A 72,089-nucleotide genomic window follows, 5' to 3' on the forward strand; every position below is an offset into this window, starting at 1 on the left:
TTTCTGATGTAAAGTAGATAATATTGAAGCCCTTCTGGATAGATATACATCCAAGTACCCTGTTCAATTAAATTAAATTTAGGAACTTTAATTACTCTCTACATAATTAAATTATAACAATATTTAAAATTCTAATAAAAATATTTCAAGAAATAAAGAGTAGCATGATAAATAAAAAAGTCACTTTATGATACTTAAGTTTTATATTAATTTATAAATTATACCTCTATATGAGGACCAATTGGAATTCCATTTCGTTCACCTAAAGTAAGTAATTTCTTTGATTAGAAAATAATAAGGTAATTTTAGTGAAGAAAAAAGTTGATTTACATACTTTTAATATCGATACAAGCGTCAGTGATGTAGTTCAAATTTTGAGTTCGACAAGGAATATCAGCAATATATCTCGCAGTATAGTAATTGATTCCGATGAAATCATAATATCCTTTAATCGTATTGGATTCCTCCTTAGTAAAATTTGGTAATCTTTTTCCCACATTAACAATCATTTCTAGTGGGTAAGATCCAGAATATAGTGGCTCCATAAACCTTCAACAGAACAAAAAAGTAAATTCAGTTCCATTTTATTTTATTTTGATATACATATCCATATTTATATATATTCAAACATAAATAAAAATAAATAAATACATACCAACCATATGTAAAAGCAAAACCTCGATCTGTTGCCCGTTGGTCTTTTTGTGAATTTGAGTATAGCACCATCCAGTTAGTATTTAGTGAAATTCCAATTTGACCTTTTTGGGAAATCTACAAAGTTTTAATTGAAAGAAATTAAATAAATTAATAAATATTTTATAATTTTATGTTCGTGAGTCTATTAAGCATGTTAGGTTTCCATAACTTAAATAATTAAGATGTTATTAGTAGAGTCTCGTACAATGGATTATTTATTTTATGATTTCTCTTTATGAGTGCATTCTAAGGATTTTTTTTGGCAAACAAGGAAATTATTATCAATTATGCTGTAAAATTATAGTTTTACGAATATTTATATTTTAAAAATGATTATTTATTTTATTTACACATTAATATTCAGAATGAATATAGATTTCACCTGATATTTTTCTTTATATAGTTTGACCGCGGCAGCATGAGCAAGCAGTAGATGGTGGGCTACTATGTATGGTTCAACACTGGAATCACCTGCAGAGCATCTTGAAGGGTTTGAACATCTACCTGGAGCAAACGTTGCACTTGCATAACCTTGTTATGCATACATCATTGGCTCATTTATAGTGACCCAAAGCTTTACTCGGTCGCCAAATGTATTAAAGCACAACTCAACGTAATCACGAAAATCATCACTGTCATATAATAGGACAATATGAATTACGAGTTCTCACACAAATAATTAAAGCAGATTAATATGAATAGTCGTTTCTCATACACATATTTAAACTTGTACTTACATAATTTTAGGGTTTAGAAAACCTTGATATTGATCTTCTATAACTTGTGGAAGATCCCAATGGAATAGAGTTACAATCGGTTTGATACCTTTAAAATAAACAAGTATTCATTATTTAATATATTTGTTTCCTTCTAAATGACATTTGGAAGAAATAAAGGTCAATTTATGGAAAAGTCTTTCAACATGAGTTCTTGTTTATCTTAATATTTTATGCAAAATATTTATAAAATTTAAATGTCAAAATTTGTCAAATAAAGTGAAAATATACCAAAGATTAAAGCACTGTCTAAGGTTTGTTAGCTATGAAAAAGATGGCCATTTTCTAAGAAAATTTTTCAACGATATCGAAAGACATGACTTTTTGTTTAGTTGTATAAATTACTCAATCGAGAATTTAGAAAATAAGACTTTTTTGTCATATTTTATGCTCTAATACATTTTAAAATAGAAAATAATATTACCTCTTGTAGACTGTCGTAAAACTTGACACATTATTGCGACTTTTACCCCGTTCACACAAAGCCGTTTTACTCTAATACACGATGTCTGTTATTTTTGCTCTTTAAAATTATAAAACTAAAATGAAATCTACATTTGCTTATATAAAATAAATCTTTTTTTTTGGTAAAAAGAAAACCATTTGTGATTTAAAATATTCATTAATATAAAACGTTTTTTATCCAATTTTACAAAACCAAAACTTTCTTTTCTTTCTTTATTAATGAATGACTACCCAAATATATATAGTTGGTATAAGATTGAATAAAAATATAAAATGCATGACATGTGGACTTTATATAGTTAGAATATTGACAAATGTATATAGATTCATTAATTAGTGACATGTAGTATATATGTGTCATTCAAAATGTTACTTATTCTTATCAATTTATTATTATTTTTTTATTTGAAATACCAAAATGAAATTGATTACCAAATACGAATATGATTTTAGAAACAAATATTAAATTTGATCCTTCTAATTTATAACCTTTTACAAAACATACCCAAAACATTTAATTTATAACTAAAAAATATTAATTTAAACCCAACAATATATTTAAACTCATAATTAATTAGTATCGTCTATTTCGAAAATAAAGATTAGAATTTTTTTTCAGACACGGTCGTGACAAAGTATATGTCCATGGTCAAACTACCTTTGCAAGAAGGAAAACCCGAAGGTTGTAGTCTTAAAGTTCAATGAAACCCTAAGGAGGAGAGTCCTTAAATAGGCTCATATCAACTAGAAACTTTAGCATAAAGCTTAACTAACTGGACACATGAACTAATGAGCATTCTGGACTCCAAAGATATGCTCCTTTTCCAAAATAACACACCGAATCTTATGAAAAAGTAAAAATGGAATGGCTCTAAAGCCAATTAATTACTTACACGTGGAAAGGTACTCAATCTCATGTATATTTTCAGATCTCTATAAATAGCCCATTGACAAACGCCACAAGATATGCATTCATTCTTCAAACACATACTGTTTTCAAATTTACTTCCTTAAAGTAGATCACTAAGTTGAGCGGCCCCTCCCTAACTGTTTGTTGATTGTTTTAGGTCTTTTCAAGTCCGATCGTGATCATCGTGTGGATTGAGAGACATCACTAATAGACTAATAGAGATAATATTATCATATTTTACTACAGTTCTAATTCATATGGTTATAAATTAAAGTAAATGATGCTTTAAAGGCTTGGTCCATGAGATGAATTCGTATTAGCAAAGAGTTTTCTAAATAGTAAAAAAATTGAATTTTGGACAAAACACGTGGCTGACACACCGGCCACACCATATATATTCTAGTTTGAATCTCCTAGATATATTTCCTTCTCAAGTACTTTTGCAATTCTTTTTAGAACATCCCCCATTCTCGTTTTCCATTAGTTGATCTTTCACATATGTCATTACTGTTTTCATTATAAGAAAGACAAAATCTCATGCTTTAGCTAAATTATTTTCTTCTTGAAACCACTCTTAACCAATTTAGATAGCTAATAGTTTTGAAACATTGCTCATTGACATAACTAGCTTCACCATATGTACAAGAAGGTAAAGGCAATTTCTTCTCAAAATTTGTTCAATTAAGTGAAATATGAGGAAATAAAAGAAGGTTGACTGTCATTAGAAGAAGCTAAAATAAACGGAATGATGCAATTAGACATTATCCTTAGGAAAACCCATATTAACAGGAATCATTTATTATGTTTATTAATTTATGTTGTGTACATTGAACAAGTAAAAGAAGAGAGCCACGTAAGCTACTCTATACTAGTAACAGTAAGAAATTTTTTGAACCAAAATGATGATTGTTTTGGATATCTTTTGAATCCATTTTTGAAGTCAACATGAACTATTCCAGATTTGGCTGTGTAGCCAGCTGTCCACTCAAAATTGTCTAAAAACGACCATGCTATGTACCCCTTTACGTTTACTCCAAGCCTGTTCAAGTCATCAATTCATTTTTTTATCAACAAAATCACCATTATTGTTTTATTTTTGTAATTTATAATACTCACCTTATTGCTTCAAGAGTGCGACTTAGATGACTATGAAAATATTCTATTCTCACTTTATCATCTTCGAAAATAGAACTTGTGTTATCTTTATGCTCAGCAACTTCTAATACAAAACAAAATAAATGTAAGAATATGAAATAATTGTTTATTATTCTTATGTGTGTAGTTGTTTTTTACCATTCTCTGTAATATAAATTACAGGGTCATTGTACTTGTTTCTGATGTAAAGTAGATAATATTGAAGCCCTTTTGGATAGATATACATCCAAGTACCCTGTTCAATTAAATTAAATTTAGGAACTTTAATTACTCTCTACATAATTAAATTATAACAATATTTAAAATTCTAATAAAAATATTTCAAGAAATAAAGAGTAGCATGATAAATAAAAAAGTCACTTTATGATACTTAGGTTTTATATTAATTTATAAATTATACCTCTATATGAGGACCAATTGGAATTCCATTTCGTTCACCTAAAGTAAGTAATTTCTTTGATTAGAAAATAATAAGGTAATTTTAGTGAAGAAAAAAGTTGATTTACATACTTTTAATATCGATACAAGCGTCAGTGATGTAGTTCAAATTTTGAGTTCGACAAGGAATATCAGCAATATATCTCGCAGTATAGTAATTGATTCCGATTAAATCATAAGATCCTTTAATCGTATTGGATTCCTCCTTAGTAAAATTTGGTAATCTTTTTCCCACATTAACAATCATTTCTAGTGGGTAAGATCCAGAATATAGTGGCTCCATAAACCTTCAACAGAACAAAAAAGTAAATTCAGTTCCATTTTATTTTATTTTGATATACATATCCATATTTATATATATTCAAACATAAATAAAAATAAATAAATACATACCAACCATATGTAAAAGCAAAACCTCGATCTGTTGCCAGTTAGTCTTTTTGTGAATTTGAGTATGGCACCATCCAGTTAGTATTTAGTGAAATTCCAATTTGACCTTTTTGGGAAATCTACAAAGTTTTAATTGAAAGAAATTAAATAAATTAATAAATATTTTATAATTTTATGTTCGTGAGTCTATTAAGCATGTTAGGTTTCCATAACTTAAATAATTAAGATGTTATTAGTAGAGTCTCGTACAATGGATTATTTATTTTATGATTTCTCTTTATGCTTGCATTCTAAGGATTTTTTTTGGCAAACAAGGAAATTATTATCAATTATGCTATAAAATTATAGTTTTACGAGTATTTATATTTTAAAAATGATTATTTATTTTATTTACACATTAATATTCAGAATGAATATAGATTTCACCTGGTATTTTTCTTTATATAGTTTGACCGCGGCAGCATGAGCAAGGAGTAGATGGTGTGCTACTATGTATGGTTCAACACTGGAATCACTTGCAGAGCATCTTGAACGGTTTGAATATCTACCTGGAGCAAACGTTGCACTTGCATAACCTTGTTGTGCATACATCATTGGCTCATTTATAGTGACCCAAAGCTTTACTCGGTCGCCAAATGTATTAAAGCACAACTCAGCGTAATCACGAAAATCATCACTGTCATATAATAGGACAATATGAATTACGAGTTTTCACACAAATAATTAAAGCAGATTAATATGAATAGTCGTTTCTCATACACATATTTAAACTTATACTTACATAATTTTAGGGTTTAGAAAACCTTGATATTGATCTTCTATAACTTGTGGAAGATCCCAATGGAATAGAGTTACAATCGGTTTGATACCTTTAAAATAAACAAGTATTCATTATTTAATATAGGTATAAGGTGCAAAAATACCCCTAACGTTTACGGTCAGGAGCAATTTTACCCTTAACGTCTAAAATGGTGCAATTTTACCCCTAACGTTGGCAGTCAAGAGCAATTTTACCCCTAACGTTCACAATTTAAGTTAATTTGAGAAATAATTCATCAAATTGTCTTTCTCGGTATGAATCTTGTCATTTATAATTCACATGTGCGTCATCTTAGCATTAATTAGTAACATGTTACAAATATACGATTAAACGAGAAAAAAATTAAAAAAAATATACCGTATTTTTGTACGAGATGGACAAAAAAAATTCAAATATTTCGTCGAAATTTAAAAATTTTAATTTTCAATTCTATTATTAAATCATAAAAATATGAAATCTTTTTTTTAGAATCAAGACACGTGTAATTGGTGTAGAATAAAAAACAAAATATCTATATTTTATAACAATGTCTGAAATTGATCCAATTTGTCAACATTAGGGGTAAAATTGCTCTTCACTGTCAACGTTAGGGGTAAAATTGCACCATTTTAGACGTTAGGGGTAAAATTGCTCCTGACCGTAAACGTTAGGGGTATTTTTACACCTTATCCCTTTAATATATTTGTTTCCTTCTAAATGACATTTGGAAGAAATAAAGGTCAATTTATGGAAAAGTCTTTAAACATGAGTTCTTGTTTATCTTAATATTTTATGCAAAATATTTATAAAATTTAAATGTCAAAATTTGTCAAATAAAGTGAAAATATACCAAAGATTAAAGCACTGTCTAAGGTTTGTTAGCTATGAAAAAGATGGCCATTTTCTAAGAAATTTTTTCAACGATATCGAAAGACATGACTTTTTGTTTAGTTGTATAAATTACTCAATCGAGAATTTAGAAAATAAGACTTTTTTGTCATATTTTATGCTCTAATACATTTTATACTTCCACTATTCACATATATTTTAATTCTTTTTCTTGTTTTTTACTTAGTCACTCCCACGTGTGTATGTATATATATACTATGTTCTTTTGGTTTTCATATATTTTACTATTTATAGTTTTTAATAATTTTATAAATAATAATTCTTATCACAATAATGTATTTATATTATTGAATTTAAATAAAATTTTAAAATATAATAATCTTTAGTAAAAAAAATATTTTTCACTAATTCGATATATAATAATAATTACTACAAAAATAAATGAAAAAGAAACTATTTTGATTTTTTAATACACAAAATGGAAAATAGAAATTGTTTCCTAAAACTAACCAAAATATTAGGCTTTAAAATTAGTAATGTATTACTTATTTAAAATTGCAAAGTAAATAAAATATATTAATAAAGGAAAGGGACATTGCTATTAAACCTTTTGATAATAGGTGATTAATGAGTTTATTATAGTGGTTGATGCCTTTTTTATTTACTCCTCCACGTCGCCCTCCTTCTAAATTATTGTACAAAATATAAGAGAAATAAAGTTAGAAAAAGTAACTATTTTTTTTTCAAAAGCGCTAATAAATAAAAATATATAACGGTAAACTTACTAGGTAAAACTCTAGACCAAGAGATGGAAAATCTATAAATATCAAAACCTATGTCTTTCAGTATACACACATCTTCCTGGTAAAATATATATGTATGTTATTAGATTAATTAAGAAATATATTTATGACGTATAAAAACAACATATCTACCTTGTATCTATGATACTGGTCGGTGGTAATACTAGCATTACTGTGGTCAGTTGCCGAACCTGCACCATATCCAAATTTTATTAAAAAAATATATACATTTTTTAAATAATCATAAAGTTTGAGCAGTTTAGGTTTGATTAAAAACATATGAAACCTGGGGATTTTTTAATGAAGGTATCCCATATGCATGGTCCTCTCCCGTCTTTAGTTGTTGCACCTTCATACTATTCAATAAAAAAAATATTAAACTTATGTGGAGTAATACATAATGACATCTTAATAAAATGAATATTTGGTTTTAAAAAAATGAATATTATAATTAGTTATATACCTGATAAGCAGATGATCCTATCCCAAAGTCAAAGGATGCAGGAAAACTTGCTCGATTAATTGAAATATTATTTTCATTCCCACAAGCTATAGTGGAAACTAGTAAATGGGTAATTATGTAAACAAGACATCCAAATTTGTTGTTGAATTCAATTTCAAAATCAAACATTTTGTTCTTGTAGAAGATGTTGAAGAATGTGTTTCTTTTTATAACAAGTGAAAACCTCAGCTGATGTTTATTATTGTTAATGTATATGTTTATATACACAATTAGTGGAAGTCTGTCGTAAGTTGTAACAACTAACAATATAGACATGGTTTCAGTTTCTATGCAAACAATTAATTACAATATTACCAAAAAACTATTCAATAGAAGAAAAATAATAATGATGATACAATAAATCCTTCATTAAAAGCATTTCTTTTATAAATATAATCTGGATAAATAAAACCCCATATTAAATATTTCTCATTAATAACTAAATATTTAAATTCGCAAAAACTTAAAAAAACTTTCCTCATTAATGTTCTCCAAATCACTACAAAGAAAAACACACACACATATACCAACAATTTTTTAGATGCATTTTTATAGATCGTCATTATTAAAAACATTAAATAATTTGTACATAATCTTATGCCCATAACGCATATCTCTATCTATATATAAAAGTTGAGTTCAAAACATATTATGTGAACATATCATGTCAGCAATAGATGAGTTGTAAAAATTATAAAATCTATTATAGTGAAACACACAGTTGATAACAAAATATCACACTAGATATAAAAATTACAGGTAAAAAAATAAAAAATAAAAATCTTAATTTTTTTTAGTAGATTAATGTTCATCCCCTCCATCGTCGGTTACAAAAAGCATACAACCCTTCCCATATTTATCGGTTATAAAGAAACTTCAAATCATTTCATTCCATATTTGTCGGTTACAAAAAATTTAAAACCTTTTGATTCTCATATCTGTTACAAAGCTTAAAACCCTCTAATTAAAAGGAGATTAATGTTCATTATACCCATCATCGGTTACAAAAAGCTTAAAACCCTTTGATTCTCATAAATGTCGGTTATAAAAAGTATAAAACCTTTTGACCCAATATATTGTTGAAGCTTGTAAAATGGATAAACTTAAAGAACAATTTTTTATTGAGACTGAATCTTAAGAAATTCCGCTTCGACCCAAGAATTCAAAGTTTCTCAGAATAATGTTTTATATTTTCTGGAATTTTTTGAGAATTTTCTGGGCACTTTTTTTCTCGCCAGAAAACGCTCACTCGGATTCCGTTCACCGGAATTTTGAAGCACGTTGGGAGGTGATGAAAAAGTATGTGACACCCGACCCAAATCGGCATCGGGTATGAATGGAAAATAAGATAACGAACGCCTAACAGCTTGAAAGCCGAACCGATTTTCTAATAGATAAAAATTTATTTGGACTACCTAAAGTTTTATTTAATTATTTGGCTTGGACTTGATAATTCTATCAAGCTTCCTACGTATCCCGAACATCTTTTAATCTTTAAACCGAGAATCAAAGCCACGTAGTTCTACCTATTTTAGGAAGTTCTGATAGGTAGTTCTCTTAACTTACTAACTCGTTTTAACTTATTGACACGTTGATTGATTCGCTAATAACTTAATTGTATATTTCACTTTGTTACTATATAATTTAATATATATAAATCATTTTATCAAAACCAATCAAATAGAATAACGTTTTATCAAAACGAATCAAATCGAACAACGTTTTATCAAAACGCAATCAAATCGAACAACGTTTCATCAAACCGACGCTTTATCAAACCAAATTCGTAATCAAATAAACGTAAAATTATATTTCAAATCATCAAGCCTTTTCAAAACGTAATACTAAATTTTGCGTGTGTGTCCATCCTCGAATTCCACCCGTGTAGCTTATCATAACATCAATCATATCAATAATCGAGATATCTCATTCATATCTCGCATTGCCTAACGTTAGGACTACCAGCCGTGCACTCTGGCCATACCGCCCTTAGGTATGGTCTTACAACTTACAACTCCTACCCCGGGCAATTCTAGATGGACAAAATCATTTTTATCAATCGTTCAAAATAAATATCACAACATGAAAATCACATTGGATTTCGATCCAAATCACATAAATATTAACAATAATCGAATAAGCTTTCTCAATCCAAAAATACTTCGTATAAAATTGTCAAATTCATTTTCTCGACCAAATTTCTAAAATACCACGATACTAAATAATTATTCTTCAAATAATCAAAATCCAAAGCATATAAACATTTTAAACAATATATGTTAAACAATTTAATAAAACGTATTCAAAACCATTTAAATCATTTAAAACTGATGTCACCGGCATAGCTATTTTAGACCGAAGACTCATTTATATTATCATAAGTCTATTTGAACTAATTTTATAAACTAAAATTTATATCTTAATTTTATATTCAATTTCCGGTGCTAATTTTAATATTCAAATTCTTTTTGAAACCGAAACGTCCAATTATCGTTTATTTTAATATGTAACTATTTAACTAAATTTCTATTAAAGAGAAAATAGAAAATAATATTACCTCTTGTAGACTGTCGTAAAGCTTGACACATTATTGCGACTTTTACCCCGTTCACACAAAGCTGTTTTACTCTAATACACGATGTCTGTTATTTTTGCTATTTAAAATTATAAAACTAAAATGAAATCTACATTTGCTTATATAAAATACGACTTTTTGTTATTGCCATGGAAAGATTGTCTCACCTGATCCAAGAGGCGGTGAGCAAAGGGACTCTCCACCCTGTTTCCATCAACAGACATTGCCCCCCTGTTACCCATTTACTCTTTGCTGATGATGTCATGCTTTTTGTGGAGGGTAATGAGGAACAAATTAAGGCTGTGATGGATATCCTCGACTGCTTTTGTGAGGCTTCTGGCCAGAAGATTAACATCCATAAATCCCGTATGCTTTGTTCCAAGAATATGGATAATAGCTTGTGTAGAAGACTGAGTGAGATGTCTGGCATTCCCCTGACTCAATCGTTTGGGAAATACCTTGGGGTCCCTCTTCATAGTGACAGGGTGTCCAAAGCCTCTTTTAAAGACATTTTGGACAAATCTAACGGTTTGTGTGCTAGCTGGAAAGCTAATTCTCTTTCCCTTGCAGGTCGCCTTACTTTAATCCAGTCTATCAACTGCGCTGCTCCAAATCACATCATGCAAGCCTGTAAGCTCCCTGAGCCGGTCCTCAACGACCTTGATAAAATTAATCGGCGTTTTCTATGGGGAGAGTCTGGGGATGGGAGGAAGATTCACCTGGTCCCTTGGAAGGAAGCCTGCCAGCCTAAGAGCAGGGGGGGTCTTGGTATAAGGCAAGCTAAGGACAATAATAAAGTCCTGTTAATGAAGCTTCTTTGGAGAATGTGGCAATCCCCCTCCTCCCTTTGGGTTCGTCTTCTGTGCGGCAAGTATAGGAAAGATAGAATCTTTAGTGGCCCGAAGGAGAGGGTTGTCAGCTGTTCCTTCCTCTGGAAAGGGCTTAGTGCTGTTTTTGCTGAGTTCTGTACGGGGATTGGCTTGGAGGTGGGTAATGGGAGATCCATTAGTTTCTGGTATGACACCTGGATTGGTGACAAACCGTTGATTGAGGTGTGCATCGCCCCTCCGCCGAATGATCTCCTCTCCTGGAGAATTGCTGATGTGGTGGACTCGGAGGGAGACTGGATCTGGTCTAAGTTCGACTCCTTTCTTAGCCTGGAGACCCTCCTTAATATTAGAGGTGTGAAGATTAGTAATCAGGAGGAGGATAAGGACAGACACTGCTGGGCCTTGACTAATAATGGTTCTTATTCTTGCAAATTGGCCTATGAAGCTTTTACCCCTAATAGGGCTGATCCTCCTTTGGAAATTTGGAAGTCCATTTGGGCCCTCAAAGTCCCCTACCGCATTAGGAGTTTCCTATGGCTGGGAGTCAAAGACAGGCTCCTCACGAATAAAGATAGACACAGAAGGCACTTGGCTGTATCTGGTGCCTGTAGCAGATGCAGCGGCCATGTGGAAACCTTGTGCCATGCTTTGAGGGATTGCCCGAATAGTAGAAAGGTTTGGGAAGGGGTCCTTCCTCACCACATCCTTCCTTCCTTTATGGGGTTCTCTGATATTGACTGGTTCTCTGAAGGCGTTAATGGGAATTTGTTGGCCAGTATGGAGCACGGGGCTATTCTCTTCGCTATTATTTGTCACCAAATGTGGAAATGGAGGAATGAAGAGTTATTTGCTGAGAAGACTGTCTTTATTCCTGACCTCTGGTTTTACTTCTCGAAAAAACTCTCTGTTATTACAAAGAGTTTTGAAGGAGAGCCCCTGGTTCACCCCTCCCCGGTTAAAGAGGTCCAGTTAGTTGGTTGGAGGAAACCCAGGGAAGGGGTTGTCAAGTTGAATACGGATGGCTCCTGCCTTAGTAATGGCAGAATTGCTGCTGGTGGAGTTCTTCGGGATGCTGGTGGCGCCTGGCTGGCTGGGTTTACCCATAACTTAGGTACGGGCTCCTCCTTTACTACAGAGCTCTGGGGGATCTTGTCTGGCATTAAACTCGCCATTCGCATGGGTGTTAAAAGACTTTCGGTGGAGTCTGACAATTTGGAGGCTATCAACAGGATTTCGGATAGACATGCTGTTTGTCTTAAGAGTCAGAATCTCATTAAAGCCATCTTGAGGCTTCGTCCTGCCTTCGATTCTCTTACCTTCTCCCATATTTATAGGGAGCAAAACCGCGTGGCGGATCGCTTGGCAGCTGCTGGGCATGGGGGGATGTTAGGTGTTTCTACCCTTTCCGTTCCTCTTCTTTTCTGTTACCTTCTCTTCTTGAGGATAGGATTGGGGTCAGTCTTCCTAGACTGATCCCGGGTTAGGTTTTTGTTTGTTTGTTTTATTTCTTCCCTTCTTACCAAAAAAAAAAAAAATCTTTTTTTTTTTGGTAAAAAGAAAACCATTTGTGATTTAAAATATTCATTAATATAAAACGTTTTTTTATCCAATTTTACAAAACCAAAACTTTCTTTTCTTTCTTTATTAATGAATGACTACCCAAATATATATAGTTGGTATAAGATTGAATAAAAATATAAAATGCATGACATGTGGACTTTATATAGTTAGAATATTGACAAATGTATATAGATTCATTAAATTAGTGACATGTAGTATATATGTGTCATTCAAAATGTTACTTATTCTTATCAATTTATTATTATTTTTTTATTTGAAATACCAAAATGAAATTGATTACCAAATACGAATATGATTTTAGAAACAAATATTAAATTTGATCCTTCTAATTTATAACCTTTTACAAAACATACCCAAAACATTTAATTTATAACTAAAAAATATTAATTTAAACCCAATAATATATTTAAACTCATAATTATTTAATATCGTCTATTTCGAAAATAAAGATTAGAATTTTTTTTCAGACACGGTCGTGACAAAGTATATGTCCATGGTCAAACTACCTTTGCAAGAAGGAAAACCCGAAGGTTGTAGTCTTAAAGTTCAATGAAACCCTAAGGAGGAGAGTCCTTAAATAGGCTCATATCAACTAGAAACTTTAGCATAAAGCTTAACTAACTGGACACATGAACTAATGAGCATTCTGGACTCCAAAGATATGCTCCTTTTCCAAAATAACACACCGAATCTTATGAAAAAGTAAAAATGAAATGGCTCTAAAGCCAATTAATTACTTACACGTGGAAAGGTACTCAATCTCATGTATATTTTCAGATCTCTATAAATAGCCCATTGACAAACGCCACAAGATATGCATTCATTCTTCAAACACATACTGTTTTCAAATTTACTTCCTTAAAGTAGATCACTAAGTTGAGCGGCCCCTCCCTAACTGTTTGTTGATTGTTTTAGGTCTTTTCAAGTCCGATCGTGATCATCGTGTGGATTGAGAGACATCACTAATAGACTAATAGAGATAATATTATCATATTTTACTACAGTTCTAATTCATATGGTTATAAATTAAAGTAAATGATGCTTTAAAGGCTTGGTCCATGAGATGAATTCGTATTAGCAAAGAGTTTTCTAAATAGTAAAAAAAATTGAATTTTGGACAAAACACGTGGCTGACACACCGGCCACACCATATATATTCTACTTTGAATCTCCTAGATATATTTCCTTCTGAAGTACTTTTGCAATTCTTTTTAGAACATCCCCCATTCTCGTTTTCCATTAGTTGATCTTTCACATATGTCATTACTGTTTTCATTATAAGAAAGACAAAATCTCATGATTTAGCTAAATTATTTTCTTCTTGAAACCACTCTTTAACCAATTTAGATAGCTAATAGTTTTGAAACATTGCTCATTGACATAACTAGCTTCACCATATGTACAAGAAGGTAAAGGCAATTTCTTCTCAAAATTTGTTCAATTAAGTGAAATATGAGGAAATAAAAGAAGGTTGACTGTCATTAGAAGAAGCTAAAATAAACTGAAGGATGCAATTAGACATTATCCTTAGGAAAACCCATATTAACAGGAATACTTTATTATGTTTATTAATTTATGTTGTGTACATTGAACAAGTAAAAGAAGAGAGCCACGTAAGCTACTCTATACTAGTAACAGTAAGAAATTTTTTGAACCAAAATGATGATTGTTTTGGGTATCTTTTGAATCCATTTTTTAAGTCAACATGAACTATTCCAGATTTGGCTGTGTAGCCAGCTGTCCACTCAAAATTGTCTAAAAACGACCATGCTATGTACCCCTTTACGTTTACTCCAAGCCTGTTCAAGTCATCAATTCATTTTTTTATCAACAAAATCACCATTATTGTTTTATTTTTGTAATTTATAATACTCACCTTATTGCTTCAAGAGTGCGACTTAGATGACTATGAAAATATTCTATTCTCACTTTATCATCTTTGAAAATAGAACTTGTGTTATCTTTATGCTCAGCAACTCCTAATACAAAACAAAATAAATGTAAGAATATGAAATAATTGTTTATTATTCTTATGTGTGTAGTTGTTTTTTACCATTTTCTGTAATATAAATTACAGGGTCATTGTACTTGTTTCTGATGTAAAGTAGATAATATTGAAGCCCTTCTGGATAGATATACATCCAAGTACCCTGTTCAATTAAATTAAATTTAGGAACTTTAATTACTCTCTACATAATTAAATTATAACAATATTTAAAATTCTAATAAAAATATTTCAAGAAATAAAGAGTAGCATGATAAATAAAAAAGTCACTTTATGATACTTAAGTTTTATATTAATTTATAAATTATACCTCTATATGAGGACCAATTGGAATTCCATTTCGTTCACCTAAAGTAAGTAATTTCTTTGATTAGAAAATAATAAGGTAATTTTAGTGAAGAAAAAAGTTGATTTACATACTTTTGATATCGATACAAGCGTCAGTGATGTAGTTCAAATTTTGAGTTCGACAAGGAATATCAGCAATATATCTCGCAGTATAGTAATTGATTCCGATGAAATCATAATATCCTTTAATCGTATTGGATTCCTCCTTAGTAAAATTTGGTAATCTTTTTCCCACATTAACAATCATTTCTAGTGGGTAAGATCCAGAATATAGTGGCTCCATAAACCTTCAACAGAACAAAAAAGTAAATTCAGTTCCATTTTATTTTATTTTGATATACATATCCATATTTATATATATTCAAACATAAATAAAAATAAATAAATACATACCAACCATATGTAAAAGCAAAACCTCGATCTGTTGCCAGTTGGTCTTTTTGTGAATTTGAGTATGGCACCATCCAGTTAGTATTTAGTGAAATTCCAATTTGACCTTTTTGGGAAATCTACAAAGTTTTAATTGAAAGAAATTAAATAAATTAATAAATATTTTATAATTTTATGTTTGTGAGTCTATTAAGCATGTTAGGTTTCCATAACTTAAATAATTAAGATGTTATTAGTAGAGTCTCGTACAATGGATTATTTATTTTATGATTTCTCTTTATGATTGCATTCTAAGGATTTTTTTGGCAAACAAGGAAATTATTATCAATTATGCTATAAAATTATAGTTTTACGAGTATTTATATTTTAAAAATGATTATTTATTTTATTTACACATTAATATTCAAAATGAATATAGATTTCACCTGGTATTTTTCTTTATATAGTTTGACCGCGGCAGCATGAGCAAGGAGTAGATGGTGTGCTACTATGTATGGTTCAACATTGGAATCACCTGCAGAGCATCTTGAACGGTTTGAACATCTACCTGGAGCAAACGTTGCACTTGCATAACCTTGTTGTGCATACATCATTGGCTCATTTATAGTGACCCAAAGCTTTACTCGGTCGCCAAATGTATTAAAGCACAACTCAGCGTAATCACGAAAATCATCACTGTCATATAATAGGACAATATGAATTACGAGTTCTCACACAAATAATTAAAGCAGATTAATATGAATAGTCGTTTCTCATACACATATTTAAACTTATACTTACATAATTTTAGGGTTTAGAAAACCTTGATATTGATCTTCTATAACTTGTGGAAGATCCCAATGGAATAGAGTTACAATCGGTTTGATACCTTTAAAATAAACAAGTATTCATTATTTAATATATTTGTTTCCTTCTAAATGACATTTGGAAGAAATAAAGGTCAATTTATGGAAAAGTCTTTAAACATGAGTTCTTGTTTATCTTAGTATTTTATGCAAAATATTTATAAAATTTAAATGTCAAAATTTGTCAAATAAAGTGAAAATATACCAAAGATTAAAGCACTGTCTAAGGTTTGTTAGCTATGAAAAAGATGGCCATTTTCTAAGAAATTTTTTCAACGATATCGAAAGACATGACTTTTTGTTTAGTTGTATAAATTACTCAATCGAGAATTTAGAAAATAAGACTTTTTTGTCATATTTTATGCTCTAATACATTTTATACGACCACTATTCACATATATTTTAATTCTTTTTCTTGTTTTTTACTTAGTCACTCCCACGTGTGTATGTATATATATACTATGTTCTTTTGGTTTTCATATATTTTACTATTTATAGTTTTTAATAATTTTATAAATAATAATTCTTATCACAATAATGTATTTATATTATTGAATTTAAATAAAATTTTAAAATATAATAATCTTTAGTAAAAAATATATTTTTCACTAATTCGATATATAATAATAATTACTACAAAAATAAATGAAAAAGAAACTATTTTGATTTTTTAATACACAAAATGGAAAATAGAAATTGTTTCCTAAAACTAACCAAAATATTAGGCTTTAAAATTAGTAATGTATTACTTATTTAAAATTGCAAAGTAAATAAAATATATTAATAAAGGAAAGGGGCATTGCTATTAAACCTTTTGATAATAGGTGATTAATGAGTTTATTATAGTGGTTGATGCCTTTTTTATTTACTCCTCCACGTCGCCCTCCTTCTAAATTATTGTACAAAATATAAGAGAAATAAAGTTAGAAAAAGTAACTATTTTTTTTTCAAAAGCGCTAATAAATAAAAATATATAACTGTAAACTTACTAGGTAAAACTCTAGACCAAGAGATGGAAAATCTATAAATATCAAAACCTATGTCTTTCAGTATACGCACATCTTCCTGGTAAAATATATATGTATGTTATTAGATTAATTAAGAAATATATTTATGACGTATAAAAACAACATATCTACCTTGTATCTATGATACTGGTCGGTGGTAATACTAGCATTACTGTGGTCAGTTACCGAACCTGCACCATATCCAAATTTTATTAAAAAAATATATACATTTTTTAAATAATCATAAAGTTTGAGCAGTTTAGGTTTGATTAAAAACATATGAAACCTGGGGATTTTTTAATGAAGGTATCCCATATGCATGGTCCTCTCCCGTCTTTAGTTGTTGCACCTTCATACTATTCAATAAAAAAAATATTAAACTTATGTGGAGTAATACATAATGACATCTTAATAAAATGAATATTTGGTTTTAAAAAAATGAATATTATAATTAGTTATATACCTGATAAGCAGATGATCCTATCCCAAAGTCAAAGGATGCAGGAAAACTTGCTCGATTAATTGAAATATTATTTTCATTCCCACAAGCTATAGTGGAAACTAGTAAATGGGTAATTATGTAAACAAGACATCCAAATTTGTTGTTGAATTCAATTTCAAAATCAAACATTTTGTTCTTGTAGAAGATGTTGAAGAATGTGTTTCTTTTTATAACAAGTGAAAACCTCAGCTGATGTTTATTATTGTTAATGTATATGTTTATATACACAATTAGTGGAAGTCTGTCGTAAGTTGTAACAACTAACAATATAGACATGGTTTCAGTTTCTATGCAAACAATTAATTATAATATTACAAAAAAACTATTCAATAGAAGAAAAATAATAATGATGATACAATAAATCCTTCATTAAAAGCATTTCTTTTATAAATATAATCTGGATAAATAAAACCCCCTATTAAATATTTCTCATTAATAACTAAATATTTAATTTCGCAAAAACTTAAAAAAAATTTCCTCATTAATGTTCTCCAAATCACTACAAAGAAAAACACACACACATATACCAACAATTTTTTAGATGCATTTTTATAGATCGTCATTATTAAAAACATTAAATAATTTGTACATAATCTTATGCCCCTAACGCATATCTCTATCTATATATAAAAGTTGAGTTCAAAACATATTATGTGAACATATCATGTCAGCAATAGATGAGTTGTAAAAATTATAAAATCTATTATAGTGAAACACACAGTTGATAACAAAATATCACACTAGATATAAAAATTACAGGTAAAAAAATAAAAAATAAAAATCTTAATTTTTTTTAGTAGATTAATGTTCATCCCCTCCATCGTCGGTTACAAAAAGCATACAACCCTTCCCATATTTATCGGTTATAAAGTAACTTCAAATCATTTCATTCCATATTTGTCGGTTACAAAAAATTTAAAACCTTTTGATTCTCATATCTGTTACAAAGCATAAAACCCTCTAATTAAAAGGAGATTAATGTTCATTATACCCATCATCGGTTACAAAAAGCTTAAAACCCTTTGATTCTCATAAATGTCGGTTATAAAAAGTATAAAACCTTTTGACCCAATATATTGTTGAAGCTTGTAAAATGGATAAACTTAAAGAACAATTTTTATTGAGATTGAATCTTAAGAAATTCCGCTTCGACCCAAGAATTAAAGTTTCTCAGAATAATGTTTTATATTTTCTGGAATTTTTTGAGAATTTTTTGGGCACTTTTTTTCTCGCCAGAAAACGCTCACTCGGATTCCGTTCACCGGAATTTTGAAGCACGTTGGGAGGTGATGAAAAAGTATGTGACACCCGACCCAAATCGGCATCGGATATGAATGGAAAATAAGATAACGAACGCCTAACAGCCTGAAAGCCGAACCGATTTTCTAATAGATAAAAATTTATTTGGACTACCTAAAGTTTTATTTAATTATTTGGCTTGGACTTGATAATTCTATCAAGCTTCCTACGTATCCCGAACATCTTTTAATCTTTAAACCGAGAATCAAAGCCACGTAGTTCTACCTATTTTAGGAAGTTCTAATAGGTAGTTCTCTTAACTTACTAACTCGTTTTAACTTATTGACAGGTTGATTGATTCGCTAATAACTTAATTGTATATTTCACTTTGTTACTATATAATTTAATATATATAAATCATTTTATCAAAACCAATCAAATAGAATAACGTTTTATCAAAACGAATCACAGCGAACAACGTTTTATCAAAACGCAATCAAATCGAACAACGTTTCATCAAACCGACGCTTTATCAAACCAAATTCGTAATCAAATAAACGTAAAATTATATTTCAAATCATCAAGCCTTTTCAAAACGTAATACTAAATTTTGCGTGTGTGTCCATCCTCGAATTCCACCCGTGTAGCTTATCATAACATCAATCATATCAATAATCGAGATATCTCATTCATATCTCGCCTTGCCTAACGTTAGGACTACCAGCCGTGCACTCTGGCCATACCGCCCTTAGGTATGGTCTTACAACTTACAACTCCTACCCCGGGCAATTCTAGATGGACAAAATCATTTTTATCAATCGTTCAAAATAAATATCACAACATGAAAATCACATTGGATTTCGATCCAAATCACATAAATATTAACAATAATCGAATAAGCTTTCTCAATCCAAAAATACTTCGTATAAAATTGTCAAATTCATTTTCTCGACCAAATTTCCAAAATACCACGATACTAAATAATTATTCTTCAAATAATCAAAATCAAAAGCATATAAACATTTTAAACAATATATGTTAAACAATTTAATAAAACGTATACAAAACCATTTAAATCATTTAAAACTGATATCACCGGCATAGCTATTCTAGACCGAAGACTCATTTATATTATCATAAGTCTATTTGAACTAATTTTATAAACTAAATTTTATATCTTAATTTTATATTCAATTTCCGGTGCTAATTTTAATATTCAAATTCTTTTTGAAACCGAAACGTCCAATTATCGTTTATTTTAATATGTAACTATTTAACTAAATTTCTATTAAAGAGAAAATAGAAAATAATATTACCTCTTGTAGACTGTCGTAAAGCTTGACACATTATTGCGACTTTTACCCCGTTCACACAAAGCCGTTTTACTCTAATACACGATGTCTGTTATTTTTGCTATTTAAAATTATAAAACTAAAATGAAATCTACATTTGCTTATATAAAATAAATCTTTTTTTTTTGGTAAAAAGAAAACCATTTGTGATTTAAAATATTCATTAATATAAAACGTTTTTTATCCAATTTTACAAAACCAAAACTTTCTTTTCTTTCTTTATTAATGAATGACTACCCAAATATATATAGTTGGTATAAGATTGAATAAAAATATAAAATGCCTGACATGTGGACTTTATATAGTTAGAATATTGACAAATGTATATAGATTCATTAAATTAGTGACATGTAGTATATATGTGTCATTCAAAATGTTACTTTTTTTTTTTTGGTAAGAAGGGAAGAAAAAAAAACAAACAAACAAAAACCTAACCCGGGATCAGTCTAGGAAGACTGACCCCAATCCTATCCTCAAGAAGAGAAGGTAACAGAAAAGAAGGAGGAACGGAAAGGGTAGAAACACCTAACATCCCCCCATGCCCAGCAGCTGCCAAGCGATCCGCCACGCGGTTTTGCTCCCTATAAATATGGGAGAAGGTAAGAGAATCGAAGGCAGGACGAAGCCTCAAGATGGCTTTAATGAGATTCTGACTCTTAAGACAAACAGCCTGTCTATCCGAAATCCTGTTGATAGCCTCCAAATTGTCAGACTCCACCGAAAGTCTTTTAACACCCATGCGAATGGCGAGTTTAATGCCAGACAAGATCCCCCAGAGCTTTCAAAATGTTACTTATTCTTATCAATTTATTATTATTTTTTTTATTTGAAATACCAAAATGAAATTGATTACCAAATACGAATATGATTTTAGAAACAAATATTAAATTTGATCCTTCTAATTTATAACCTTTTACAAAACATACCCAAAACATTTAATTTATAACTAAAAAATATTAATTTAAACCCAACAATATATTTAAACTCATAATTAATTAGTATCGTCTATTTCGAAAATAAAGATTAGAATTTTTTTTCAGACACGGTCGTGACAAAGTATATGTCCATGGTCAAACTACCTTTGCAAGAAGGAAAACCCGAAGGTTGTAGTCTTAAAGTTCAATGAAACCCTAAGGAGGAGAGTCCTTAAATAGGCTCATATCAACTAGAAACTTTAGCATAAAGCTTAACTAACTGGACACATGAACTAATGAGCATTCTGGACTCCAAAGATATGCTCCTTTTCCAAAATAACACACCGAATCTTATGAAAAAGTAAAAATGGAATGGCTCTAAAGCCAATTAATTACTTACACGTGGAAAGGTACTCAATCTCATGTATATTTTCAGATCTCTATAAATAGCCCATTGACAAACGCCACAAGATATGCATTCATTCTTCAAACACATACTGTTTTCAAATTTACTTCCTTAAAGTAGATCACTAAGTTGAGCGGCCCCTCCCTAACTGTTTGTTGATTGTTTTAGGTCTTTTCAAGTCCGATCGTGATCATCGTGTGGATTGAGAGACATCACTAATAGACTAATAGAGATAATATTATCATATTTTACTACAGTTCTAATTCATATGGTTATAAATTAAAGTAAATGATGCTTTAAAGGCTTGGTCCATGAGATGAATTCGTATTAGCAAAGAGTTTTCTAAATAGTAAAAAAAATTGAATTTTGGACAAAACACGTGGCTGACACACCGGCCACACCATATATATTCTACTTTGAATCTCCTAGATATATTTCCTTCTGAAGTACTTTTGCAATTCTTTTTAGAACATCCCCCATTCTCGTTTTCCATTAGTTGATCTTTCACATATGTCATTACTGTTTTCATTATAAGAAAGACAAAATCGCATGCTTTAGCTAAATTATTTTCTTCTTGAAACCACTCTTTAACCAATTTAGATAGCTAATAGTTTTGAAACATTGCTCATTGACATAACTAGCTTCACCATATGTACAAGAAGGTAAAGACAATTTCTTCTCAAAATTTGTTCAATTAAGTGAAATATGAGGAAATAAAAGAAGGTTGACTGTCATTAGAAGAAGCTAAAATAAACTGAATGATGCAATTAGACATTATCCTTAGGAAAACCCATATTAACAGGAATACTTTATTATGTTTATTAATTTATGTTGTGTACATTGAACAAGTAAAAGAAGAGAGCCACGTAAGCTACTTTATACTAGTAACAGTAAGAAATTTTTTGAACCAAAATGATGATTGTTTTGGGTATCTTTTGAATCCATTTTTTAAGTCAACATGAACTATTCCAGATTTGGCTGTGTAGCCAGCTGTCCACTCAAAATTGTCTAAAAACGACCATGCTATGTACCCCTTTACGTTTACTCCAAGCCTGTTCAAGTCATCAATTCATTTTTTTATCAACAAAATCACCATTATTGTTTTATTTTTGTAATTTATAATACTCACCTTATTGCTTCAAGAGTGCGACTTAGATGACTATGAAAATATTCTATTCTCACTTTATCATCTTTGAAAATAGAACTTGTGTTATCTTTATGCTCAGCAACTCCTAATACAAAACAAAATAAATGTAAGAATATGAAATAATTGTTTATTATTCTTATGTGTGTAGTTGTTTTTTACCATTCTCTGTAATATAAATTACAAGGTCATTGTACTTGTTTCTGATGTAAAGTAGATAATATTGAAGCCCTTCTGGATAGATATACATCCAAGTACCCTGTTCAATTAAATTAAATTTAGGAACTTTAATTACTCTCTACATAATTAAATTATAACAATATTTAAAATTCTAATAAAAATATTTCAAGAAATAAAGAGTAGCATGATAAATAAAAAATGATACTTAAGTTTTATATTAATTTATAAATTATACCTCTATATGAGGACCAATTGGAATTCCATTTCGTTCACCTAAAGTAAGTAATTTCTTTGATTAGAAAATAATAAGGTAATTTTAGTGAAGAAAAAAGTTGATTTACATACTTTTAATATCGATACAAGCGTCAGTGATGTAGTTCAAATTTTGAGTTCGACAAGGAGTATCAGCAATATATCTCGCAGTATAGTAATTGATTCCGATGAAATCATAAGATCCTTTAATCGTATTGATTCCTCCTTAGTAAAATTTGGTAATCTTTTTCCCACATTAACAATCATTTCTAGTGGGTAAGATCCAGAATATAGTGGCTCCATAAACCTTCAACAGAACAAAAAAGTAAATTCAGTTCCATTTTATTTTATTTTGATATACATATCCATATTTATATATATTCAAACATAAATAAAAATAAATAAATACATACCAACCATATGTAAAAGCAAAACCTCGATCTGTTGCCCGTTGGTCTTTTTGTGAATTTGAGTATGGCACCATCCAGTTAGTATTTAGTGAAATTCCAATTTGACCTTTTTGGGAAATCTACAAAGTTTTAATTGAAAGAAATTAAATAAATTAATAAATATTTTATAATTTTATGTTCGTGAGTCTATTAAGCATGTTAGGTTTCCATAACTTAAATAATTAAGATGTTATTAGTAGAGTCTCGTACAATGGATTATTTATTTTATGATTTCTCTTTATGAGTGCATTCTAAGGATTTTTTTTTGGCAAACAAGGAAATTATTATCAATTATGCTGTAAAATTATAGTTTTACGAATATTTATATTTTAAAAATGATTATTTATTTTATTTACACATTAATATTCAGAATGAATATAGATTTCACCTGATATTTTTCTTTATATAGTTTGACCGCGGCAGCATGAGCAAGCAGTAGATGGTGGGCTACTATGTATGGTTCAACACTGGAATCACCTGCAGAGCATCTTGAAGGGTTTGAACATCTACCTGGAGCAAACGTTGCACTTGCATAACCTTGTTATGCATACATCATTGGCTCATTTATAGTGACCCAAAGCTTTACTCGGTCGCCAAATGTATTAAAGCACAACTCAACGTAATCACGAAAATCATCACTGTCATATAATAGGACAATATGAATTACGAGTTCTCACACAAATAATTAAAGCAGATTAATATGAATAGTCGTTTCTCATACACATATTTAAACTTGTACTTACATAATTTTAGGGTTTAGAAAACCTTGATATTGATCTTCTATAACTTGTGGAAGATCCCAATGGAATAGAGTTACAATCGGTTTGATACCTTTAAAATAAACAAGTATTCATTATTTAATATATTTGTTTCCTTCTAAATGACATTTGGAAGAAATAAAGGTCAATTTATGGAAAAGTCTTTAAACATGAGTTCTTGTTTATCTTAATATTTTATGCAAAATATTTATAAAATTTAAATGTCAAAATTTGTCAAATAAAGTGAAAATACACCAAAGATTAAAGCACTGTCTAAGGTTTGTTAGCTATGAAAAAGATGGCCATTTTCTAAGAAAAATTTTCAACGATATCGAAAGACATGACTTTTTGTTTAGTTGTATAAATTACTCAATCGAGAATTTAGAAAATAAGACTTTTTTGACATATTTTATGCTCTAATACATTTTAAAATAGAAAATAATATTACCTCTTGTAGACTGTCGTAAAACTTGACACATTATTGCGACTTTTACCCCGTTCACACAAAGCCGTTTTACTCTAATACACGATGTCTGTTATTTTTGCTCTTTAAAATTATAAAACTAAAATGAAATCTACATTTGCTTATATAAAATAAATCTTTTTTTTGGTAAAAAGAAAACCATTTGTAATTTAAAATATTCATTAATATAAAACGTTTTTTTATCCAATGTTACAAAACCAAAACTTTCTTTTCTTTCTTTACTAATGAATGACTACCCAAATATATATAGTTGGTATAAGATTGAATAAAAATATAAAATGCATGACATGTGGACTTTATATAGTTAGAATATTGACAAATGTATATAGATTCATTAAATTAGTGACATGTAGTATATATGTGTCATTCAAAATGTTACTTATTCTTATCAATTTATTATTATTTTTTTATTTGAAATACCAAAATGAAATTGATTACCAAATACGAATATGATTTTAGAAACAAATATTAAATTTGATCCTTCTAATTTGTAACCTTTTACAAAACATACCCAAAACATTTAATTTATAACTAAAAAATATTAATTTAAACCCAATAATATATTTAAACTCATAATTAATTAATATCGTCTATTTCGAAAATAAAGATTAGAATTTTTTTCAGACACGGTCGTGACAAAGTATATGTCCATGGTCAAACTACCTTTGCAAGAAGGAAAACCCGAAGGTTGTAGTCTTAAAGTTCAATGAAACCCTAAGGAGGAGAGTCCTTAAATAGGCTCATATCAACTAGAAACTTTAGCATAAAGCTTAACTAACTGGACACATGAACTAATGAGCATTCTGGACTCCAAAGATATGCTCCTTTTCCAAAATAACACCCCGAATCTTATGAAAAAGTAAAAATGGAATGGCTCTAAAGCCAATTAATTACTTACACGTGGAAAGGTACTCAATCTCATGTATATTTTCAGATCTCTATAAATAGCCCATTGACAAACGCCACAAGATGTGCATTCATTCTTCAAACACATACTGTTTTCAAATTTACTTCCTTAAAGTAGATCACTAAGTTGAGCGGCCCCTCCCTAACTGTTTGTTGATTGTTTTAGGTCTTTTCAAGTCCAATCGTGATCATCGTGTGGATTGAGAGACATCATTAATAGACTAATAGAGATAATATTATCATATTTTACTACAGTTCTAATTCATATGGTTATAAATTAAAGTAAATGATGCTTTAAAGGCTTGGTCCATGAGATGAATTCGTATTAGCAAAGAGTTTTCTAAATAGTAAAAAAAATTGAATTTTGGACAAAACACGTGGCTGACACACCGGCCACACCATATATATTCTACTTTGAATCTCCTAGATATATTTCCTTCTGAAGTACTTTTGCAATTCTTTTTAGAACATCCCCCATTCTCGTTTTCCATTAGTTGATCTTTCACATATGTCATTACTGTTTTCATTATAAGAAAGACAAAATCTCATGCTTTAGCTAAATTATTTTCTTCTTGAAACCACTCTTTAACCAATTTAGATAGCTAATAGTTTTGAAACATTGCTCATTCACATAACTAGCTTCACCATATGTACAAGAAGGTAAAGGCAATTTCTTCTCAAAATTTGTTCAATTAAGTGAAATATGAGGAAATAAAAGAAGGTTGACTGTCATTAGAAGAAGCTAAAATAAACTGAATGATGCAATTAGACATTATCCTTAGGAAAACCCATATTAACAGGAATACTTTATTATGTTTATTAATTTATGTTGTGTACATTGAACAAGTAAAAGAAGAGAGCCATGTAAGCTACTCTATACTAGTAACAGTAAGAAATTTTTTGAACCAAAATGATGATTGTTTTGGGTATCTTTTGAATCCATTTTTGAAGTCAACATGAACTATTCCAGATTTGGCTGTGTAGCCAGCTGTCCACTCAAAATTGTCTAAAAACGACCATGCTATGTACCCCTTTACGTTTACTCCAAGCCTGTTCAAGTCATCAATTCATTTTTTTATCAACAAAATCACCATTATTGTTTTATTTTTGTAATTTATAATACTCACCTTATTGCTTCAAGAGTGCGACTTAGATGACTATGAAAATATTCTATTCTCACTTTATCATCTTCGAAAATAGAACTTGTGTTATCTTTATGCTCAGCAACTCCTAATACAAAACAAAATAAATGTAAGAATATGAAATAATTGTTTATTATTCTTATGTGTGTAGTTGTTTTTTACCATTCTCTGTAATATAAATTACAGGGTCATTGTACTTGTTTCTGATGTAAAGTAGATAATATTGAAGCCCTTCTGGATAGATATACATCCAAGTACCCTGTTCAATTAAATTAAATTTAGGAACTTTAATTACTCTCTACATAATTAAATTATAACAATATTTAAAATTCTAATAAAAATATTTCAAGAAATAAAGAGTAGCGTGATAAATAAAAAAGTCACTTTATGATACTTAAGTTTTATATTAATTTATAAATTATACCTCTATATGAGGACCAATTGGAATTCCATTTCGTTCACCTAAAGTAAGCAATTTCATTGATTAGAAAATAATAAGGTAATTTTAGTGAAGAAAAAAGTTGATTTACATACTTTTAATATCGATACAAGCGTCAGTGATGTAGTTCAAATTTTGAGTTCGACAAGGAGTATCAGCAATATATCTCGCAGTATAGTAATTGATTCCGATGAAATCATAAGATCCTTTAATCGTATTGGATTCCTCCTTAGTAAAATTTGGTAATCTTTTTCCCACATTAACAATCATTTCTAGTGGGTAAGATCCAGAATATAGTGGCTCCATAAACCTTCAACAGAACAAAAAAGTAAATTCAGTTCCATTTTATTTTATTTTGATATACATATCCATATTTATATATTCAAACATAAATAAAAATAAATAAATACATACCAACCATATGTAAAAGCAAAACCTCGATCTGTTGCCAGTTGGTCTTTTTGTGAATTTGAGTATGGCACCATCCAGTTAGTATTTAGTGAAATTCCAATTTGACCTTTTTGGGAAATCTACAAAGTTTTAATTGAAAGAAATTAAATAAATTCATAAATATTTTATAATTTTATGTTCGTGAGTCTATTAAGCATGTTAGGTTTCCATAACTTAAATAATTAAGATGTTATTAGTAGAGTCTCGTACAATGGATTATTTATTTTATGATTTCTCTTTATGCTTGCATTCTAAGGATTTCTTTTGGCAAACAATGAAATTATTATCAATTATGATATAAAATTATAGTTTTACGAGTATTTATATTTTAAAAATGATTATTTATTTTATTTACACATTAATATTCAGAATGAATATAGATTTCACCTGATATTTTTCTTTATATAGTTTGACCGCGGCAGCATGAGCAAGGAGTAGATGGTGTGCTACTATGTATGGTTCAACACTGGAATCACCTGCAGAGCATCTTGAACGGTTTGAACATCTACCTGGAGCAAACGTTGCACTTGCATAACCTTGTTGTGCATACATCATTAGCTCATTTATAGTGACCCAAAGCTTTACTCGGTCGCCAAATGTATTAAAGCACAACTCAGCGTAATCACGAAAATCATCACTGTCATATAATAGGACAATATGAATTACGAGTTCTCACACAAATAATTAAAGCAGATTAATATGAATAGTCGTTTCTCATACACATATTTAAACTTGTATTTACATAATTTTAGGGTTTAGAAAACCTTGATATTGATCTTCTATAACTTGTGGAAGATCCCAATGGAATAGAGTTACAATCGGTTTGATACCTTTAAAATAAACAAGTATTCATTATTTAATATATTTGTTTTCTTCTAAATGACATTTGGAAGAAATAAAGGTCAATTTATGGAAAAGTCTTTAAACATGAGTTCTTGTTTATCTTAGTATTTTATGCAAAATATTTATAAAATTTAAATGTCAAAATTTGTCAAATAAAGTGAAAATATACCAAAGATTAAAGCACTGTCTAAGGTTTGTTAGCTATGAAAAAGATGGCCATTTTCTAAGAAATTTTTTCAACGATATCGAAAGACATGACTTTTTGTTTAGTTGTATAAATTACTCAACCGAGAATTTAGAAAATAAGACTTTTTTGTCATATTTTATGCTCTAATACATTTTATACGACCACTATTCACATATATTTTAATTCTTTTTCTTGTTTTTTACTTAGTCACTCTCACGTGTGTATGTATATATATACTATGTTCTTTTGGTTTTCATATATTTTACTATTTATAGTTTTTAATAATTTTATAAATAATAATTCTTATCACAATAATGTATTTATATTATTGAATTTAAATAAAATTTTAAAATATAATAATCTTTAGTAAAAAATATATTTTTCACTAATTCGATATATAATAATAATTACTACAAAAATAAATGAAAAAGAAACTATTTTGATTTTTTAATACACAAAATGGAAAATAGAAATTGTTTCCTAAAACTAACCAAAATATTAGGCTTTAAAATTAGTAATGTATTACTTATTTAAAATTGCAAAGTAAATACAATATATTAATAAAGGAAAGGGACATTGCTAATAGGTGATTAATGAGTTTATTATAGTGGTTGATGTCTTTTTTATTTACTCCTCCACGTCACCCTCCTTCTAAATTATTGTACAAAATATAAGAGAAATAAAGTTAGAAAAAGTAACTATTTTTTTTTCAAAAGAGCTAATAAATAAAAATATATAACGGTAAACTTATTAGGTAAAACTCTAGACCAAGAGATGGAAAATCTATAAATATCAAAACTTATGTCTTTTAGTATACGCACATCTTCCTGGTAAAATATATATGTATGTTATTAGATTAATTAAGAAATATATTTATGACGTATAAAAACAACATATCTACCTTGTATCTATGATACTGGTCGGTGGTAATACTAGCATTACTGTGGTCAGCTACCGAACCTGCACCATATCCAAATTTTATTAAAAAAATATATACATTTTTTAAATAATCATAAAGTTTGAGCAGTTTAGGTTTGATTAAAAACATATGAAACCTGGGGATTTTTTAATGAAGGTATCCCATATGCATGGTCCTCTCCCGTCTTTAGTTGTTGCACCTTCATACTATTCAATAAAAAAAATATTAAACTTATGTGGAGTAATACATAATGACATCTTAATAAAATGAATATTTGGTTTTAAAAAAATGAATATTATAATTAGTTATATACCTGATAAGCAGATGATCATATCCCAAAGTCAAAGGATGCAGGAAAACTTGCTCGATTAATTGAAATATTATTTTCATTCCCACAAGCTATAGTGGAAACTAGTAAATGGGTAATTATGTAAACAAGACATCCAATTTTTTTGTTGAATTCAATTTCAAAATCAAACATTTTGTTCTTGTAGAAGATGTTGAAGAATGTGTTTCTTTTTATAACAAGTGAAAACCTCAGCTGATGTTTATTATTGTTAATGTATATGTTTATATACACAATTAGTGGAAGTCTGTCGTAAGTTGTAACAACTAACAATATAGACATGGTTTCAGTTTCTATGCAAACAATTAATTAAAATATTACAAAAAAACTATTCAATAGAAGAAAAATAATAATGATGATACAATAAATCCTTCATTAAAAGCATTTCTTTTATAAATATAATCTGGATAAATAAAACCCCCTATTAAATATTTCTCATTAATAACTAAATATTTAATTTCGCAAAAACTTAAAAAAACTTTCCTCATTAATGTTCTCCAAATCACTACATATACCAACAATTTTTTAGATGCATTTTTATAGATCGTCATTATTAAAAACATTAAATAATTTGTACATAATCTTATGCCCCTAACGCATATCTCTATCTATATATAAAAGTTGAGTTCAAAACATATTATGTGAACATATCATGTCAGCAATAGATGAGTTGTAAAAATTATAAAATCTATTATAGTGAAACACACAGATGATAACAAAATATCACACTAGATATAAAAATTACAGGTAAAAAAATAAAAAAAAAATCTTAATTTTTTTAAGTAGATTAATTTTCATCCCCTCCATCGTCGGTTACAAAAAGCATACAACCCTTCCCATATTTATCGGTTATAAAGAAACTTCAAATCATTTCATTCCATATTTGTCGGTTACAAAAAATTTAAAACCTTTTGATTCTCATATCTATTACAAAGCTTAAAACCCTCTAATTAAAAGGAGATTAATGTTCATTATACCCATCATCGGTTATAAAAAGCTTAAAACCCTTTGATTCTTATAAATGTCGGTTATAAAAAGTATAAAACCTTTTGACCCAATATATTATTGAAGCAGTCCGAGGAGGTAACATGGTGGTTAAAGTGGATATAAAGAAAGCTTTTGACACGGTGGATTGGCCGTTTCTCATGGAAGTTCTAAGCTGCTTTGGGTTTTCAGACAAATTCAGGGAGTGGGTTAAAAATATATTCTCCTCCACCAGAGTTTCAATTTTGATTAATGGTAGTCCTAAAGGGTATTTTCCGTGCTCGCGAGGAGTGAGGCAGGGGGACCCTTTGTCTCCGCTTCTTTTCTGTATTGCGGAGGAGTTTCTTAGCAGAAAAATCTCACAGCAGGTTCGTAATGGGGCCATTCAGCCTTGCATTTATAACCGGAATACGAACTTCCCCAGTCATCTGATGTATGCGGATGACGTTATCCTTTTTATTAGGGCCACTAAACGGAATATCAGGAATTTTACAGACATTTTTCACCAGTATGGACAACTTTCTGGGCAGCAAATCAATCTGAACAAATCTACATTCTATGTGGGTCGGCATATTCCTTGTAGAAGAGTAGCCGTTATAAAGAATTGGATTCAGATGTCTCAAGGTAGTCTCCCCTTCTTATACTTAGGGGTCCCCATGTTCATCGGAGCTCCTAAAAAAGCTTGGCTTCAACCTTTAGCATACAAAATTCTCGCCAGGTTCTCTAAGTGGAAAGGAAACTCCTTATCCATGGCTGGCAGGCTGGTTCTGATAAACTCTGTGATCAGTAGCTCCCTTCTGCACTCTTTTGCTGTCTTTCGCTGGCCCAAATCGCTGCTAAATATTATCAATCGTGTAATGCGCAATTTCTTATGGAGTGGCGATATAAATGTCAAAAAATTGGTCACTGTTCCTTAGAAGGCAGTTTGTTCTCCGCGCTTGGCCGGTGGTCTGGGGGTTCGGAGTATTGTAGACGTCAATACAGCAATGTTGCTCAAGCTGGGTTGGAGAGTGCTAAATGATAAAAGTCTAATTCCTAATATTCTCAGAAGTCGGTTTCTAAAAAGCAACAACTGTCCAACAAGATTGTTTGGTAGTTCTTCTATTGGCTCAATCCGCATTAGTCTGGACATAATACGAGCTAACATTTTTTGGGTTGTTAGAACCAGGTCCAAATTGAGTTTCTGGACTGACAGCTGGATCTCCCCCGATTTAGCAACGCAATGCCAGGTCCCTGGTCCTGATATATCGCTGCTCTCTGACAAAGTCTCTGATTTCACTTTTGAGGGGAAATGGGCGGAAGATCTTCCTATTCCGGCTCAGATTGCGCAAAGGATTAAAACCGTGCAAATTGGCCCAGGCATGGAGGATGTTGTGGTTTGGAAGCCGAGTAACAATGGTGAGTTTTCGGTTAAAAACGCAATGCAACTGTTGTCGCCTTCTTCTGCAGTTTTCTAGGCTAAATTCATATGGAAAGAATTCCTCCCGCCCTCCAAATCGAATATTTGTTGGAAGGCACTGTGGGGAAAACTCGCGACAATGGACAATTTACGATGTCGTGGGTTCATTGGACCAACGTGGTGCCCCCTTTGCGAGTCTAGCACCGAGTCTGCAGAACACACCTGTGTTTCCTGCAATTTTACAAGAGTAGTCTAGAAGGGCGTCAGTGACGCTTTTGGGGTTAAGGTGGACTGTAACAGGCCACTGTATCAATTTCTTCGGAATGCAATGAATGCCAAGCTCAGCTCGCAAATTCGACAGCTCTGTCAGGTGGCTGTGGTCTCGGTATTTTGGGCCATATGGAAAGCAAGAAATGACTGTATTTTTAATGGGATCAGCCCTGTGGTGAGCACGGTTCTGCGAGCAATTTGGAAATGCGTCAAGGAAGCAAGCTGTATGACTATGGGTTTCGCTAATAACTCAATGGAAGATAGAATCATTTTACAGAACTTTGGTCTGAAGGGGAAGCCAAAGCCAGTGCAACGCCTTCTTGCTTTCCAGTGGCTTCCGCCGCCCCCGAGATGGTTCAAAGTCAATACAGATGGTGCTGCAACGCATACAAAGGCAGGCGCTGGTGGGATTTTTCAAAACTGCAGAAGCTTCCCTCTTGGCTGCTTTGCTCATCCGCTGGGTAATCGTGACGCCTTTTTTGCAGAACTAAAAGCAATCATTTTGGCTATCAGAAAGGCAGTTGAGTTTAATTGGTTCCCGCTTTGGTTAGAAAGCGACTCCCTATATACAGTACAGTTAATCAGGAAAGGCCTAAGTCATGTTCACTGGGAACTCATTGGAGATTGGCTGTTTTGCTTAAATATCCTGCGAACAAGAGAGGTCAGAGTCACTCACATTTACCGGGAAGCTAACGTGGCGGCAGACTGCCTATCTAAATACGCAGTTTCTGCAACCTCGGAGCGCTGGTGGAATTCCTTTCCGGGTTTCTGCTCTTTAGCTGTTTATTTAGATGCTAACAGAACTAATCTTTATAGATTGCACAACCAGGCCCCGGCCTAATTCTTTGTATTCTTTGTATTCTTTATTCTTTTTCTATTTTTTGAATAAAATTCTTGGTTTCTCGGGTTTTGCTCAGTTGTTTGAGAGGTTCCAACCTAGTTGGGATCTTTCTTCTTCTGGCCTCCCTTGAAATCCTCCTTCACTCAAAAAAAATATATTGTTGAAGCTTGTAAAATGGATAAACTTAAAGAACAATTTTTATTGAGACTGAATCTTAAGAAATTCCGCTTCGACCCAAGAATTAAAGTTTCTCAGAATAATGTTTTATATTTTATGGAATTTTTTGAGAATTTTCTGGGCACTTTTTTTCTCGCCAGAAAACGCTCACTCGGATTCCGTTCACCGGAATTTTGAAGCACGTTGGGAGGTGATGAAAAAGTATGTGGCACCCGACCCAAATCGGCATCGGGTATGAATGGAAAATAAGATAACGAACGCCTAACAGCCTAAAAGCCGAACCGATTTTCTAATAGATAAAAATTTATTTGGACTACCTAAAGTTTTATTTAATTATTTGGCTTGGACTTGATAATTCTATCAAGCTTCCTACGTATCCCGAACATCTTTTAATCTTTAAACCGAGAATCAAAGCCACGTAGTTCTACCTATTTTAGGAAGTTCTAATAGGTAGTTCAGCCTTGCATTTATAACCGGAATACGAACTTCCCCAGTCATCTGATGTATGCGGATGACGTTATCCTTTTTATTAGGGCCACTAAACGGAATATCAGGAATTTTACAGACATTTTTCACCAGTATGGACAACTTTCTGGGCAGCAAATCAATTTGAACAAATCTACATTCTATGTGGGTCGGCATATTCCTTGTAGAAGAGTAGCCGTTATAAAGAATTGGATTCAGATGTCTCAAGGTAGTCTCCCCTTCTTATACTTAGGGGTCCCCATGTTCATCGGAGCTCCTAAAAAAGCTTGGCTTCAACCTTTAGCATACAAAATTCTCGCCAGGTTCTCTAAGTGGAAAGGAAACTCCTTATCCATGGCTGGCAGGCTGGTTCTGATAAACTCTGTGATCAGTAGCTCCCTTCTGCACTCTTTTGCTGTCTTTCGCTGGCCCAAATCGCTGCTAAATATTATCAATCGTGTAATGCGCAATTTCTTATGGAGTGGCGATATAAATGTCAAAAAATTGGTCACTGTTCCTTAGAAGGCAGTTTGTTCTCCGCGCTTGGCCGGTGGTCTGGGGGTTCGGAGTATTGTAGACGTCAATACAGCAATGTTGCTCAAGCTGGGTTGGAGAGTGCTAAATGATAAAAGTCTAATTCCTAATATTCTCAGAAGTCGGTTTCTAAAAAGCAACAACTGTCCAACAAGATTGTTTGGTAGTTCTTCTATTGGCTCAATCCGCATTAGTCTGGACATAATACGAGCTAACATTTTTTGGGTTGTTAGAACCAGGTCCAAATTGAGTTTCTGGACTGACAGCTGGATCTCCCCCGATTTAGCAACGCAATGCCAGGTCCCTGGTCCTGATATATCGCTGCTCTCTGACAAAGTCTCTGATTTCACTTTTGAGGGGAAATGGGCGGAAGATCTTCCTGTTCCGGCTCAGATTGCGCAAAGGATTAAAACCGTGCAAATTGGCCCAGGCATGGAGGATGTTGTGGTTTGGAAGCCGAGTAACAATGGTGATTTTTCGGTTAAAAACGCAATGCAACTGTTGTCGCCTTCTTCTGCAGTTTTCTAGGCTAAATTCATATGGAAAGAATTCCTCCCGCCCTCCAAATCGAATATTTGTTGGAAGGCACTGTGGGGAAAACTCGCGACAATGGACAATTTACGATGTCGTGGGTTCATTGGACCAACGTGGTGCCCCCTTTGCGAGTCTAGCACCGAGTCTGCAGAACACACCTGTGTTTCCTGCAATTTTACAAGAGTAGTCTAGAAGGGCGTCAGTGACGCTTTTGGGGTTAAGGTGGACTGTAACAGGCCACTGTATCAATTTCTTCGGAATGCAATGAATGCCAAGCTCAGCTCGCAAATTCGACAGCTCTGTCAGGTGGCTGTGGTCTCGGTATTTTGGGCCATATGGAAAGCAAGAAATGACTGTATTTTTAATGGGATCAGCCCTGTGGTGAGCACGGTTCTGCGAGCAATTTGGAAATGCGTCAAGGAAGCAAGCTGTATGACTATGGGTTTCGCTAATAACTCAATGGAAGATAGAATCATTTTACAGAACTTTGGTCTGAAGGGGAAGCCAAAGCCAGTGCAACGCCTTCTTGCTTTCCAGTGGCTTCCGCCGCCCCCGAGATGGTTCAAAGTCAATACAGATGGTGCTGCAACGCATACAAAGGCAGGCGCTGGTGGGATTTTTCAAAACTGCAGAAGCTTCCCTCTTGGCTGCTTTGCTCATCCGCTGGGTAATCGTGACGCCTTTTTTGCAGAACTAAAAGCAATCATTTTGGCTATCAGAAAGGCAGTTGAGTTTAATTGGTTCCCGCTTTGGTTAGAAAGCGACTCCCTATATGCAGTACAGTTAATCAGGAAAGGCCTAAGTCATGTTCACTGGGAACTCATTGGAGATTGGCTGTTTTGCTTAAATATCCTGCGAACAAGAGAGGTCAGAGTCACTCACATTTACCGGGAAGCTAACGTGGCGGCAGACTGCCTATCTAAATACGCAGTTTCTGCAACCTCGGAGCGCTGGTGGAATTCCTTTCCGGGTTTCTGCTCTTTAGCTGTTTATTTAGATGCTAACAGAACTAATCTTTATAGATTGCACAACCAGGCCCCGGCCTAATTCTTTGTATTCTTTGTATTCTTTATTCTTTTTCTATTTTTTGAATAAAATTCTTGGTTTCTCGGGTTTTGCTCAGTTGTTTGAGAGGTTCCAACCTAGTTGGGATCTTTCTTCTTCTGGCCTCCCTTGAAATCCTCCTTCACTCAAAAAAAATATATTGTTGAAGCTTGTAAAATGGATAAACTTAAAGAACAATTTTTATTGAGACTGAATCTTAAGAAATTCCGCTTCGACCCAAGAATTAAAGTTTCTCAGAATAATGTTTTATATTTTATGGAATTTTTTGAGAATTTTCTGGGCACTTTTTTTCTCGCCAGAAAACGCTCACTCGGATTCCGTTCACCGGAATTTTGAAGCACGTTGGGAGGTGATGAAAAAGTATGTGGCACCCGACCCAAATCGGCATCGGGTATGAATGGAAAATAAGATAACGAACGCCTAACAGCCTAAAAGCCGAACCGATTTTCTAATAGATAAAAATTTATTTGGACTACCTAAAGTTTTATTTAATTATTTGGCTTGGACTTGATAATTCTATCAAGCTTCCTACGTATCCCGAACATCTTTTAATCTTTAAACCGAGAATCAAAGCCACGTAGTTCTACCTATTTTAGGAAGTTCTAATAGGTAGTTCTCTTAACTTACTAACTCGTTTTAACTTATTGACACGTTGATTGATTCGCTAATAACTTAATTGTATATTTCACTTTGTTACTATATAATTTAATATATATAAATCATTTTATCAAAACCAATCAAATAGAATAACGTTTTATCAAAACGAATCAAATCGAACAATGTTTTATCAAAACGCAATCAAATCGAACAACGTTTCATCAAACCGACGCTTTATCAAACCAAATTCGTAATCAAATAAACGTAAAATTATATTTCAAATCATCAAGCCTTTTCAAAACGTAATACTAAATGTTGCGTGTGTGTCCATCCTCGAATTCCACCCGTGTAGCTTATCATAACATCAATCATATCAATAATCGAGATATCTCATTCATATCTCGCCTTGCCTAACGTTAGGACTACCAGCCGTGCACTCTGGCCATACCGTCCTTAGGTATGGTCTTACAACTTACAACTCCTACCCCGGGCAATCCTAGATGGACAAAATCATTTTTATCAATCGTTCAAAATAAATATCACAACATGAAAATCACATTGGATTTCGATCCAAATCACATAAATATTAACAATAATCGAATAAGCTTTCTCAATCCAAAAATACTTCGTATAAAATTGTCAAATTCATTTTCTCGACCAAATTTCCAAAATACCACGATACTAAATAATTATTCTTCAAATAATCAAAATCAAAAGTATATAAACATTTTAAACAATATATGTTAAACAATTTAATAAAACGTATTCAAAACCATTTAAATCATTTAAAACTGATGGCATAGCTATTTTAGACCGAAGCCTCATTTATATTATCATAAGTCTATTTGAACTAATTTTATAAACTAAATTTTATATCTTAATTTTATATTCAATTTCCGGTGCTAATTTTAATATTCAAATTCTTTTTGAAATCGAAACGTCCAATTATCGTTTATTTTAATATGTAACTATTTAACTAAATTTCTATTAAAGAGAAAATAGAAAATAATATTACCTCTTGTAGACTGTCGTAAAGCTTGACACATTATTGCGACTTTTACCCCGTTCACACAAAGCCGTTTTACTCTAATACACGATGTCTGTTATTTTTGCTCTTTAAAATTATAAAACTAAAATGAAATCTACATTTGCTTATATAAAATAAATCTTTTTTTTGGTAAAAAGAAAACCATTTGTAATTTAAAATATTCATTAATATAAAACGTTTTTTTATCCAATGTTACAAAACCAAAACTTTCTTTTCTTTCTTTATTAATGAATGACTACCCAAATATATATAGTTGGTATAAGATTGAATAAAAATATAAAATGCATGACATGTGGACTTTATATAGTTAGAATATTGACAAATGTATATAGATTCATTAAATTAGTGACATGTAGTATATATGTGTCATTCAAAATGTTACTTATTCTTATCAATTTATTATTATTTTTTTATTTGAAATACCAAAATGAAATTGATTACCAAATATGAATATGATTTTAGAAACAAATATTAAATTTGATCCTTCTAATTTATAACCTTTTACAAAACATACCCAAAACATTTAATTTATAACTAAAAAATATTAATTTAAACCCAATAATATATTTAAACTCATAATTAATTAATATCGTCTATTTCGAAAATAAAGATTAGAATTTTTTTCAGACACGGTCGTGACAAAGTATATGTCCATGGTCAAACTACCTTTGCAAGAAGGAAAACCCGAAAGTTGTAGTCTTAAAGTTCAATGAAACCCTAAAGAGGAGAGTCCTTAAATAGGCTCATATCAACTAGAAACTTTAGCATAAAGCTTAACTAACTGGACACATGAACTAATGAGCATTCTGGACTCCAAAGATATGCTCCTTTTCCAAAATAACACACCGAATCTTATGAAAAAGTAAAAATGGAATGGCTCTAAAGCCAATTAATTACTTACACGTGGAAAGGTACTCAATCTCATGTATATTTTCAGATCTCTATAAATAGCCCATTGACAAACGCCACAAGATATGCATTCATTCTTCAAACACATACTGTTTTCAAATTTACTTCCTTAAAGTAGATCACTAAGTTGAGCGGCCCCTCCCTAACTGTTTGTTGATTGTTTTAGGTCTTTTCAAGTCCGATCGTGATCATCGTGTGGATTGAGAGACATCACTAATAGACTAATAGAGATAATATTATCATATTTTACTACAGTTCTAATTCATATGGTTATAAATTAAAGTAAATGATGCTTTAAAGGCTTGGTCCATGAGATGAATTCGTATTAGCAAAGAGTTTTCTAAATAGTAAAAAAAATTGAATTTTGGACAAAACACGTGGCTGACACACCGGCCATACCATATATATTCTACTTTGAATCTCCTAGATATATTTCCTTCTCAAGTACTTTTGCAATTCTTTTTAGAACATCCCCCATTCTCGTTTTCCATTAGTTGATCTTTCACATATGTCATTACTGTTTTCATTATAAGAAAGACAAAATCTCATACTTTAGCTAAATTATTTTCTTCTTGAAACCACTCTTTAACCAATTTAGATAGCTAATAGTTTTGAAACATTGCTCATTGACATAACTAGCTTCACCATATGTACAAGAAGGTAAAGGCAATTTCTTCTCAAAATTTGTTCAATTAAGTGAAATATGAGGAAATAAAAGAAGGTTGACTGTCATTAGAAGAAGCTAAAATAAACTGAATGATGCAATTAGACATTATCCTTAGGAAAACCCATATTAACAGGAATACTTTATTATGTTTATTAATTTATGTTGTGTACATTGAACAAGTAAAAGAAGAGAGCCACGTAAGCTACTCTATACTAGTAACAGTAAGAAATTTTTTGAACCAAAATGATGATTGTTTTGGGTATCTTTTGAATCCATTTTTGAAGTCAACATGAACTATTCCAGATTTGGCTGTGTAGCCAGCTGTCCACTCAAAATTGTCTAAAAACGACCATGCTATGTACCCCTTTACGTTTACTCCAAGCCTGTTCAAGTCATCAATTCATTTTTTTATCAACAAAATCACCATTATTGTTTTATTTTTGTAATTTATAATACTCACCTTATTGCTTCAAGAGTGCGACTTAGATGACTATGAAAATATTCTATTCTCACTTTATCATCTTCAAAAATAGAACTTGTGTTATCTTTATGCTCAGCAACTCCTAATACAAAACAAAATAAATGTAAGAATATGAAATAATTGTTTATTATTCTTATGTGTGTAGTTGTTTTTTACCATTCTCTGTAATATAAATTACAGGGTCATTGTACTTGTTTCTGATGTAAAGTAGATAATATTGAAGCCCTTCTGGATAGATATACATCCAAGTACCATGTTCAATTAAATTAAATTTAGGAACTTTAATTACTCTCTACATAATTAAATTATAACAATATTTAAAATTCTAATAAAAATATTTCAAGAAATAAAGAGTAGCATGATAAATAAAAAAGTCACTTTATGATAAATAAAAAAGTCACTTTATGATACTTAAGTTTTATATTAATTTATAAATTATACCTCTATATGTGGACCAATTGGAATTCCATTTCGTTCACCTAAAGTAAGTAATTTCTTTGATTAGAAAATAATAAGGTAATTTTAGTGAAGAAAAAAATTGATTTACATACTTTTAATATCGATACAAGCGTCAGTGATGTAGTTCAAATTTTGAGTTCGAGAAGGAGTATCAGCAATATATCTCGCAGTATAGTAATTGATTCCGATGAAATCATAAGATCCTTTAATTGTATTGGATTCCTCCTTAGTAAAATTTGGTAATCTTTTTCCCACATTAATAATCATTTCTAGCGGGTAAGATCCAGAATATAGTGGCTCCATAAACCTTCAACAGAACAAAAAAGTAAATTCAGTTCCATTTTATTTTATTTTGATATACATATCCATATTTATATATATTCAAACATAAATAAAAATAAATAAATACATACCAACCATATGTAAAAGCAAAACCTCGATCTGTTGCCAGTTGGTCTTTTCGTGAATTTGAGTATGGCACCATCCAGTTAGTATTTAGTGAAATTCCAATTTGACCTTTTTGGGAAATCTACAAAGTTTTAATTGAAAGAAATTAAATAAATTAATAAATATATTATAATTTTATGTTTGTGAGTCTATTAAGCATGTTAGGTTTCCATAACTTAAATAATTAAGATGTTATTAGTAGAGTCTCGTACAATGGATTATTTATTTTATGATTTCTTTTTATGCTTGCATTCTAAGGATTTTTTTTGGCAAATAAGGAAATTATTATCAATTATGCTATAAAATTATAGTTTTACAAGTATTTATATTTTAAAAATGATTATTTATTTTATTTACACATTAATATTCAGAATGAATATAGATTTCACCTGATATTTTTCTTTATATAGTTTGACCGCGGCAGCATGAGCAAGGAGTAGATGGTGTGCTACTATGTATGGTTCAACACTGGAATCACCTGTAGAGCATCTTGAACGGTTTGAACATCTACCTGGAGCAAACGTTGCACTTGCATAACCTTGTTGTGCATACATCATTGGCTCATTTAAAGTCACCCAAAGCTTTACTCGGTCGCCAAATGTATTAAAGCACAACTCAGCATAATCACAAAAATCATCACTGTCATATAATAGGACAATATGAATTACGAGTTCTCACACAAATAATTAAAGCAGATTAATATGAATAGTCGTTTCTCATACACATATTTAAACTGGTACTTACATAATTTTAGGGTTTAGAAAACCTTGATATTGATCTTCTATAACTTGTGGAAGATCCCAATGGAATAGAGTTACAATCGGTTTGATACCTTCAAAATAAACAAGTATTCATTATTTAATATATTTGTTTCCTTCTAAATGACATTTGGAAGAAATAAATGTCAATTTATGGAAAAGTCTTTAAACATGAGTTCTTGTTTATCTTAATATTTTATGCAAAATATTTATAAAATTTAAATGTCAAAATTTGTCAAATAAAGTGAAAATATACCAAAGATTAAAGCACAGTCTAAGGTTTGTTAGCTATGAAAAAGATGGTCATTTTCTAAGAAATTTTTTCAACGATATCGAAAAACATGACTTTTTGTTTAGTTGTATAAATTACTCAAACGAGAATTTAGAAAATAAGACTTTTTTGTCATATTTTATGCTCTAATACATTTTATACTTTATACGACCACTATTCACATATATTTTAATTCTTTTTCTTGTTTTTTACTTAGTCACTCCCACGTGTGTATGTATATATATACTATGTTCTTTTGGTTTTCATATATTTTAGTATTTATAGTTTTTAATAATTTTATAAATAATAATTCTTATCACAATAATGTATTTATATATTATTGAATTTAAATAAAATTTTAAAATATAATAATCTTTAGTAAAAAAATATTTTTCACTAATTCGATATATAATAATAATTACTACAAAAATAAATGAAAAAGAAACTATTTTGATTTTTTAATACACAAAATGGAAAATAGAAATTGTTTCCTAAAACTAACCAAAATATTAGGCTTTAAAATTAGTAATGTATTACTTATTTAAAATTGCAAAGTAAATAAAATATATTAATAAAGGAAAGGGACATTGCTATTAAACCTTTTGATAATAGGTGATTAATGAGTTTATTATAGTGGTTGATGCCTTTTTTATTTACTCCTCCACGTCGCCCTCTTTCTAAATTATTGTACAAAATATAAGAGAAATAAAGTTAGAAAAAGTAACTATTTTTTTTCAAAAGAGCTAATAAATAAAAATATATAACGGTAAACTTACTAGGTAAAACTCTAGACCAAGAGATGGAAAATCTATAAATATCAAAACCTATGTCTTTCAGTATACGCACATCTTCCTGGTGAAATATATATGTATGTTATTAGATTAATTAAGAAATATATTTATGACGTATAAAAACAACATATCTACCTTGTATCTATGATACTGGTCAGTGGTAATACTAGCATTACTGTGGTCAGCTACAGAACCTGCACCATATCCAAATTTTATTAAAAAAATATATACATTTTTTAAATAATCATAAAGTTTGAGCAGTTTAGGTTTGATTAAAAACATATGAAACCTGAGGATTTTTTAATGAAGGTATCCCATATGCATGGTCTTCTCCCGTCTTTAGTTGTTGCACCTTCATACTATTCAATAAAAAAATAGGGTAAATTCCAAAAAAAACCCATGTGGTTTGATGTTGTTCCAAAAAAACCCTTGTGGTTTGTTATTACAAAAAAAAAAGACTGTGGTATGCGCCGTTACCCGAAAAACGGAAATGGACTTAACACCGTTAATTTGCTGACGTGGCACAGGGGTAGAGTTGGAAATTCGAATTTTTTTTATTTTTTTATTTTTTTCTCTCTCCTCTTCTTCTCCTTCCTCCTTCTCCTCCTCATTCTTCCTTCTTCTTCATCCTTCTTCTTCTTCTCCTCCTCCTTCTTCTTCTTCCTTCTTCTTCTTCCCCCTCCTTCTTCCTTCTTCTTCCTCTCCTCCTCTTCTTCCTCCTCCTTCTTTTTTTTTCTTCCATTCTTTTTTTTTAATTTCCGAAGAAATCTGAAAATTTCCGAAATCTGAAAAATTTCCAGATTTCTTTGGAAATCTGGAAATTTTCCGAAGAAATCTGGAATTTTTCGAAACTTAAAAAAGGTAGAAGAAGAAGGAGGAGGAAGAAGAAGAAGAAGAAGAAGAAGAAGGAGGGGGAAGAAGAATAAGGAAGAAGGAAGAAGAAGGAGGAGGAGAAGGAGGAGAAGGAGGAAGGAGAAGAAGAGGAGAGAGAAAAAATAAAAAATAAAAAAAAAAAATTCGAATCTCCAACTCTACCATGTGCCACGTCAGCAAATTAACACCATTAAGCCCATTTCCGTTTTTCGGGTAACGGCGCAAACCACAGTCCTTTTTTTTGTAATAACAAACCACAAGGGTTTTTTTGGAACAACATCAAACCACATGGGTTTTTTTTTGGAATTTACCAAAAAAAATATTAAACTTATGTGGAGTAATACATAATGACATCTTAAAAAAATGAATATTTGGTTTAAAAAAAATGAATATTATAATTAGTTATATACCTGATAAGCAGATGATCCTATCCCAAAGTCAAAGGATGCAGGAAAACTTGCTCGATTAATTGAAATATTATTTTCATTCCCACAAGCTATAGTGGAAACTAGTAAATGGGTAATTATGTAAACAAGACATCCAATTTTCTTGTTGAATTCAATTTCAAAATCAAACATTTTGTTCGTGTAGAAGATTTTGAAGAATGTGTTTCTTTTTATAATAAGTGAAAACCTCAACTGATGTTTATTATTGTTAATGTATATGTTTATATACACAATTAGTGGAAGTCTATCGTAAGATGTAACAACTAACAATATAGACATGGTTTCAGTTTCTATGCAAACAATTAATTACAATATTAGAATAAAACTATTCTATAATAAGAAAATAATAATGATGATACAATAAATCCTTCATTAAAAGCATTTCTTTTATAAATATAACGTGGATAAATAAAACCCCTTATTAAATATTTCTCATTAGTAACTAAATATTTAATTTGGCAAAAACTTAAAAAAAACTTTCCTCATAATGTTCTCCAAATCACTACAAAGAAAAACACACACAAATATACCAATAATTTTTTAGATGCATTTTTATAGATCGTCATTATTAAAAACATTAAATAATTTGTACATAATCTTATGCCCCTAATGCATATCTCTATCTATATATAAAAGTTGAGTTCAAAACATATTATGTGAACATACCATGTGAGCAATAGATGAGTTGTAAAAATTATAAAATCTATTATAGTGAAACACACAGTTGATAACAAAATATCACACTAGATATAAAAATTACAGGTAAAAAAATAAAAATATCTTAATTTTTTTAAGTAGATTAATATTCATCCCCTCCATCGTCGGTTACAAAAAGCATACAACCCGTTCCATATTTATCGGTTATAAAGAAACTTCAAATCATTTCATTCCATATTTATCGGTTACAAAAAATTTAAAACCTGTTGATTCTCATATCTGTTACAAAGCTTAAAACTCTCCAATTAAAAGAAGATTAATGTTCATTATACCCATCATCGGTTACAAAAAGCTTAAAACCCTTTGATTCTCATAACTGTCGGTTATAAAAAGTATAAAACCTTTTGATTCCTATTTGTTACAAATAAATTTCTGTAAAACACTTCCTCCTTCTGCTTGAGATTCATCGATTTTCTCTCAACTTCTTCTCCTCCTACCTAATTATATTCCTTTCTCCTTAATTTTCTACTTGGGTTGAACATACCAAGATGAAAGCTACACAAACACCTAAGTCTTGTACAACATCATTAAAACTTAAGATAATATGATTTGTCTTACTCAAAAGAAAAAAAGGCAGTTGTGTCACATTTTTTCCCAGAATATTGGATATGAATTAAATCTGTCGGACCATCTTACTAAAGAGTCGTCTAAGGACAAGTTCTTCAACTTCTAATTTTGTTATATTTGAATCATCTATTGTCAAATTCGTCCCCAAAACCATCGGATAAGACAGAGAAACAAAGTAACGAACTCATTTGTAACACCCAACCTTAAATGTCATAGGAAAATATCTAACATAATACCCTGACCCGAGGCAATTAAAATTATAACTAATTTCCTTTTATTTGATCTCTAGTTGTTATTGTATTCTCAGCCTCCAATCCTCTCTACAATAATATAAAAACGATATTGTATCATACAATTTATTACACCACACGAATGCAACAACTTAAAACTTGTATCTTTGCTAATCTAATCTAATAATCAAATAAACCGAAATAAATATTTTTCTTAAACTCTATTTAATAAGATATATATTTGACTTGGACTTCATAATATCTTATTATCAAGCTTCCTACGTATCTCAATATTTCTAACTTAAGAATCAAAGCCACGTAGTTCTAATTAGATTTTACTAGACATTATTGTTTGCATCTCCCTAACTTACTTGAAATGATAAAGAATTATTAATGCAATTCATCGGACAATCTAAAGTTTATTTAGTTATTTAATTATAGTGTGTGTTAATTTTATATAACTCTTTTTATCGAACAAATTCAACTCAAAGTCTAAAACGACTCTTTTACATAAAGAATCCGACTTAGACGTTCTTCACAACTCTTTTTGCTAAACAAATTATTTTTACCAAATGAATCAGACTCAAACGTCTAACACCACTATTTTTACTAAACGAATCATTTTATCAATTTTTTACCAAACAATTCATCTCTACCAAGCGAATCCAACTCAAACCTCCAACCCGCCTCTTTTTACCCAAACGAGTCATTTTTACTAAACAAATTATTTCTACCAAACAAATCCAACTCAACGTCTAACGCAACTCTTTTTACACAAATGGGTTATTTTTATCAAACAGATCCAACTCAAACGTCTAATACAACCCTTTTTATCCAAGGAATCATTTTTACCCAATAAATCCAATTCAAATGTCTAACACTATTATTTTTACAAAAAAAAATATACAAGCATCATTAATCGAAACTACTTCATCTCTAATCTACAGAAAATACCAGAAATCACCACCCTCTCTAATCTAATCTGCAGAAAATACAAGAAATCACAACCATCTCTAATCTACAGAGAATACCAGAATTCACCACCCTCTCTAATCTAGTCTGCAGAAAATACAAGAAATCACAACCAGAAGGTCATCTTCCTCCTCCTTTCTACTTTAAACTAATCCCAAACATAACATCCTTTCTACTTGAACCGTTTTTGAGAGAGAAGGTCTATTCCCCTCTCCTCTTTCCTCCCCTCGTTTTTCATTCCCTCTCCTCTTTCCTCTCCTCTTTCCTCCCCTCGTTTTTCATTCCCTTCCCCCCCCCCCCCCCTAAACCCCCAAAAATCCAAATGGACCCTTAACAAAATAATAATTCATTTTCCTATCACAAATTCCTATATATTTTTCTTTTATTCCCCAAACTTATCTAATTATAATATTTAATATTATAACTGATACCTGTAAATTGAATTAACTTGTATTATATACTTTTTTTTTTTTTGAAATAAAAGTATTATATACTTATAACACCTAATAAGTTAGTTAAGAAACTTGAAAATATTATGTAGTATAATATCAAATTATAAATAATATTTTTAGACACGGATGTGACAGCTAAACTGAGCAACTACAACTGCTTCAATTCTACAATGATAGTTATGTTGTCCGATTCATAACATTCCAAAGACAATGTTTGGAGGTCTGTAAGGAAACCAATTGATGAAGGCAATCTAGATATGAAATTCACCCTAGTAAAATCCACAACCTTGAATTTTGTAACCACTTCAATAAAAAATTTAGGGATATCCAGACAAAGATCTTCAGCAAATAAAGAGAACACCTCTGCTTTTTGACATTCGAGGACATCATTAAATGAGGTGTAAGACAATGAGTATTGAGGAGAGAGAGAGTTAGAGCTTGTGGAGAGAGAGAAACCGAGAAGAGAAAAATGAGGTGTAAGATAGTGATTGGATAGTAAAACAAAAAAATTAAATTATAAAAGAAAAAAATATAAAGACAAAAATACCTTATGACCTTTAACTTTGACTGTCATGTTGATATTTTTTGGAGGGTAGATTACATCAAATGTACCTAGATTATACCTCATATCACACTTTGATACCTGAATTACATTTTTTCATGAAAATATACTTCAAGTATGTGTGATTAAATGCGTTTCTCCGGTAAGTAACTGGTCAACGACTGTTTGACCATTTTTATACACATGATTGGGACCCAATACACCTTTACTAATCTAAAAAGTCTATTATACCCTTAAATTAATTAAAAAAAAAATTCTCTCCTTTAAATCTTCCTTTCTCTCTTCCTCTCTCTTTATGATTTTCTCTTTCTCTCTCCTTCAAATGTCTTTCTCTCTCCTTCCCATCCATGGATTATTAATTCCCAAATTCAACCTTCGATTTATCCGGAAAGATGATTTCCGGTTCCATTCTTCCACTCATTTTCTTCTTGGTTGAGTATTTACTTTGATTTCAAATCATTTCATAAAATCTAGAAAAGTAAGAAGACAATCTGAAACTTATACAATGTTTGGAGGAGGAGATAATAGTCCAATTTCACACTCAATTTATTCATCTACCATGGGAAACAATAATTATAATTTAATGCCAAACACCTCCTTCCATTCTTTCTCTAATATGTTTCATGTAAGTCTTCTTATTTCTCTCTTTTATTTTATCCATTGATGTTTGGGTATTATCGATTTTAATAATTTTATGAAATCAAGAAGAATAAACAGGTTAATGCCAAGAGGGTGTAGAGAATAAATGGAAAGTGCTTCTAGGAGCGAACAAGCTGAAGACAAATCAGTGAATGGTGAGCTCTGATCGAGCTCCGACGAACAGGAAGCGTTATCATAGACATACTGCTCAACATATTTAAGAAATGGAACATGATATTTGATTGAGAGAAAAATAGAGAAAGATAGAGAGAGAAACCAAATGTACAGAGAGAAGGTGAGTTAAAGGGGGAGAGAGAACAAGTTTCCTCTGCAGATTTTCAATTATAAATTAAAAATTGTTAAACAAAGAGTTAAACACTTAAAAATGATTAAATATATGGTAAATTCGGGATGTCTAGTTTCTGAACATTTGATTTTGTAAAAAAATTTATCCATTTGATGCCTCAAATGATCCATTGAAGTAACATTGGTGCTGCTAAAAAGATGGTCATTTTTTGCCTTTTTATTATTCTCTTTCTTTTCTGTGATCTGAAGGCCAGCTCGCTGAAATGGCCCTTAAAAGTCCCTTTTGGGGATTGTTGTGTCCTAGCTCACCGAGCTGGATACCATGCGTGCCGAATGGATGATTTTCATTTATCTTTTATATATTTATCAATAAGAATTACAATATGCTAAAAATATAAAATTTATTTTATAGGCCAACACTTAACATGTGTAAAAAAATATATACTCGCATTTTATGATACAATTTGCATTTTGTAATATTTTTTTTATTTTATTAATATGTTTAAGTAGCATTTAATTTTATTTTTTTTTACACGGTGAAGCTCCGAAATTTAGATCCTAACTACGCGACTGAAGATGCACGAAGCTATAATGGCTAGAGGGAGTTTTTGTACCGCATGATGTTCAACATCAGATTTTTACGACAAATTTTGAAAAGGGAAAGCACTTGCAGCTATATTTAGAAATCTTTATCTTAGTGAAGATGAATCTCGAAATAACAGGTGTGAATACAATACTGGAGAATAGTCCATGATGCCTTTCTAAGTGATAATTAATTATGAAAAGTAAGATGAGAACCCTTTGCAACAAAATTGATTATTCAAACTCCAGCTGCTCCTAAGACAATACAACAATAGAATGAAGTTCATATGAGGAAGGGTTTCTTAAGGAAAAAAGACAATACATGTGAGATGTGTTAGAGCAACTCTAGTTATTACTAAAGAATCGATTTGTAATTTTTCAGATACTTACAACCACTAGAGTTGTTAAAACAAACTCTCTACAGTGGAGACTAGCTGAATCCAGCGAGTCTCTAGCCAAAAATGAGCAAAGAGAAAGCTCAGTTGCGAAAAAGAGTGATATACATTACATTTTTTATCCAATGGTGGATTCCAAGCACAATATTGGTACTGTGATTCTATGAAATTTGTATCAAAAAGTTAGTTTTTTTTTTTTGTCCCTCTACTCTTTTCTCTACAACTCAACATTTTAATTGTTTTTTAGTTTTTTTAATAAATATATAGGAATGATTTTATATTTGTTAATACAAATAAAATATTATATACAGCTTAAATTTTTTTTACAATATACAAGTTAATTTGGTTTCACAGGAAACATAAGTTTTTATTTTTCAATTTATATATATTATAAATTCCTATAAATATATTTATTTTCATTCAAAAGAAATTATTAATTTTCAATACTTTTCTAATATTATTTATTTTTTAGTGGATCGCCATGATGAATACAATTAATTTAATACATTTTTTTTAAATGTATACTTTTTATGCATTTTTTAAAAAACAAAATGCGCACAATGCGCTTACAATAAAAAAGAAAGAAAAATCCCCACTAGACTCGGATGTGATTCAAACTCATGACCTCCCAATGCATAGGTAAGCTCTCAACCACTAGACTAAGAGCTTCACCACTTATACTTTTTATGCATTACAAAATAAACCAATTGACTAAAAGTAAAGAAAATAAAATATTATATAACGTATTAGACCCATTGGATAATAGTGATAGTGTCTAACCACTAGAGAGTATTTTTTGTAAATGGTGTTTTATGGAGAGATGTATTAGAATTACATGATGTGGAATGGTTGGAAGGTGTGCAACCCTCCAACCATTGCTCTTATAGAAATTTCAGAAATTTGGAAAAAGAAGTAGAATATATTATGTAAAAATATATTTTTAACAGTTTGATAAGTCAAAAATGAGATAAAAAGAATTGGACAAAAATGTTCATTGCCACATTAGCAAATTGAGGTTGTCAATCCAATTTCTTTGATTTCGCTAAGAGTGAGGACCTCAGTCCTCTATTTACAACAAAAAAAACACACACACAAGGATTTATTTGTGAAAACGTAAAACCGATGTTATTTTTGAAATTAACCTCAAATTCAATAAACATAAAATTTAATTATTTCTTGACTCAAGAAGAACCAAATAAAGATCAAACGTTTAGATAATTTTTAGAGAATTAAGCAGTTAGAAATTGTGTTACTGTTAAGATAAAGTATAAAAAAGATATTGTGGTTTTTTTGCAAATATAGTTTCATGGTTGTGAAACTTGCTAGTTAACATGCGCAGGGCCGCCCCTGGGCCGGGAGCGGGCCCAAAAAAATTTAGAGTAAATAAATTGCTTATATTTTAAGTATAACAAATAAATTCAAAGTAGAAGAATAGTATTGTATTATTCTCCAACTAAAGAGGTCAAGGGTTCGATTCTCACCTTTGTAATCATTAATATATTTTTAAGATATAAATGAGATATATATTTTTAATATATAAATGATAAGGGTAGTTAAGGGTAAGAATGCAAGTTTCATTTTATTACCTCATTTTAAAAGAAGTTTCATTTTATTACCTTAATTTGATTAAATTTGAAAATTAAAAATTAATTTATGCAATGACATGAATAAAAATCAATTTAAAATTTAATAATAAAAAGCAATATCAATAATAACAATAAATCTAAAAAAAATTAATAATACCGCTGTAAATAATTAGTGTGTTATTTTAACCACTAATTTTTATTTCAAATTAAAAGAGAAAAAGTTTTCTTTTTTTTGAATCAAAAGAACAATGAATTAATGAGTCAAATCATGGCAAAATTGTAACAATGAATCAGAAACATAACTCGGTAATAAATTAAAAAAAAAGAAGGGCAAGTGGATAAACGAGAAGGCTGTGCTAATACATGTGCCATCACATTCGCTTGCCGCCGTATCCATTTGACTGAGTAAGAGTCATTTGATGTTAGAATCGATCGTATTTGAATAATTCTATCCCCAAATTCAGAATCATCAACATAACTAGAATTTGTTGCATCAATTACTTGTTTAGCATCAGATTCGAAAACCACATTCCTTATTCCATCAGCTTCTAGCCATTGCATAGCTTATAATAGAGCTTCGGCCTCACATTCTCGAGTTGTTGGACAACATAACAGACCCGCACGTCTCCCCATTACAAACTGCCCATTTGCATCTCGTACTGCTTCTCCCATCCCTGCACGACTATCAGCGTTAAAACATGCAGCATCAACACAACACGAGAGAAATCCTTTTGATGGGGGGTGCCAAGCCATGCAACCAGCAGATGAACTATTTCCTACTACTGTATTTCTAATCTGCTGTTCTCCCGTACCAGTCTGATTCCTCAAGGCATTTGCTTCTGACTAATCATTAAGTACCGTGCAAGTATGAGCCACTATTTAATATGTTGTGCGAATCTCATACTGCCAAAGACGGGTATTTCTAGCCTGCCATAAACTCTAGAGGTGCATCAAAAATGTTTTCACACTTTGTTCCGTTGCTGCTCTAATCATATCATGAAACCACCCTGTCAGGTTCTCAGCCACCGCCGCCTCCGCATTAATTCGATCCAGAAGTCCCGCCTCCTGCCACACTCTTATAGCTCCTTCATATTCAATAAAAAGATGTCATCCATCATCCCAAGGTTCGTTACATATCACACAAGTATTACATACCTGTAACCCACGAAATTGAAGATTCACCTGCGTTGGGAGACAATTGCGTGCTAGTTGCCAACCAAAATGTCGGACCTTGTGTGGAATTTCAGCATACCACAATTTTTTCCATGCTCCCTGAACATGAAATCTCTCACCTCCTTCCAACGTTGTATCCAATCTGTAAGCACTTTTCACTGTGTAACGTCCTGAAGAATGGAATTTCCATATTAACCGATCCTCACTGCTCAAAGTACCAACAGACAGTTTATGAATCTCTGTAATATCTCTATGCTCAAAAATTTCCTCCAACAGCTTTTCATCCCAATCCCTGGATGGATAAACAAATCATTAGGGGTTCGTATATAGCCATCCTCTTCATCACGCAACCATCTCTCACTCCACACATTTATTGATTGACCGTTTCCAATTTTCCATCTGATTCCTTCTTTAATGATTAGTTGAGAAGTCCAGATACTTCGCCATATAAGACTTGGTGAATGCCCCAATGAGGCCCCCATAAAATCCCCTCTTGGATAATATTTAGCTTTGAAAACTTTACTAACAAGCGAAGATGGATTGGTAAATAACCGTCATCCCTGTTTTCCCAACATAGCAAGATTAAAGGCTGTAAAATTTCAAAAACTCGGTCCTCCCATCAATTTTGGAGCACATAATCTATCCCATGTCATCCAATTTAGTCCTCTCTCACCTGACTGTTTATTACCTCACCAAAACAAATTCAGCATTCGTTGTAATTCCTCAGCCGTCAATATAGGAAGCAAGAATACACTCATGAAATAGATTGGTATGGCTTGCCCTGTTGCTCGAATAAGCGTAGCCTTACCAGCTTTTGATATTCCTTTCCCTCTCCAGCGTTGTAGCTGCTGCCATAATCTGTCTCTGAAGTGAGCAAAGATTGCTCGTTTCGTTCTACCCACCAATGATGGAAGACCCAGATACCTTCCCGTATTCAATGGACTAGTAATACCCAAAATGCTAGAAATTCCCAAAGCCAGATCATTTGCCACATTTCTACTGAACATGATTCCAGATTTTTGGAAATTTATAGCTTGCCCCGAAGCTAATTCATATGATCTGAGTAATTTTTTTAACAGAAAGAGTTTTATAAAATAAGGAGAAAAAATAAATACATAAAGTATATATTATTATTATTTAACTCCTACAAATAAATGTGTAGGAGAAACAATTATTTTGTAGGTGAGTTATGGAGGAAATCTTCCCTTCAAAAATCTCCTATAACATTTTACGTTTTATATGAGACTCCAAAGGAGATTCCTACAGAACATGTTTATAGGAAAAAATGTAGTTGTTTCCTATATTTCCTACAGGGACCCTAAACTATAAATTTTATATTAAAAGGGCCCTTACTGCTTATTTTTGTCGGAAATCTATGATTGGACTTTAAATATCAGCTCGAGCTTTTAGTTCAAACGGTTCTATGACATGGTATCAGAGCCTCAAGGAATAAACGGTCGAAGGTTCGAGTCCCGACAACCTCAATAATTTGTGGAATTAAAACACATGGCGGGATGGGCCTGCGTTGTGCACGCTGCAAGCCCAAGGGGCATTTGCGTGTAGGGGTGTGTCGGAAATCTATGATTGGATCTTAACTATCAGCTCGAGCTTTTAATTCAGACGGTTCCATGACAATTTTGTCTAGGACTCCTAAATTGTCAGGACCGGCCCTAAACATGAGCTTGTGGTTACTTTGTTAATTACTCTATATTCCAAATTAACCAAATCACAATTTTTTTTATCGAAAATTGGGTCATTCTTTAACTGCAAATTGAACAAACCACAAACCCATGTTTACAGGTTTTTAAATCAACGGACTGTGTTTACAGTTCAGACAAATTATTAGTTTTTTTATATTATTGTTAAAAGAGAAGTTGTGAAATAAATTTTCGACGATTCATATTATTATTAAGAGGTAGTCATTGAAAAAAAATCATTATGTACTATTGTTATCCTTTTTTATTCAATTTTAGGATATTATATTGTTGTTTTTTTATATATATAATTACTAATGAATTCAAATACTAAATAATAATTATTTATATAAATATATTTAACAGTTAAAATTTTAATCATTATTATATAATTATAATTGAAATAATTTTAGATGGAAGATCCTCTAAATAGAAGACTCTAGGTTGGTGTCTAAGCAAACTCCCTTAGAATGGGCTTGATCTAAAATATATAACAGTAAATTATTTAACCAAATTGCCTCAGATTATTCATTTAATCGTAAGGAAAATGTAATGCATGGAACATATAGTAAAAAAATTAGGCTATATTATTGTTGGTGTTGGAGCAAATGTGCAGAAATTACATATACGTATAATTTGATATTTATAAGAAAATAGATAAATATATAAAAAAAAAAAAAAGAAGACGTGTATAGGCATATTTAGTGTGTATTCACATGATTGGGAAAAGAAAAAGGATATGAAACGTCAGAGTTAAATTCCCGGAAGAGAGTCGGCCAAACAAACTTTCCGGCCAACTCTATGGGACTTATTATATAATAATGTATTGTACGTAACCGATATGATTATTCCACAGACCTTTAGTCAACAATATCCTAACAACCTTTTCTCCCTTACATATATAAAATCATTCCACTCCACAAATAATACACAATTCCCTTTTTTTTTTTTTTTTCTTTATTACAACACTCAGATTACACCTTGCTTCTAATCAACAACTTATTAATACTTGTAATTATATCTTTAACATATTAAAGTTGGATCAATTGTACTAGTTATGAATCTCCTGCTGATATCTTATATATTGATGGATATATAATAACATTACACAAATAAAAGTACATAACTACGTATTAATATTGATTGAAAATCCACCAAACCTTTAAATTAGGGTTACGATATTGACAGGGCTTTCAAATCTTAGAGATATAATTATACAATCATTTATAAATAATGCTATAAGGGCTGTCAATGTTGTGGTATTTTTGGCATTGTCCCTATTAATAATAATAATAATGTGTTTAATTAATTAATTAATTAGCTAGTGGTCACTAATTACCTGATGATTGAAGCACATAGCAGCAGCAGCAGGGTTAGGTTGTTCATAAGTGCCATTGAAGTTAGTATATCCAGAGCGGGGCGAGTGAAGGGAGGCGAGATGTTGCATATCTCCAAGGGAAAGGGAAAAAGGGGTTTGAGATTGAAGTAACCTAATCTGTCTTTTCAAGAACTTAACATAGCGAATAGCTTCATCAAGCATAGAGGCAGTGTCCATTTTAGTTCCTCCGGGAACAAGTCTTTGAAGAATTCTGATCTTTTCACTTATTCTTTCTCTCCTATGGCGAGCAGCCACGCTCTGAGGGTCGTCGCTAATTCTGACGTTTCGCCTTTTGGGTTTGCGAATGGTGGCTGGATCTACCTCCACAGGCTGCATAGCTGCAATTTTGTACATCATTTCTTTCATAGCTCCCAGCTCTTCTTCCGCATCTTCTGTAGCCAAGGAAGAATAATTACAAGGAATTTGTTGATCCATAGATGTTATTTCAAGATTTGTATGGTTGATATGATCCATGATGAAATGAAGAAATAGGTTTTGCAAGGAACAACAAAAAGATTGGCTTATAAGTCAATGAATTGATGAGTCTCATGCTATAAAATAAAGTACATAACATCATCAACTTCTTTTTATTATATCATCTAACATAACCTTCCACAGATTATTTTTGTCACCAACACAAGTTTTCAAGCACATATATATATATTTCCAAACTCGAATAAAACAAACCAACTTCATTTTTTATCTGTTAAGAAACCTTTTAACCTAATAGCTTAATCTGTTAGGTCAGAATTTATATATTTTCTCTTATGTACATGTAGGCAAGCGACAATATTCATGATCAAATCACCGTTACAAATAGACCTATTAAATTTAAGTTTTAGGATGTTTTCAATCTCCACCCTAGAATTTAGAGCCGGTCTTCATAATTTACGGCCACAGACGTAGTAATAAATAAAGGCCCCTTTAATAAAAAAAAAACATTTTACGTAAAAAAAATTAAAATATATTTCAATACATGGTAAACAAAAAAAAGTATTTCATTAATAATTATACGGTACGTATTATTACATTCACTAAATACAATTGTTTATCCAAAATTAGAAAGATTTTCCACAATTTCTTTAAAGTACGGATTAAACCCCTATTTGGCGCATGTGATATCCAAAATTTTATCATTTGCCTAATGTGGTATTATTTGATAACATTTTTCCCTTGGAGTATTTCCATAAGTGACATTTAACTTATTTTGGATAAAAAAAACTAATCCATTGGTTAAATTTTTTGCCAATGTTTTTTTTTCTATATAGACTTAATACGTGGATAAATAATAAAAATATTAATTTCTTATTTATCTACATATTAAATCTATATGGTAAAAAATTGAATCAATCGTCACATGTATATATCACGTGTTAAAAATTGTGTCATGTAGCAAAAAAAAATTAACAAATCAATTAATTTTTCATCCAAAATGGGTTAAATGTCACTGATGAAAATACTTCAAGGGACTAAATTTTGGATATCATAGAGGCCAAATATGAGTTTAATTCTTATATTAACTCTCAATCTATATTCAAAAAATCAATTTGGTCTCTTATAAATTTAAAATATTAATTATTTGGATCCTTTTAAAACCTAAATAATTTTTAGGATATTTTACATGATATCACAATTGGTTACAAAATTATAATTAAATCATATCAATAAAATTACTTTTCAATATATCATTATTTTTCATATATAAGAAATAAAGTATGATTTTATACTTTAATTAAAAAAATTAGACCATAATTCATAAATTCTAAAGCTTAGTAAATATATCATAGCCTCTTAATTTATAAACTTTAATCCTTAAAATATATTAAAAATAATGATTTTATTCGTTTGATATAATTTAAAATATCAATTGATATAATTGTAAATAAGTTTTTAAAAGGGAATTTCTATGTAAATTTTTGTGATTTTAATATTTGTATTTTTTTTATTTTGAATCAAAGTTAAAAGTGCTAATTTTAATACTTGTTTTTTTAGTAAAAAAATTGGTTTCAATGGGAATTGTGTGCTTAATCACTAGGACACTTATTAAATTTAATATTAATTTTTCTTTACTCCATATATAAATACGGACCTAATAAAAGATTTGGACCCTCTACAATCTTGGACCCTAGGCCAGGGCACTCCTAGCCTACGTCCAGGGACTGACTTTGCTAGGATTTTAATAGGTCTAGATATAGCGATAAATAATCAAATACTATATGATCATGAAGGTCTATGTGATAAAAAAAAATGGGCAAACGATGTGTTAAGAATTCATTTAAATCAAAGATTTAAGTTTGTACATAATTAGGGCCCAAAATAAGTTTTTATTATATTATTATATGTCTCCAAGGGTTGAATTGTGCATATCACATGTTCACTTTGAAATAATAAACTTACAATTAATAGAGTCTTTATTTTGGTTCAATCAGTGGCGAATACAAGATTGTTAGGTTGGGGGGAGGGGCGATTTTACACGTGGTCTACATTGAACTTGTTCAAACTTTTTTTTTTTGTATACATACGTGTTATAATCAGAGTGGTCAAGAACCAATTTTTAAATACCAATGTAAAACTTTTAAAAATTTAGCTATATTATGTTTAAAATTCTTAACATGTAAAAAAATTTATGTCTAATAGAAAAAATCGGATTTAGGGACGGCCTAATAGGCCAAAAAAATTAGAATTTTGGATTCAATGAGGGCCTAACAGGCAAAAAATTTAGAATTTTGGATTTAGAGAGGGCCTAGCTGGAAAAAAAAATGGAATTTTGGATTTAGAGAGGCTCTAACAAGACCTGGACCAATTTTGGGGTGCTAATTCAACATCCGATCATTATTTCTTGAAAACATGGGGTCGAAACTACTTGAGGTCATGGTGGTTCCGACGACCGGAGAGGCCTAGGCCCCTTCGGACCCCCTATGTCTCTGCCCCTGTTTCCAATAGTCATGCATGTTTCCTAAGAGGTATGTTGTTGTTTTTAAGAGTCGTGTTATTTTGTTCAAGAGTCATGTATGTTTACAAAGAGGTGTGTTGCTTTTAAGAGTCATGTTGTTTACCAATAATCATGCTTGTAATCTATAAACATCTATCAGTACAAGCAGTAGATCAAGAGATTTTTTCCATCAATTTAAACTTTTCCTCTATACCTCCAAACTTCAATTTTCGATCCAACAATTTGGCATTAGAGCCCAAAAAAATTCAGAACAATAATGAATGGAATGATCCATACAAATATCTACAACTCACTAAGGAGAACTATGATAATTAGTGCACTAGAATGAAGGCTTTGTTAGATTCCTAAGGAGTGTGTGATATGGTAGAAACCGAATATGATCAACCAGAGAATAAAAAGGAATTAATAGTTGCTCAAATAGGAATTTTGAAAAGGTTAACGAAGAAGGACTAGTTGTTGAAATAATAAACTTATAATTAATAGTCTTTAATTTGGTCCATTGTATTATCCAACAATCATTTTTGTATTTATCAAGAGTTGTATTGTTTCACAAAGAGTCATCTGTATTTACAAAGAGTTATGTTGTTTACCAATAGTCATGTCTGTAATGTATAAATACCTATGAATACAAGTAGTAAGGCAATGGAATTTTCTTCCAGTAATTTTACTCTTCCTCTGTACCTGTGAAAGTTTATTTATTTGATCCAACACCAACAAGCACTCTGTCCAATCTATATATGTCTGGATGAGAGTATGTTCGTGAAATTTTATACTACAATGAGAGCGAATGAAGCATGGGAGATTCTTGAAAATTCCTTTAAAGGAAAAGTTAAAGTAATTAAGGTGCGTTTACAAACCTTGATAGTTGAGTATGAGAAACTCAAGATGAAGGAGTCGGAGTCAATTAACTTGCTTAATGCTGCTTAGATCGAAATTCACTTGCTCCGCGACTTTCATTCATCCAAGGCAATTTGGTGTCGTTTCGTCCCCTCTCATAAGTAGGATGTATTTTTCTCCTTTGATCTTCACCGTCGGCTCCTTCTCAATCTGAATTTGGATGTTACATGTGGCGTTGTCAAATGGTCTATTCTCTTCCTGAATGTTGTTTGGTAGATTTGGAGATGGAGAAACGAATACATTTTTTAGAATAAACACTTTAACAGAGATATTTTTCATTTCCTTATTGCAGCTACTAAGGAATCTCAAGATGACTTTCAACTATTTAATCATGCTCCTAATCGTATGCATCGTATTGTTTGGATTCATTGGACTCCACCCGAGTTAGGTTGGCCAAAACTCAATACTGATGGCTCTTGCAAGGGAAATCCAAATTATGCATCGGTGTATGGTCTGATTAGGGACCACATGGGTATTTGGCATGGTGGGTTTGTGTTGGGCTTGACCCAATTTTTAATTTATGAAAATGAGCCCATGTCTTTGTGTTTTAGGATGGAAAGTATCCCACATTGCTTTCAAAACACTTGGTGGAGATACTTATTAAGGAGGTCCTCACACACTTGGGGTGTGCCCGAAGGGGTACCCACTTTTGTGAAAGGGTGAGGACCTACCTCTTGCTTGACCACCACGTGCGCGCGCGCCGCCGCCGCCGTCCGTCCAAAATGGGCCCGGCCGGGTTGGTGTGGTGTGGTGTAAAATCTATAATTTTTTATTGAAAAAACTAATAATATTTTTTATTATTATTTTTATTGATTTCGTATTTAATTTTTATTTAATTAAATACAACCTCTGAATTAGTCTTTTCTTAACGTCTATTTTCTGATCGTGTCTCTCTGGAACCAGTCTCACCCACCTTCCCTGATTTCTCTCCCACCTTCTTCTCCACTGAGCTCAACAACTCTTTTTTCCAGTATAAATAGGTGTGAGTGATGCTCATAAAGTATATAGTATTTAATAGGACAAGTGTATCCTACCGCAACAAGTAATATTGTGCTAAGCACGAGATCGAACCACAAAGACTATTTGTTATAACTAGTAAATCTACCTAGAGTGATCTAATTGTTTAGAGGGTTGGATAAATGTTTGGGTTTTTGTTTAACTAATTAAATGAATTAAAGCAATAAAGATAACAAAATAAAGGGAACAATTGACAGGGTAGAAGGTGAATTAATGGATGGCACAACCTAGGCTGAGGAATCCTTTGATTGAATCCTATGTATGGGTTTAGGGAGTTCAGATTTATGTTTTACCAATGATTGAAGGTAATTATCCTAAGTGAAAGACTAATGTGATCAGTATTCGTCCTTCCTATTCACATGCATTCGGGTGACGGCTTGATTAGGCATATACCCTAGGTCATGCAAAACATTAGGTTTATTGACAACTAAGGCTAAAGCCATAGCCCAGCCACAAAGCCTCATTCCTAGTGGTCTCTGGCGAAGTCAAGTTAATACAAATTCGGTATAGACGATTCCGTGGTCAGGTTCTCATCTATCTATAATCCTATTTAATGTCAGGGTCACAGGCATTAAGCACATTATATACATAAACAGGCTAGTTGATCATTATCAATGTTCACTCTAGCATAAATCATGTTCCTAACAATTTCTAGGCATTAAGCATGCATAAACTGATCAATCAAAGGTCCTAGATCCCTAATCACACATATTCATACAATCAATTTCATCCCCATCCCAAATTGGATGGGGATTAATTCATAGATAAACTAATCATAGCAATAGGAAGTAAAGGAATAATGGAAAAACATCTTCAATTGAATATAAAAGCAAAAGATAAGAGAGAGATAGAAATCTAAAACCCGCTTTGTCTGATCTGATTATAAAAATAGAAGATCTGGAGCTTCTCCCATCAATTGTTCTTGAATAAGAAATAAAAACTAAAATTAATCTAACCTAGAAAGCTGGAAATCTAATCTAAAAAGCAAAAAGAACTATTCTGAAATTTAAGTCTATGACGACTCCCCCCGAATAATGAAGATTAGCTCCCTATTTATAGAGTTAGGGAGAAACCCTAATGTCTCCGAGGGCAAAATGGGATATTATAAAGTGTTTTAATGGGCTTCAGGCCCAAATCCACGCATTCCAGCAAGGGGGAAGGCGTTGGTGCGCCTTTCCCCGCCTCGTCTCGTCGAGACTAGGAGTGTCTCGACGAGACGAGGGCCTATCTCAACGAGACAGGTCCTAAATGGGGCGATTTTGCTCCGGCTTTTATCTGTTTAGGTCCCTGGGCTTCCGAAAAATACTCTAATGGTCCCTGATGAATTCCAAAAGTGTTTTGACGGTCCCTGAACAATCCAGAAATGCTCCAATAGGCTTGGGTCTGGTTTGGAAATGCTCAAATAGTCCTGAAAAACCATGAAAACAATGGTAACCAACCTATAGACTGGAGATCCCAAGAAATAGGTTCAATGGGTAATAACAAGTTGTGATGTAATATATGTCAGATCATGCAATTTGAAGCATGAATATCCTGAAGCGATATGAGGTTGAGATAATAGAAACTCTTAATGAAGTCTATACTCCATTTGGAGTGAAGTACATAGCTACAGGAGTACTTTTGATAGACTTGCCTATATGAATGTGGAAGTGAGGCCGCTTTCTATGAGTTTAGGGAAAAACTCTAGAGCATTCATTATACCGGGATAGACGTACATGACCATAAATGTACGGGCTACTAGAACTACACTCTAAAAAGGTTATGGCATGATATAATGTCAGAGATAGAGTTCAAGACTATGAGTCACTCTAGTAAAATCTGAACTATCTCACTACGCAAAGGTTCAAATCGAAAGATACCTCTATTTATGAGTTTAGGGGATTGTTGGGCTTGGCCCAATTTTTAATTTATGAAAATGAGCCCATGTCTTTGTGTTTTAAGATGGAAAGTATCCCATATTGCTTTCAAAGCACTTGGTGGAGATACTTATTAAGGAGGTCCTCACACACTTGGAATGTGCCCCAAGGGGTACCCACTTTTATGAAAGGGTGAGGACCTACCTCTTGCTTGACCACCACACGCGCGCCGCCGTCCGTCCGAATCGGGCCGGGCCGGGTTGGTGTGGTGTAAAATCTATAATTTTTTATTGAAAAAACTAATATTATTTTTTTTTATTATTTTTATTGATTTCGTATTTAATTTTTATTTAATTAAATACAGTCTCTGAATTGGTCTTTCTTAACGTCTATTTTCTGATCGTGTCTCTCTGGAACCAGTCTCACCCACCTTCCTTGATTTCTCTCCCACCTTCTTCTCCACTGAGCTCAACAGCTTTTTTTCCAGTATAAATAGGTGTGAGAGACTGGCTTACCGGGACAATTAATTTCATTCATTCGTTTTTCGATACTGAGCAAATTACTGAGTGTAGACAGAAACGAATTTATACGGTTGCAATACAAATTCGTATTATAGAGGGTTGTTTTATCCTGGAGGCGGCCGAAAATTACACTGCTTGCAATTTCCCGGCAGTTCCGCGAATGTCTTAAAGAAAGCGACATAGTCCGGGACTCTACCTATTTCTTTTTGTTCAGTCTTTTGCTGTTTTTCCAGTTCCAGTTCCAACATTTGTGGTTAATATTGGAAATTGCACAGTGTTCATGGCTGAATTATGGGACCTCTAGTTTGGTTAATCATTTACGTTCGGTCATCACGAGTGTGATGTGCTTTCTACGGAAATTTAAAAGATTTTATACGAAGATCCCAGCACTTTAGCTTTTAGTCTCTCTTTCGGATAAAAAGAAGTAATTAGTATTAACAACAAGCGTTGTACATAATACATATGTCATGGCCACAAAATCGTCTTAAAACAGTTTCCACAGACAAATATAAAATTAATGGAAAGGGCTAAATCAATGATCCAAGGTTGAGAGTCTTTTTCCATTTCTGGGAAGAGCTCTAGACTAGGGTCAAGAATTGGATCTAAATTGTTCTACCTAGCTACCTATCTTCTAAAAATATGTCATTTTTTAGAAAGAGCACTGAAATCGTAGCTAGCTAGGCTGATACTTCATGCTTAAATTGCAGAAATTAAAATGGGCAGTGAAGGTTGGCTTGCTTTATAAAAAAATATTCGTCTCATATTTTAGCAATTACATTATTATATAGTATCTTTTTTTTTTGAATGAATATTATAGAGTATCTTTCATATGGGAAGTCCCAGTTATGCCGTTGCATAATAAACTCTTCATTTAATTTTTCTGATCTGTTTTTGTAACGACCCGGTCCGGAGTGGGTGGCGCCGGGGTAGAAGGCTTGAACAAGGAACGGCCCTAAGGGATGACGATGGGGCAGGAATGAACTGAATCCTACATCGGAAATGGAGAGAGGGTGATTGGGGCTTATTAGTCAGATGTGAATCCAATACATGCAGACGCGTTTTAAAGCCGTGAGGCCCAAGGTGTTGGATTTGGGCCTGAACGGACAATATCTACATGGTATTGGACCAGGGTGTTACAATTGGTATCAGAGCCGACTCTCCACGTACGATGTGTGGTTCGGGGACGAACTAGGCGGAAGCTGGTGGGCCTGTAACGACCCAGTCCGGAGTGGGTGGCGCCGGGGTAGAAGGTCTGAGCAAGGAGCGGTCCTAAGGGATGGCGATGGGGGCAGGAATGAACTGAATCCCACATCGGAAATGGAGAGGGAGTGATTGGAGCTTATTAGTAAGATGTGAATCCAATACATGCAGACGCGTTTTAAAGCCGTGAGGCCCAATATGTTGGAATTGGGCCAGAGCGGACAATATCTACATAGGGCCTGTATCGACATTGGACCATGTTTATCACTAGGAACCAGAACCCAAACTAAATCGGAGCTTAAATATTTAATAATAAAATTTTATAACATTAAAAATATTATATCACGTAAAATCTAATAAATTTTAACACAATAATTTGGGGAGCTAATTTTAACCATGCGGTTGACGGTTAAGTTTTAAAGTCCGGCCCGTTAGGGCTGGGAAAAAAAATTTAGCCTCTGACGCGTTAAAACTGTAAAAATGTTATCATTTTTTCGAAACTAATATTGAACTAATAGAAATTTTTTTAAAACTTTTTAAAAGATAATAAGGTTGGAGGGAGTTGAACATAGAACCTCTCAAATAGAAGTAAGCATCCTTAACCATCTCATCTTCCTTTAAACATTAAAATAATACTACATAGAATCAATGTAATTATCTTCAAACTATTATCAGACACTATTCCTAAAAAAAAATTCTCAATTCTATGGCAGCCAGCCGGGGCTCGAGCCCACCCAACCCCTGGTTTCGCCCTTGTTTATCACAATTATAACAATTGAGTTAATCCTCACACTATATATGGTGAACAATACAAACCCTAAGCTATACATCAACATGAACAACAGGTTGGGATAGGATTTATCTTAGGGTTAATTATAAATAACTACCTTATAATTTGACCGATTTACAGACCGGTACCTGTGATATTTTTTTTCAAATACAATTTTGTGGTTGCAAAATTTTACATGTTTTTTCTACTTTGCCAAATTTGGCCGATAACGACCTCAAAATGAAAATTTTTAAGAATTAAACTTGTTTAGTATCATATTTATTATGGAACCATATTCTTAATTTTTCAAAATCATCATTTTTAGAGTTTTCTCTCTCTAAACATTATCTTTCTCTCTCATAAAAAAACAACACCTAAATGACCTCAAACCTAAAAAGTTGAAGAATTAAAGTTGCTTAAAATATCATTTAACTCTTGAAAATTTTCATTTCGAAGTCGTTATCGATCAAATTCTGACAAAGTGAACTCAAATGCAAAATTTTGCAAACGACAAGGTTGCGTTTGCAAAAAAAAAAAATATCACATGTAAAGGTCTGCAAATCGGTCAAACCACAGAGTAGTTATTTGTAATCAACCCTTTTATCTCCTGATATATTCCTATACAAAATAGATTCCTTACTACTTAAGGAACCAGTAGCGAATACAGAATTGGTTCTTGTGGCCAATTTTACACGTACATGCTTAAAAAAATTACTAAATCGAATTTGTTCAAAAAAAATTACTAAATCGAATTTATACAAAAAAAAAAATTCATAATATACGTGTTATCATCCGAGTGGTCCAAAACCAATTTTATGTACCAATGTAAAGTTTCTCAAAATTAAGCTAGATTTGACTACAAAAATAAGATTAAGTCGTTCTGAACAAATTTAGAAAATTTTATCGTCGATCCTATATTAATCAAGTTGGATTTTGTAATTAAATACACACTCAATGAGTTAATTAACCACTCTTAACCTTAATTTATCGAAAATATAAGTGCTGAAACCACCCATAATAGGAGTAGTTTCAATAGTCGGGGGCCGAAAACCATCCATAGGTAGGGGTGATTCATGCGATCGACGAGCCTGACCCTGCAGGCCCCCTTTTCTCCACCCAGCAAGGAACCCAACGTGATACTCTTTATCACTCACTCTCAAGTTGTAAAGATCGAGAAGGAACTGTAAGTTTATTATGTAACAATTGGAATCGAGCTCGAGCCTCATCGAGATGTATACATAGAAGGTTGATATATAATAGGATTCTTGTAAATGAATGGTTATGTAATTAGCCTTGATTTATGTAATGACCCTTGTATAGAAATATGTAATTAGGTTTCCATATATTATGGCATATGTCACACATCATAAAAAAAAAAAAAAGCTATTCTTAAATTTTTGCTATTAATTAGTTTTTTGATTGGTTTAATTGGGTTGGTATCTTAAATCGAGTGGTTGAGGGTTTTGTATCATTACAACCACATTTTTTCTATTAAATTTTAACGTATGATAAAATAAATTTGTGTTGTATAGGCTTCAAATCCAATATGCATTCGTATGAAGATGTGTCAGAGATAATAATAAAATTATTTTTTGGTCTTAACTATCTTCTTAACCTTTTAATTGGTTCCTTGACAATATATATACGATTTTGATCACATTGACCTTAATGACCATGTGCAGAAATATTTACATGGACCTTAATGACCAAGTGAATTTGCTTATTAAATCTAAGCCGCATGATGCTTTGAATCTCCACTTTAGGATTCTAATAAGCCGAGATAATGGTGAATGACCAAATTCTGCAAGGTCATTAAAGTCTGTATGATCAAAACCGTGACCATGTAATATTTGATCATTTACTATTAGATTTGAGCTTATTTCTATGATGAAGATTCAAAGCATCTTAAGGTTTAGATTTAATAAACCTATATCTAACGGTGAATGATCAAATTCATTTGGTCGTTAAGATATGTGAATATGGTTGGTGTGTTGTATATAGATTTAAATATATAAGGGGGCATTTGGGTGCTCCTTTTCGTGCTCATGTTTGCCTTTTCAGTTCGAAATGGAGAGTTTTAGGTGTTTGGTTAGTGAAATTCTTATTTGCCTTTTACACTTGAAAAACAACATTAGGTGTTTGGTTAATGACCTCCTGTTTGCTTTTTACACCTGAAAAGCGGTCTAAATCTCTGCTTTTTGGAAAAGCAGTTTTTGCCAACAGCAAATAGCAAACCGTAACAGTAAACAGTTGGTAAAACAAACAGGCCCTTAGTTCCAATTTAACCCAATTTTATAATTTAGCCATGATAACATGATCGGATCGGGGGGCTTTCCACCAGTAGTATTTTAGATTCAGCCCACATTCACGGGCCCTCTTTTAAGCCTGGCTTTCTACAAGCGTTGGAACTGAAACAGCTCAAGGACTGCGCAAACAGCACTTGTGTGCCTGCGTTTTTCCTTTGCCGCTACTTAGGGATTTGAGTTACGATCCTTTCCCTTTGTATTCCTTTATTGTCCTCCTTTTTAGGATTTTGAAATTTCCTCTGCAGTTGCTATCGTACATAGAACTCGAAAGTTTTTCAATGGTTGATTAGGGTATTTGGTGACATGGACTTTGGTTTTGTACACAAGACCTGGGAAAGATGGGCTTCCCTCAATATTTCTTCTTCTGGTAACAAGACAGCCTTTTTAGTTAGATGCGTATACATATAATGCATTGACTGATATGCTTTCTTTGACGATTGATTGCTAGGTGAGCCATTGAGGGCAGCTCTGCTCATTAACTATGATCCGACGGGACCATCAAGGTTGCTTTCTACTGTGTAAGTGAAATTTTGTGCTTTCCTTTCTGTATTTTACGATTCCTCCTATCAAATCAATGCTACAATTAAACACTTCACATTTTGGAGGATTCATGCCTAGCTCAATAGTGCCATTTTTTAAGTAAATACGATAAAGCTTACTGATAATTCAAAATATTTCGAATAAGATCTGAATTTGCTCACGAGGCTTTTGGAGAAGAGCAATTTAACTCTTGTCGTTCAAAATGGTGCAATATTGACACAGGGTACAAATTGTAGCTCAATTTTATATTTTTCAATACAACCGTGAAAATTACCGATGAATCAAATTTGTTATAATTACTGATATATTTTTGGATCAATCCCTTGAAAGAAAGGCAAAGTCAGGCTAGTGTTTCTACCATGGAGTCAACATTGTGCCTTTTTTTGTACGATAGGTCTTAAATTGCTCTTCCCAAGCAGCGTATTACTGGCAAATTTAGACCTTATCCTAAAGGTTTTTCTACAGAACCCCTTGAAAATTGAGAAATTGAGCTAGGTTAAAAAGAGAAGAACATTTTACTCTCGAACTCGATAACGTTGAGTGGTTAATTGCATGCACCCAAATATGTTAGGGGAATTTTTTACCCTTAACCCTATGTTTTATGGGTAAACTGCACTTTGTTTTTTGTTTGAGTATTCATTCTTCTTTTGAGTTCTAGGGGAATCTAAAGGTAGCATGCCACCGGGTAAGGACACATCTTGGTGGACAGAAGAAGTACGACAAACAGTAAAGAGTAAGCGAGAATCCTATAAAATATTAGGGAAGTGTAGGAGTGATGAGAACTACGAAAAGTACAAAGAGGCTAAAAGGGAAGTAAAGAATGTCATACGAGAGGCTAGAGCAAAGGTGAATCGGGATCTGTATACAAGATTGGATACGAAGGAAGGGGAAAGAGACATATATAGAATTGCTCGGATGAGAGATAGGAAGACGTGAGATCTCGCAAAAGTTAAATGTGTGAAGGATGTTGACCAAAAAGTCCTAGTTGGAGATAAGGATATCAAGGAACGATGGAGGTCCTATTTTGATAACTTATTTAATGGAGATCGCGGACAAGATGTGGGAGATATAAGTATCCCTCACGATATGGTAAATCGTGAATGCATACGGAGAATTCAAAAGGGTGAAGTCAAAATGGCATTAAATAAGATGAGATTGAAGAAAGCAGTAGGACCTGATGACATCCCTATTGAGATTTGGAGATGTTTGGGAGAGAGAGAAATTGAATGGTTGACGACGTTCTTCAACAAAATTTGGAGAAACAATAAGATGCCATCAGAATGGAGGAAAAGTATCCTAATCCCTTTGTATAAGAACAAAGGTGATGTCCAGGATTGTGCCAACTATCGGGGAATCAAATTAATGAGTCACACTATGAAACTTTAGGAGCGAGTGATCGAACAAAGGCTAAGGAGGACGGTGAAGATCTCGGAAAACCAGTTTGGCTTTATGCCGGGAAGATCAACTATGGAAGCCATCCATCTAATGAGACAATTAATGGAGCACTATCGAAATAAGAAGAAAGACTTGCATATGGTTTTCATTGACTTGGAGAAGGCATATGATAAGGTACCAAGGGAAGGACTTTGGTGGGCCTTAATAAGGAAAGGCATTTCGCGGAAATATATTGACATCATAAAGGACATGTATGAGGGAGCATGCACGAGTGTACGTACCAGTGTTGGGAAGAGTGAAGAGTTCCCTATTACGATTGGAGTGCATCAAGGTTCTGCACTAAGTCCATTTCTTTTTGCCATTGTTATGGATGAACTAACGAGTTCACTTTAAGATGGTATACCATGGTGTATGTTGTTTGCAGATGATATTGTGTTGGTTGATGAGACGAAAGAAGGCGTGGAGAGGAAGTTGGAACTATGGAGACAAACTTTAGAATCTAGAGGCTTTAAGTTGAGCCGAAGTAAGACAGAATATTTGGAGTGTAAGTTTAGCGGCGATAGGAGTAGGGAGGCAGGGACAATCACCCTAGATGGGACAGTGGTTCAGGCATCGGATTGCTTTCGGTATTTAGGATCTATTATCCAAATAGATGGAGAAGTAGATGGAGATGTTGCTCATAGGATTAAATCTGGTTGGGCGAAGTGGTATAGTGCTACGGGTTTCCTTTGTGACCTCGGCATGCCTAATAGATTGAAGGGAAAATTCTACCGCACGGCAATCAGACCCGCACTGTTATATGGTACGGAGTGTTGGGCAGTTAAACACTGTCACATCCATAAGATGTCGGTGGCGGAGATGCGTTTGTTGAGATGGATGTGTGGTCATACGAGAAAGGATCGAGTGAGTAATGAAATAATTAGGACAAAAGTAGGGGTTACATCTATTGAGAATAAAATGAGGAAAAACCGACTAAGGTGGTTTGACCATGTAAAACGAAGAGCGCTTGATGCGCCGGTTAGGAGGACTGAAGAGTGGCAAAGGGATGTAGTGGTGAGGGGTAGGGGAAGATCTAAGCAAACTTGGAGGAGGGTGATCGAGAGTGATATGAGTTTATTGGGGATTGAGGAAAATATGGTAGTGGATAGGACAGAGTGGAGGGGGATAATTTGTGTCGCTGATCCGACTTGATTTCACAGTTTTATATGATGGTTCATGTTAGCCGACCCCGAATCATTTCGGGATTAAGGCTTTGTTGTTGTTGTATTCATTCTTCTTTTGAACTGCTGGGGGTGATTTTGGGTATCCATTAGTGTATAACATGAATATTAGGAACTTAGTATTCCTGTCATAACTTATAAGATGAAAGTTGAATGGCTTTTGTATTAATCTTCATTTCTTTCTTCACTTGATATGTCTATGTTTTAGTAAATATGAAAGTTGCTAGAATGTAATTCTAGAACAAAAAATGATTCTTGTGAGCACATTATTGTTATCATAACAATTTCTTTTATGGTTGGCATCTTTAGCTTTTGTGTATTTTAACTTGTTTATTATTCTCTTGATTTGCTGTGTCCATGAGGCTTTTAATTTTTATAGAACTCTAGTTATGTGAATAATTTCCTCAATTATTTTGTTCTGATTGTATGGCATCTTGATATCCTATTATGGAAATGTGGGAATATTGTTATTCTCTTTTCTATTTATCTGTGTTTTCTCTTACTTTTCTATTCTTTGAATTATTTGATCACCACAAGTGTTTGTCTTCTCTTCTAGAAAAAGAGCTCCATATCTAGCTCGTATATAGAATCTAGCATACACATATCGGTTGACCCTTTTACATCTGGTATCCAGTTCTTTATTATATGTAAAAAACTGTTTATCATTATTTTACAATCTAGGATCTGAATTCTTATGTTTGAAGCCAGAAAAGCCTTCAAAGGGTTAGATTTCAAGTTTTTCTTTCCAGTGTCGGTTTTACTTTATTGTTGTCTAGGAAAGTTATAGAAGTGACACAAATTAATATTTGGCACACCTTAGTCATGCCTCAAGCTCAAGGCTCATGAGGGCTCCATCCTCAGTGTCTCAGTTTGTGAAAGGCAGGCTCTCTTTGTGAGACATGAGCTTATTACTAAGCTATAGGGATGCAAACAGGTGGGCAATGCCATTGCTGTCCTTACCCATTTATTATTGGAACTATCTGCCTCGTCCCATTGTCCTAACGGTATACATTATGAATTACATTCCCATCTCATTTAATTTGCGGGTACCCTTACTCATTAAGAATAAGCAAATAAATCAAATAAATTACAAATTTAGTGAAACATAGAAAAAATAAACGTTCAACAAATTCAGACACTTAAAGTTCTAAATAACTCAAATTAGAATGAAAGTGAAAGAGATTTTAAAATAAATAATTCATCTTGATACTTGTCATTTTTCCTTCCATTTTTTATCCGCATCCATCAACATTTTTTATTCGCAACATGGCGGATAGTATGGGGTATTCCCATTCTCGTCTCATATCAACAACAACAACAAAGCCTTAGTCCCGAAATGATTCAGGGTCGGCTAACATGAACTGTCATACGAAACCGTGAAATCAAGTCGTGTCAGCGATATAAATTCTCTCCCTCCACTCCGTCCTATCCACATATTTTCCTCAATCCCCAATAAACTCATATCACTCTCAATCACCCTCTTCCAAGTTTGCTTATGTCTTCCCCTACCCCTCACCATTGCATCTCTTTGCCAGTCTTCAATCCTTCTAACAGGCGTATCAAGCGCTCTTCGTCTTACATGGCCAAACCACCTTAGTCGGTTTGCCCTCATTTTATTCTCAATAGATGAAACCCTTACTTTCGTCCTAATTATTTCATTCCTCACCCGATCCTTTCTCGTATGACCAGACATATATCGCAACATACGCATCTCCGCCACAGACATTTTATGAATGTGACATTATTTCACCGACAAATATTCCGTATCATATAACAATGCAAGTCTAATTGTCGTGCGGTAGAATTTTCCCTTCAATCTATTAGGCATGCCGGGTCGCAAAGGAAACCCATAGCACTCTTCCGCTCCAAC

The 72,089-nt window shown here is 32.0% G+C and overlaps 2 protein-coding genes and 3 pseudogenes across 2 annotated transcripts in view; 1 reads left to right on the forward strand and 4 right to left on the reverse strand.

The window, feature by feature from the left end:
* Positions 1-8,059, reverse strand: part of LOC136229781 (beta-glucosidase 13-like) — an 8,532-nt pseudogene extending 473 nt beyond the window's left edge.
* Positions 8,060-14,387: 6,328 nt separating this feature from the next.
* LOC136229783 (beta-glucosidase 12-like) lies at positions 14,388-18,142 on the reverse strand. The gene is made up of 13 exons (XM_066018673.1): positions 17,828-18,142; positions 17,651-17,720; positions 17,497-17,555; positions 17,347-17,422; positions 17,169-17,246; positions 16,293-16,380; positions 15,938-16,187; positions 15,516-15,631; positions 15,195-15,409; positions 15,085-15,122; positions 14,823-14,919; positions 14,646-14,748; positions 14,388-14,568 (listed from the first exon to the last, which is right to left on the reverse strand). The coding sequence occupies exons 1-13, from the start codon at positions 18,140-18,142 to the stop codon at positions 14,388-14,390; spliced, it is 1,686 nt and encodes a 561-aa protein (XP_065874745.1).
* Positions 18,143-26,819: 8,677 nt separating this feature from the next.
* LOC136229784 (beta-glucosidase 12-like) lies at positions 26,820-30,558 on the reverse strand (annotated as a pseudogene).
* A 9,410-nt stretch (positions 30,559-39,968) lies between these two features.
* On the reverse strand, positions 39,969-53,480 carry LOC136229785 (beta-glucosidase 12-like; annotated as a pseudogene).
* Positions 53,481-67,140: 13,660 nt separating this feature from the next.
* LOC136230674 (uncharacterized) overlaps positions 67,141-72,089 on the forward strand; it is a 10,472-nt gene continuing 5,523 nt past the window's right edge. Inside the window, exons 1-2 of the mRNA XM_066019827.1 lie at positions 67,141-67,431; positions 67,513-67,582. Coding sequence (XP_065875899.1) covers positions 67,368-67,431; positions 67,513-67,582 — 134 coding nt within the window. The 5' untranslated portion in view covers positions 67,141-67,367. The remainder of the gene's footprint in view (positions 67,432-67,512; positions 67,583-72,089) is intronic.

This window comes from Euphorbia lathyris, chromosome 5, assembly GCF_963576675.1.
Source record: "Euphorbia lathyris chromosome 5, ddEupLath1.1, whole genome shotgun sequence".
Taxonomy (NCBI): domain Eukaryota; kingdom Viridiplantae; phylum Streptophyta; class Magnoliopsida; order Malpighiales; family Euphorbiaceae; genus Euphorbia; species Euphorbia lathyris.

Bases quoted from the DNA above. Each gene is read 5' to 3' on its own strand.
- LOC136229783 (XM_066018673.1), bottom strand. From the start codon at position 18,142: ATGTCTATATTGTTAGTTGTTACAACTTACGACAGACTTCCACTAATT. The intron at 17,556-17,650 runs GTTTCATATGTT...GATATGGTGCAG, and splicing joins CTTCATTAAAAAATCCCCAG to GTTCGGTAACTGACCACAGT. The intron at 16,188-16,292 runs GTAAGTATAAGT...ATTATATGACAG, and splicing joins TTTCTAAACCCTAAAATTAT to TGATGATTTTCGTGATTACG.